The sequence below is a fragment of the Haliotis rufescens genome, unplaced genomic scaffold (genome assembly GCF_023055435.1).
Source record: "Haliotis rufescens isolate VD_foot unplaced genomic scaffold, xgHalRufe1.0.p SCAF_100, whole genome shotgun sequence".
Lineage (NCBI taxonomy): Eukaryota > Metazoa > Mollusca > Gastropoda > Lepetellida > Haliotidae > Haliotis > Haliotis rufescens.
The window spans coordinates 735,296-796,243 of record NW_025963781.1 but is presented as its reverse complement, the minus strand read 5'-3'; the positions used below and the strand labels follow the sequence as shown (position 1 = coordinate 796,243).

The window sequence follows — 60,948 nt, the reverse complement described above, 5'->3', positions numbered from 1 at the left end:
TTGTCTCTGTAGGTCCCTTATCACAACCCTAGTCTCTGTAGGTCAAGTATCACACCTCTTGTCTCTGTAGGTCAAGTATCACACCCCTTGTCTCTGTAGGTAAAGTATCACACCCCTTGTCTCTGTAGGTCCCTTATCACACCCCTTGTCTCTGTAGGTCAAGTATCACACCCCTTGTCTCTGCAGGTCCTGTATCACACCCCTTGTCTCTGTAGGTCCTGTATCACACCCCTTGTCTATGCAGGTCCTGTATCACACCCCTTGTCTCTGCAGGTCCAGCATCAAACCCCTTGTCTCTGTAGGTCAAGTATCACACCCCTTGTCTCTGCAGGTCCTGTATCACACCCCTTGTCTCTGTAGGTCAAGTATCACACCCCTTGTCTCTGTAGGTCAAGTATCACAGCCCTTGCCTCTGCAGGTCCTGTATCACACCCCTTGTCTCTGTAGGTCAAGTATCACACCCCTTGTCCCTGTAGGTAAAGTATCACACCCCTTGTCTCTGTAGGTCAAGTATCACACCCCTTGTCTCTGTAGGTCCCTTATCACACCCCTTGTCTCTGTAGGTCAAGTATCACACCCCTTGTCTCTGTAGGTCAAGTATCACACCTCTTGTCTCTGTAGGTCCTTTATCACACCCCTTGTCTCTGTAGGTCCCTTATCACAACCCTAGTCTCTATATGTCAAGTATCACACCCCTTGTCTCTGCAGGTCTTGTATGACACCCCTTGTCTCTGTAGGTGAAGTATCACACCCCTTGTCTCTGTAGGTCAAGTATCACACCCCTTGCCTCTGCAGGTCCTGTATCACATCCCTTGTCTTTGCAGGTCCTGTATCACAACCCTTGTCTTTGCAGGTCCTGTATCACACCCCTTGTCCCTGCAGGTCCTGTATCACACCCCTTGTCTCTGTAGGTCCTGTATCACACCCCTTGTGTCTGCAGGTCCTGTATCACACCCCTTGTCTCTGCAGGTCCTGTATCACACCCCTTGTCTCTGTAGGTCAAGTATCACACCCCTTGTCTATGTAGGTCCCTTATCACACCCCTTGTTTCTGTAGGTCAAGTATCACATCCCTTGTCTCTGTAGGTCAACTATCACACCCCTTGTCTTCTAGGTAATGTATCACACCCCTTGTCTCTGCAGGTCCTGTATCACACCCCTTGTCTCTGTTTGTTTGTTTGTTTGTTGTTTAACGCTGCACTCCGCATTATTCCATCTATATGACCGCAGTCTGTAAGATAATCAAGTCTGGACCAGACAATTGTGATTGTCATCAGGAGCATCGATCAAGCAATTGGGATCGATGACATGTATCAACCAAGTCAGCAAGCCTGACCACCCAACCCCTAAGTCGCCTTTCACGGCAAGTATGGGTTGCTGCCTTGTCCTGTATCACACCCCTTGTCTTCTAGATAATGTATCACGCCCCTTGTCTCTGTAGGTCTACTATATCAGCACCCATGCTTGTCATAACACTTTGATAAGATAATAGTGAATGAGAGTGAGTGAGTTGGGTTTAATACCACTTTGAACAGTATTTCAGTTACATCATGGCGTGGAACCTACAAGCATGGTTTCAGAGATGAAAAACCTAGAACATACAGGGCAAACCTTTTTGAATCAATGAGCATAGGTTTCTGGTACGCCTAAGGGAGATAACACTGCAGTATAAACTGCAGCACCTGAAATGACTGGGCCACCTGTGACCTTGATAACGTAATACATATTCTACTCAAAAGAAGATAAGGACCACCCAATTCTTTTGTATTACTATATTAATCTGTCATAACACGAAAGATCAACTACAGCAATATGAACGAACTGGGTGTTCTTTCACTTCTTTTGTGTAGTATATATTAATATTAGGTGAGGCAAAATGGGGTTTAACGTCGCGTCCAAGATTATTGCACTTATATAGCGACGTGCATGATACTAGTCCCGACTGATGCCGATTTATAGTGCTAGCTCACTGAGATACCATGCCGCAGTTTAACATGAATACCCCACTCAGACACAGTATACTGACTCCGAGCCAACCAGTCCTTGTTTTAGCCCCTTAATGCCGAGCGCCAGACAGGGTAACAAAAGGTACCATCTTTTAACGTCTTTTGGTATGACAAGGTCGGGGATCGAACCCCGGACCTTCTGCTCTCCGGGCGGATGCTCTACCACTAGACCACGGAGGCAGTCATCTATTAATATTAAACATTCCCACAACAAGGTGCCTATGAAGGTTCTCTGCAGGAGCACACAATGAAATACCAGGTGTATCTGAAAAACTTTTATTTTGTATAAAATGCTTGTACAATACAAAATACATCAGTTGTAATAATCAAGGAATCAATTTATTTACAGTTTCAAAATATAAACCAATATCATACACAAAAAATCACCTGTATAATTTCCTGCTTGAATGTTATGGAATGTTATTTTGTAATTTCTATCAAATCTGGCATAAAATGACATTATTCAACTGATTTCACATTTAGCAAGCAAAGTCTAAAAGGAGTAGCACTCAAAGACTGACGATGTTTGGGCAAAAATAAGGCAACTACAAAGTCTAATCAGAGCTTGTATATACAGTTAATTATGACCTACCGTATTTGACGTAATAAGCGCCCAGGGCGCTCTTGATAGAATTTAATTTTGGTGAGAAAAAAAAGCAGAGTTGAAAGATCGTAAATTTCGTGGTTTATGCTGACAGCCTGAAATAATACAAAAAAGTATGTGCATATAATACACGACAGGTTTATTTTCCAGAATTTAATTGCCCATAAACAAGGATGCATATAACACAAGAGTGCGTATTATACACAAATAAGTAAGTCCTGTATACATTGATCAATCGGAAGGGGTGCTAATTGGGATTGTTCACTAGCCAGTATATTAGCAAATATCGCCGTGGGCGCTTATTAGAGCAGGGCGCTTATTACGTCGAATACGGTATAATATATTTACAATTCTGATCTGTCAACCCTGGCTTCCCAAATATATTCTGTCAAGATCTGTTCCGCAAATTTTAAGCCCATAGCTGCCAACTTTTCCACATCACCATCAGTATTTTGTTACGATCGTCTGGTCGGGAAACCAAAACCTGACGATACGTTACCTTACTTGTTTACTGTTTTGACTGCAGCCGCTTCCGATAATGTGAGCTGAGTGTCTCGATTGGACAGATACTATAAATAGACTTCTTACCCATCGCTACACAAGAGGTGCTTGGGTTCGTACCAGATTGTGTACAGCTAAAAGATTCCCTTTACCAGAGTCTACAAAAATTTAGTCCTTGTGATGTTTTCTCTCATAGATTGATATGAACTAATGAAGAAAACCTATTTTCACATTTTATTTGCAAAAATCATAACAGAAATACGAAAGATTCTGTTAAGTTCACAGCTGTACAACCCTGCATGGAATTTTCTGAATTTAGTTCAGAATTTCTGTACATAGGAAGAAAAGGCAACTTGTGAATTTCAATCTGCTTCTCAAAACAAGTTAAGGACAAATTGATTATTTATTATACTGTAACGGAATGACAGACTAACTTTGGTAATATGAAAGAATAGGGTGGTCCTTAACTTCTTTTGAATAGTATAATTGGGGAGGTGAAACTTTATTTACCATAATGATTTCAATCAACCAATATTTCCCCCAAACAAATTCTTCATCGTCAAGGCAATTACCGCAACTGAGAGACACAGTGCGTGAGTGAGTGAGTTGGGTTTAACGCCGCTTTTAGCAATATTCCAGCAATATCACGGTGGGGGACACCAGAAATGGGCTTCACACATTGTACCCATGTCGGGAATCGAACCCAGGTCTTCAGCGTGACGAGCGAACGCTTTAACCACTAGGCTACCCGACCGCCCCCTGAGAGACACAAATAAGTTTGTTAGAAATGATTATCAAATGTCTTGTTCATATTTACATTAATTAAAAACACCATCAGAAGCCCTGGGTATGCCTCACCAGTTAACTCACTGGCCAAGTTAACTCACTGCTTGAGTTGGGTTTAATGCCACTTTTAACAGTATTCCAGTTATATCGTGGCGTGTCAGCTTAATGTGGGAGGAAAGCCCCAAGTGATGCAGGTCTCAGACGTTTACCACTTCGGTGAAACCCACCAGCACGGGTATGGTGCTGACAAACCTTGAAACATAATCGGGGCGAATCTAAATTCAAACCCACAATCATAGGTTTCTGGCGTGCCCAAGGGACGCAACTCTGCACAGGGAATCGCGGCGCCTTAGACGACTGGGCCACCCGTGCCCTCCAATGGCCAATGAATGTAAATACACATGTAACATGACACTACAAGACCAGGTGAAATTATACTACACAAAGAAGTGAAAGAACATCCGATTCTGTCACATTACTACAGTCATTCCGTCATGCCATGACAGATTAACTACACCAATGTGACAGAATTGGTGTTCTGTAATTCTTGAGTAGAATATATCTGTTTCAGCATGATGAACTGAGGAAACGTTCTTCTTTTGTTTCCCATTTTCTTGAATTCAGAGTCTTTTAACATTGTATTCAATAATCTAAAACTAGGCATTAAATAGAACTAACTTATTGTTACCCATATCAAAAGACGTCTTTTTTTTTAAATTTGCTCTTATGTAGCCAAGCTTATGACTGGAAAAGATTTAAAAACATTCTCGTCAACAACATTATTTTTTGTTACACAAAAATTGTTTCATGACATTATGAATGTAAAAAGAATAAAATTTAACACGATAAAATTATTGCATCGTGAACTATTTGCTATCTTACAGCCGGGGTAGACACAAATTAAAAACATTTCAGAAGCAATACAGTAACTACGGTTGTAACGAACACGTTTATAACGAACTGACAGATATAACGAACTATTTTTTAGGTCCTATCTACTTGCTGCATATATTCCCTACATTTGCTTATAACGAACTACGGCTATAACGAATAGAAATCAGTGGTCCCTTTGAGTTCGTTATAACCGTAGTTTACTGTACTTTAATCTGAAGCTGCCTGTACATTTCTGTAATTTGACCTGTGGGTATATTGAAACATTTCTTTTATGTAGCAACCGTAGCCAATCAAAACAGATTAAGTAGCCAATGATAAAACGGAAAACGGGCTATATTTTAGTTCAATGCAAAATTGTTTCTAAATGGCTAATATGAATCTGGGTCCACTTGCACAAAGCTATGTTAACGGTAGGACAATCTGCACTCCATCATCTTACGATAGTCGAAGCGCTTAGATCATTTTGTGATGGTGGGCCCAGGATGAAATAAGGCATACCGCATTCGACGCAATAAGCGCCGAGGGCGCTCTCAAAATTAGAAATAGGGGGCTCTTATTAGAATATAATTTTGGTGAAAGGGTTGATGGATCGTAAATTTAGTGGTTTATGCTGACAGCCAGAAATGATACAAAAGAAAAGGCCATGCGTATTAAAAAACAACAGATATATTTTTCAAGAGTTTAATTGCCCGTAATTAAGGGTGCATATAACACACGAGTGCGTATTATACACGAATAAATAACTCTTGTGTACATGGATCAATCGGAAGGGTGATAATTGGGATTGTTCACTGGCCAATATATCAGCAAATATTGCCGTGGGCGCTTATTACGTTGAATACGGTATTTGCCGTTTACAAAGTGATTTCCCGATGGGCAACTAAATATGCTTAATGTGAAAGATTGTATGGTATATTACTATGATTATGTTATTTCACCATCATGATACTGGAGAGGATGATAAGGATGAACGAGGTCTGAAAGGACATTTTGGCCGACTGGAAATTTTGTTCAGCCCGTAATTGTACATGTTGTAGTTCCGAATTTACTCTGTGTTAGCCTTATCAAGGTTGCATTATCAAAAAACACATTCCAGCTGTCACATTCCCGATCTGGTTAGCGATGCTCTGAATGGTCGGATGAAAGGTCGTTTTGACGTGACCGGTAATGGGATGTCTTCAGATCTTTGTTTAGCGGTAGCGAGAACTAAGATCGGATTCTAACGAGATTGTAAAACCACTGAACCAGTTCATATGATGGACAACTAGCATTTTTGTTTCACATACATTCAAAAATTATTTCATCTTTGAAAGTTGTCAAATTTCGTGTGCCAATAATGGCCCTGGTCGTCCTCGTCCATTGCAAGCAAAGATAATGGAAACGTAATCGTCACCATGGTAACACTTGATATGAATGAGTGACATGACAGTTTTTACAAATGAGGTCATGTGAATGAGGATAATGATTGGCAGATATCAAGGACAATTTCATAATTAGGTCGTAACGATTCGACTTTTATATGTCTCTTTGGACAAATATCACTTTGTGATTGGGGCGTTGATGAACTCTCACCTATGATAGGACTTGTTTATATTGGATAGTTTGGTGTCTTTCAATTGTATTTCCGTAAACCATATAACTGAAAGTAGTCAAAACTGGAATGTTGTCAAATTGATGTTAAAACACGTAAAAGAAAATTCTGTCAGTGACAGAACTTTCTGCTCATTATCTGCGGTCCGATGCAATGACGACATATTGGATGAGGGCAGTGACTGCCATGGCAAGAAGGGAGACCTTGACCTCGGTGGCCTTGGAGCTCGGAAGAGATGGACAGTTGGGACCTTGACACTCAGTAGTTTCTGAAAAGAAAAAGAATTTTTTTTTTTTTTTTATCAACTCACATTTTTTCAGTATATATACAGTAGTTTCTGAAAAGAAAAAGAATTTTTTTTTTTTTTGATCAACTCACATTTTCAGTAATTATATATATATCACATGATATTAGTATCCATATTCACACAACGAACCGGTACGTGAAGATCCGGGGTAGAATAGGTCTTCAGCAACCCATGCTTGCCGTAAAAGGCGACAATGCTTGTTGTAAGAGGCAACTAACGGGATCGGGTGGTCAGGCTTGCTGACTTGGTTGATGCATGTCATCGATCCCAATTGTGTAGATCGATGCTCATGATATCAATCACTGGATTGTCTGGTCCAGACTCGATTACTTACAGACCGACATCATATAGCTGGAATACTGCTGAGTGCGGCGCTAAACAACAAACAACCAAACAACACAACAGCTGTACAGTGAGTTAAAATTTAACGTTGCATTGGCCTCATTCAGCTTTATAGCTACGAGAAGTGGGTATATATCAACTTGTTCTTATCGCTATATGGCTGAAATAATGCTGATTCGACGTTTAATTTCCGTACAGCTGTAATAGCTGTAATATTGCTGTAATAGGTGTAATATTGCTGTAATATTGCTGTAATATTGCTGTAACAGCTGTAATATTGCTGTAATAGCTGTAATATTGCTGTAATAGCTGTAATATTGCTGTAATATTGCTGGCTAAAACAAGAAGTAGAGTCATCTGTTCAAGGTGAGGTGAGGTGAAATGGGGTTTAACGTCGCGTTCAAGATTATTGCACTTATATAGCGACGTGCATGTACGTATGTGTGTGTGTGTGTGTGGCTGCTTGTACTAGTCCGGACTGATGCCGATTTATAGTGCTAGCACACTGAGATACCATGCCGCAGTTTAACATGACTACCCCACTCAGACACAGTATACTGACTCCGGGCCGACCAGTCCTTGTTTTAGCCCCTTAATGCCGAGCGCCAGACAGGGTAACAACAAGTACCATCTTTTAACGTCTTTTGGTATGACGCGGCCGGGGATCGAACCCCGGGCCTTCCGCTCTCCGGGGGGACGCTCTACCACTAGACCACGGAGGTGGTCTCATCTGTTCAAGAGTTACACAGATGCTTGAACAACTGTTTCCAATGAGTGAGTGAGTGAGTGAGTGAGTGAGTGAGTGAGTGAGTGAGTGAGTGAGTGAGTGAGTGAGTGAGTGAGTGAGTTTGGTTTTACATCGCTTTTAGCAATATTCGAGCAATATCACAGCAGGGGACACCAGAAATGAGCTTCACACATTGTTCCCATGTCGGGAATTGGACCCGGGCTTTGGCGTGACGAGCAAACGCTTTAACCACTAGGCTACACACACACACATCCTCCCCCCTCACCCCCAAATGATGAAATCAAACTATTAAAAGGGTTCACACTCAAAAAGTTTTATCTGAACATCAATATTTAACCTGTGCGTACATACAGTTGATGGACAGTGTAGCAGTGATGTGTATAGGGCTGGGACAGGTCCAAATTTATTACCTGGGTACCCGACCCCCTATTACCTGGCCCAACCCGGGTACCCTCTGTAGGTCTCAAAAGGTAGGAACAAACTGTCCGATTGGGGAAAGTTTGACCGTAGCTCTGGTACACGTATAAAACAATCTGGTGTATACTCTGAAGTTGACTGAAGTTTTATTTTTATTCAAACATATAAAAGTCAGAAGGAATGGGCGTAGTAGTCAGGAAGAACTTCTAACATTAGTGACTTGTAGTTTAAACATAGTTTTAGATACTTTTTGTCATTAAACAATATATCACGTGACTAACCATGGGTCTGGGTAGTCCTGTGGGTACCCGGGTCCTACCCAGTACCCGCCCGACCCGAGTACCCGAGTTACCCGTCCAAGCCCTAGATGTGTCCCCCAGATTTATTTTTGATTCCAAACAAGTTCCCTTGGCAGGTAATTTGAGAAAAACATCTATGTTATTTTAAAAATTTGAATTCCTTTAAAGTTCTTATTCTTTAACTTCAGAAGCATTTCAACATCTCTCCATACCCTCACAACACTGTGTTCTTAAGGCAAGGGAATCTCAAATGTCCGGTTTAAAGTATTGCTTACCGGACATTTAAATTTTTCTGTCCAGACATTTATCGACATGATCAACAGTTAGGACTGAGCAGTTTCTGTCTGCAGTTGTAACACAATGAAGATTATCTACACTGACAAGCTTTGTTTGTTTTGATTGCTGTAAATACATCGTACCTACATGATAGTCCAATCGGTCAATCACTGTAATAGGCAATAAACTGAGTTGACACTGATTAATCGAGGATTAATTCCTGAGAACATCTTGTTAATTTGAGTGAAATGTGTTTATAACTGTACATAAATACCTTGCATCATCGATGTACCTCATTATCCTCACAATGCTACGATACGTAACCTCAGACAAGAAGCGAAAGCGTGACGACAGCCAGTCGACCGATGCAGATCAGTCGAGCGGATCTGCCAAACCCTCAAAGTCTGGACGATCATTTTGTAAGTCGTGGCTAACGACTTTAACTTGGTTGACATACAATGAGGAATTGCAGATTTTATTGTTTTCAGTAGCTAGTCGTATATTGAATCTTGATTGACCGCCATTTTGCTTTCTGTGACGATCGAGATCAATTTTTTTTATGGTCAATAATTAAGTACAGATGAAAAAAGTATTCAAATAACTATTGCTATCAACGATATTTTAGTATTTGTTATTATATTATTTGTCTTGTTTTTAAATAATCTTTTATAGTTTTAAAAAACCCTTTTCCCGTGAGGTCACGTGATAACCAAATATGGGATAATAGTCTCGATCCAAATGTTACAACGTGTACATTTGAGCAGACTCATGAATATAACTCATGAATATTAATTAGACCGTTCACTACGTTAACAGATCGTTATTATAACAGTTCTAAACAAACGTATGTTTTCAATGTATATCTAAAATGATATTATTTGTTATTAATTGTCCGGTGAATTAAACAATTTAAATTAAAACAATTCATAATTGATTATATTATGAATACGTAACAACTTGTAATGTGTTTGAAAAGTCGTACTAAAGTACGCTATTTGAAGGGGGCGTGGCCTAAATGCAAATGTCCGATTGGGATTTTAAATTTTGTGGACCCCTGGACATAACTCATAATAGCCACTGGTGGCGCTACGATCGAGCCCAGATATTCCAGGCTAATTCATCAAGGGTGGAAACTGGACGTTTACAGTCAGTTAACTCCCTTGCCTTGGGAAGATGTTCTTTCATAGTTTGGGATCAATTCTAACCCAAAATTCTCACAGGGGATTGCAGCCAAAACGTACCGAACATGGTGATGGTGGCTTGATTGGCCCCCTTGGTGTTGGTGGCGATGCAGAAGTAGTCGGTGTAGTCGTTGGCCTGTACGTTCTTCACCTTCAGCGTGTACCACTGCTCCCCCGCCTTGAGGTTCTGGTTGTCGGTCGTCTGTTTGTTGAAGTCAAACTTGTCGTCGTCGTTGATCGGTGATCGACCACCGCTGACAATCCGCTCCCATCTTACTGTTGGCACAGGGTAGCCTACGAAGAGAAGTTTCAGCACTTTGCAAACCCGTTTCTCTTTTTTTAAACAGATGCTTTAAGACATAAACTATTCTGATACTTTCCAGGCATTTATATAGGACTCATAACAAAGTGCAATTGGGGATCGAACCCCGGACCTTCCGCTCTCCGAGGGGACACTCTAGACCACGGAGGCGGTCTGCAATTAAACTGAAAGATGTCTTTGAACAAAAAGATCCCCTACCTTGAGTGATACACTCCAGCTTGGCGTAGAACCTCCTGTTCTGGGCCTGGCCGACAGAGTCCTGCACCACCCGCACTGTTGGGGCGTTGAACACCAACACCTCCGCCAGATGCTGCGCTGGAGGCTTGATGTTGTTGTCGGCGACGCAGCGGTACACGCCTCCCATCTTTACTGTGGTGTTCAATAGTGGCAGCACTGCCCCCTGTGTGAACAAGTCATGATTACAGCCTTTGACATTCATGCTGGTCCGCTAGACCGAGGCTACCAAATTGTGCTGTGGACAAGTAAAAATCCAATGATGGTTGTCCTCACTGACGAGTAGCATTTGATTTGTTTTTTGTTGAACGCCACACTCGGGAGTATTCAAACTTTATGACGGTGGTCTGTAAATAATCGAGTCTGGACCAGACAATCCAGTGATTGACATCATGAACATCGATCCACGCAATAGGGATACAATGACATGCATCAACCGAGTCAGCGAGCCTGACCACCCGATCCCGTTAATCGTTACTTACGACAAGCACAGTCACCTTTTACGGCAAGAATGGGTAGTTGAAGACCTATTCTACCCTGGAAAGTCACGGGTCAGTAGCATTTGAGGGCAATGATTCTGAACCTGTTTTTGTTACAAATTGGAAATGAAAAAAACTGTTTTACATATTTTGTGAAAACTGACTACATGTTACACGTGAAACCATACATCACAAAGCCAGCCATCCCACTAATACAACAGGCAACAGTGTCATGTAGGTAATATCATAACAAAGAATTAGTGGTAACCCACATGTTAGTATTACGAGTGCAAGTATTCAGAAGTCATGATCATGGATGATTATCGCCTGTCTTAGTCTTCATTCCATGACAAATTCAGCAATATTCCAGCTTTATGACGGTGGTCTGTAAATAATCGAGTCTGGACCAGACAATTCAGTGATTGACATCATGAACATCGATCCACGCAATTGGGATATGATGGCATGCATCAACCAAGTCAGCGAGCCAGACCATTAGTCACCTCTTACGAAAAGCATAGTCGCCTTTTAGGGCAAGAATGGGTAGCTGAAGACCTAGTCTACCCCGGTAATTCACGGGTCAGTAACATTTGAGGGCAACAGTTTCATGTAAGTAATGGGATCGTGTGGAAAGATATCGTTAGCTTACGTCAGATTGCATTTGTAGTAATTCATGCTTATCCAAAGCAACACTAAATGGCTTGCTATATAACATGTACAATTTGTTTCAACAATATCCCCTATAATCTTAAAGAATGTGAAACACTATAAAACATTCGACATGTCCTTTACATATGAGAAATGTGTGTGTGGCTGCTTATACAAGTCCAGACTTATACTGGTTTTATAATGCTACCCGACTGAGACACAGTTTAACATGTATACGCCACTCAGAGTACATGGCTTCTAGCTGCCCAGTCCTTGTTTTAGCCCCTTAATGCTGAGCACCAGGCAGGGTAACAACAAGTACCATCTTTAACGTCTTTTGGTATGACGCGTCTGGGATCAAACCACCGACCTTCCGTTCTCCAGAAGATGCTCTATCCACTACACCACGGAGGCGCTCAGGTCTACATTGAGGTTATAGGGTCACAGTACTCTTTATGATCAATAAAGAACAGAAACTTTTGTTTGTTTGTTGTTTAACGTGGTACTCAGCAATATTCCAGCTATATGACAGCGGTCTGTAAGTAATTGAGTCTGGACCACACAATCCAGTGATCGATATCATGAGCATCTATCCACGCAATTGGGATACAATGACATGCATCAACCGAGTCAGCGAGCCTGACCACCCGAACCCGTTAGTCGCCTCTTACGACTAACATGGTCGCCTTTTAGGGCCATGTTTCAGCATGGGTTGCTGAAGACCTATTCTACTCCGAATCTTCACGGGTCAGAACAGAAACTGAAAATCAGAAAACCATCACCGCATCAGCAGGACATCACAGGTCTTCATTGCAACTCAATTTATTCCATGAACAAAGGTCGCAGACGATGAAGAAGTGGACTAACCCTGAACTGAGCGCCACCTGTTGGCAGCTTGCCTCCGTCGGACCGTGTCCAGGTGATGTTTGGAGCCGGGATACCAGTGGCGGCACACGTCAGGTTAGAGTTGGATAACTGGTCCACAACTAGAACTGTCGTCGTCTCACCTGGCCGGATTGAGGGTGCAACTGAAATGCAAAATAAGCATGAAACAGTCATACATGCGTGGACTAACTTACATTAGCTATCGAAATCGTGTAGTCCATGTTCACCTCACGCTATTAAAACCGCCATGTTATTTGCTGATCGTAGGGATATTTTTTCAACCCACATACGCTGATCCCAAAGGGAACTGGTCAAAATGGCCACAGACACCCTTGTCAAAATGGCCACACCAAAATGTCAAAATCATCACATCAAAAAGTTAAAATGACCACACTGAAAAGTCAAAAGACCACATGAAAACGGACGTTTCGAGGAGGGCGCCATACTGTTTTCCAAAAACCGTGCCGGTTTTCGTTTTGCAGACATTCGCAGACTTTTCTTACGGTACGTTCTGTAGCCTCCAGTTAATGACATAGAAAAAAACAGAGCTCCAGATAAGCTGCGTATCTGCGTAAAATACCCATCAGAAATGCAGAAATATGCAGCAAAATAAAATCCAAGCGTATCAAATACGCAACGAACATTACAGATAAGCTACAAAAATAAAACTTTTGCGTATCATCAAAATATTGTGAAGTAACCCTGCGTATTCGTTTGCAAATCAGCAACTTATTTTGAAATTATAAACGGGCATTCTGCCAAACTCCACCATGACAGTTACATCACGATCATTTGCCATCACACTTTCTTGTGGAAGTATCGTGGTATTTTTGAGTCCTATAAAGCTCTCGAACCCACACGACACCAGTTTGCAGGGACTAGATGAATAGTGTTTTTTAATATTTAACTTAAATACCCACATGTGTAAAAACTAGTGGGTTACAGAAATTTGAATACCCAGATAGAATTACTGATACCCAATGATTTAAAAATGCATGGGTAAAATACCCACAACACCAAAAGCTTATCTGGAGCTCTGGTCATATCCCCCACCAAGGCACGAAATATTGTACGGTTTTCAAGATCTGCTCAGAAATGACCTTCACCGCCATTTTCAGTCTAAGTCAGTGAAATGAAAACTCAAATAGATTTTCAAAAATCTCAAACTACCAAAAGGCACCAGTTCACCACTAGACCTATCTATGTGCTAAGTTTGGTGAAGACATATCTCATGGTTTTTGAGTTCTGCTTCGGAAATGAAAAGGGACGGACGGAAGGGCGGACAGCACGCATTTCTCTATCCACTTCCAACAAAGTATCATCCTAAACAAGAGTGCTCTGAGAGCACAACATCCCCCACATGAATTCTTTTAACGAGTTTATAGTTTCTTTGTATTTTTCATGAAGCTCCGTAAAACAGGGGCAGTAACTCTGTCAAAATTTGTCGAAATGAAACGGGACTGTGTTATGCGTATCATAAACAGGTCGACATCTTGAGTGTAGAGTTTCAGGGATATTCTCTGGAAACTGTAGGAGGAGTTGATTTCACAAGCTTAGTACCCTCTGTGGGACGGACAGACGGATGGACGGACGGACGGACTGCGCCACGACATAATCCCCCTTCCACTTCAGCCATTCTGGCCCGGCGGGCGATAAAAACAACACAGTCCAGCAGCTAGTCATCTTAGCAGGCTTATAGAGTTGCCCGGTATTACCATGTTTACTATGATTACCTGTTTACCATGATTACCTGTTTACCATGATTACCTGTTTACCATGATTTGGAATACCAACGAATACGAATCACAACACGTTTGGAAAATACTTGTATGTTGCAATTGTAAAATTCATGCATATTTTCATCTTGTTGGTAGAGGTAACATTAAAGCGGCAAGCTGAACTGAAACTTTTGAAATTCAGAAATTTGCAACTGATTCAGTATAATGTATATAATATGTCTATTACTGTATATCCGTGTATGAGATGAGTTTTTCGTACCAAAAATTAGGGGGCACAGGGTTGAAGAGTTTTGGTGTTTTTTTCCAAAACCAACGACAAGACATTACCACGAGCACGTAACAACGGAAGGCTTTCCCGGGGGGAGAAGAGAAGAAGCGTCAAACTGTGTGTTTCTTTTGGCATGTTTGGTGGTGAGTATATATTTTGGTACATATTGCAATACAAGAATATCCATATCCAATAGAAATGTCTGCATGAAGCAGAGTGGATGGAATTCCGACTGTATCATAAGCAGGTGTTAATGAATTACAATCAAACAGTAATGATACCAGGTGTTCACAAAAAGGTGAACGTATCCTGCCCTACCGGTGGCACCCATCACAAACACGTGATGTCCCACAATGCAGCACTACGACCATTAATTCACTGACCTCCGTCTCTGGCTATCAGTCTAACACTTGCAAGTCAATTGAAGAGAAACGGGTACACATGGTACAAGTCAAAATAGAGAATTGCATTGGACATCATTTTTGTCAGTGATGCGTCAAATTTGGAAATGTCCTTCACATGTCTACCATAACAGTTTTTGCAAGGGGACACCAGAAATGGGCTTCACACAATGGACCCATGTCGGGAATCGAACCCGGGTCTTCGGCGTGATAAACGAACGCTTGAACCACTGGGCTACCCGACCGCCCCTGCACAACCTACTAAATATTCAGCAGGAAACTGACATGCACAGAAAACGTTCAAGTTACTTATATCTGCGCCTTACCCTGTACAGTGAGGGAGCCGATCTTGCTTGGCCACTTGGTGAAGTCGAGAGCCTGAATCTTCACGTAGCATCTGTATTTGCCCGCATCCTGCTGCCGCAGCCGCCTGATTATCAACATGTACGTGACGCGGTTTTCGGGGCCTCGCTTCTCGACCTCGTACTTCCGCTTGCCCCCCTCGATGGGGTTGTAGGACAAGTCGATGCTCTCGTCTAAACTGATGATCTGGTTGGTGTCCATGTGCTCCCAGGTCACCTGGACGAGATCAAAGTGAGGAAGTGATTTTCATGGAGGAGATAAATGTTACCGTATTCAAGGTAATAAGCACCCAGGGCGCTCTCAAAATTAGAAATAGGGGGGCGCTTATTAGAATATTATTTTGAGTTGAAAGATCGTAAATTTCGTGGTTTATGCTAACAGCCTGAATGTTTACAATACAGATATATTTTTCAAGAATTTAATTGCCCATAATTAAGGGTGATGTAACACACGAGTGCGTATTATACACGATTAAATAATGTCTTGTGTACATTGATCAATCGGAAGGGGTGCTGATTGGGATTGTTCACTAGCCAATATATTAGCAAATATCGCCGTGGGCGCTTCTAAGAGCGGGGTGCTTATTACGTAGAATACGGTATGTGTTATCAGATTTGTGGTTTTATTGACTATTCAAAGCTCGGAAATTTCATTTGCAGATAAACATAGCAGTACCATTTTATTGTTGTGGATATTCTCTGGAATTCATCCAGGATTCCAAAATAGGTGACTTTGGCATCCAAATTGGGAAAAGTTATTTTGTCCTTATTGGATTTTTTTGTAACTTATACAAGTTCCTATTTACCTAAATTCGGAGGTTTTAACATTGCATTCGATGCAATAATGTTAAAATAATCATAGAAGTCTCCTCCTTTTTGGTCCTGTTATAATTTAAATACAAGTCACCCGATAAAGACATAACATTAGTTAAAATGATAACAGCATAAATTGGGAAAGTTCTAATTCCAGGTTTGGAATTTGTACTAATATTTGATGCAGGCTTGGTTCAAACATTGGCCTTTGAGTAGGTCTAGACAAACCCTGTATTCAATATACATCCTGTCGTTTCAGAAAGCACATCTACACCATGTACACCCAAACAAGTTCCAAAAGAATTCAAACGAAGGAATATATATATGTGTTCTGTGTGGAGATAATCATGATAATGCAGAGAGGTTTTGTATAAGAGTACAAGATTGGACTTTCATGAGATAATGTGACAGGTAGCATAGTCGCCTTTTACATGCACAGCAAGCATGGGTAGCTGAAGACCTATTCTACCCCTAATTGCACATTTAAAGAACCCATGCATGTTTCATTTAGGCCATGTAGACTGACGGTCAAAGTTATCTCAGGGTTCAACATAACATTCTATGGACAAAAATGGAAAAAAATGCTGTCAAAAACACAACATTTTTCTCATTTTTTCCACATTTTTCTCCGAATTTGACCGTTTATTATTTTTCTTATGACATTTTTTTCATGTCATACGATAACTTGTATGATTATCAATGACTCTACGTAATTTTGTTTTATTATTTTCACAAATAACGCTTGTAGACATTTATGTGCAACATGCAGAATTCCATGGTCCACTGACAGACTGTCACGCATACGAGTGACCTCCTCTCAAGTGGTCACTTGTACGCGAGACGGGAGAGCCGTCTCGCGTACACGTTACGTCCTCTACTGATGGAGCTGTCGTCAGATCTTCATGCAGAGAGGGATTGTATCAGAGTGAGTACAAGAGTGGACTTTCATGAGATTGGGATAACGTGACAGGTAGGTAGTTTGATTCTTTTAAATCCAGACCAGTTTACAAACATAAACATGATAAAGTGAGGTGGGGGTCATGTTGAATATATGCACTCACATAACGACGTGCATTCATGTGTCTGTGGTTGCTTGTACTGATCAGACTAATGCCAATTTTACAATGAGTGAGTATGGTTTTACGCCGCCTTTAGCAATATTCCAGCAACATCACAGCGGAGAACACCAGAAATGTGTTTCACACATTGTACCCATGTGGGGGATCGAACCCGGGTCTTCAGCGTAACGAGCGAACGCTTTAACCACGAGGCTACCCACCGCCCCTGATTTTATAGTGCTAGCTTACTGAGATACCATGCTGCAGTTTAACATGAATACCCCACTCAGACACAGAAATCAGATATCCGACATCATATTTATCATGATGATATCCAGGTGCATGTAAACAAAACAATTCAATAACTGTCAAAAACACGTTTCCTGGGAAGGGAGGAGGGTTACCACACAACAATTTTTTTAAAATACCCATAACACTCACCACATGGTTTAATTTATTGGCCACTGTGCAGTTGAGCCGAGCTGTACGTCCCACGGGCTTCACTTCCGGCCAGATCTCGTCCACAATTTCAGGATCCTGGGCAGCAACTGAAATCATCAACGAAAATGAGAATTTACAAATATGTGTTGGCCAGTCACAGCCTTCCAAAAACGCATGCTAAGCCCAAGACTACTAAATTGTGCTTAGGACAAGCGTACTGTAGGTTATGAGCCCCGCAATACTAGACCAGACCTCAATGCTTCAAATGAATGTGCTACTAGTGGTTGTTTGTTTGTTTGTTGTATAACCATGATAACCCCGCACTCAGCAATATTCCAGCTATACGACGGCTGGGTCTGGACCAGACAATAAAGTGATTGACATCATGAGCATGGATCCACGCGACATACAATGTTACCATGGTTACAAACATACAAATAAACTCCCACCAGATAGCACAAATTTGGGTTACAATTTTGCTGTTGAGGAACTTGTGACTGATTATTATCACCTTAAATTACCAAATCACACCAAGACATTGCTATGATGGGCGCTTACCATGTTCACATTTGTGTGCATGCACGGTAGCCACATTTAAACATATATATCCCCAGGGCCAGCTTTCGATGAACCTACGGGTTGGTCGGGTAGCCTAGTGGTTAAAGCATTCGCTCGTCACGCCGAAGACCCGGGTTCGATTCCCAACATGGGTACAATGTGTGAAGCCCATTTCTGGTGAGTGAATAGGGTTTTGTGCCGTGTTTTAGCAATATTCCAGCAAATATCACGGCGGGGAACACCAGAAATGGGCTTCACACATTGTACCCGGGTTGGGAATCGAACCCGGGTCTTTGACGTGCTGTGCGGAGCTCTATTGTTTGGGTTTAAGAATTTATCGAGCATGTGACGTCACACTCGGAAATAATTCCAAGCATGATTTTAAAACACACAGAACTGTCAATGTACTGTCCCTTTAAAAGAAATAGCTAAACTATACATACCCAAACTCACAACTATCTAAGGATCGTAAAGGCACACCTATAGAATCGTAATGGCACACCAAAAGGATTGTAAAGGCACACTCGGATCGTAAAGGGTTGCTTCATGATGAAGGGGATCCAAGGGCTTAGGATAAAGCTGGGGGTAACGTACCCGAACACCACTACTGTATTCGAGGTAATAAGCGCCCAGGGTGCTCTCAAAATTAGAAATAGGGGGTTCTTATTAGAATAAAAAATTTGTGGAAAGATCTCAAATTTTGTGGTTTGTGCTGACAGCCTGAATTGATACAAAAGAAATTTCCAGAATTTAATTGCCCATTATTAAGGATGCATATTACACACAAGTGCGTATTATACACGAATAAATAAGTCTTGTGTACATTGATCAATTGGAGTGAGTGAGTGAGTTAGTTGGGTTTAACGCCGCTTTTAACAGTATTCCAGTTATATCACGGCGTGTCAGCTTAATGTGGGAGGAAAGCCCGAAGTGATGCACATGATGCAGGTCTCAGACGTTTACCACTTCGGTGAAACCCACGAGCACGGGTATGGTGCTGACAAACCTAGAAACATAATCGGGGTGAACCGGGATTCAAACCCACAATAATAGGTTTCTGGCGTGTCCAGGGGACGCAACTCTGCACAGCGAATCGCGGCGCCTTAGACGACTGGGCCACCCGTGCCCCCTTGATCAATTGGAAGGGGTGCTAATTGGGATTGTTCACTAGCCAATATATTATCAAATATCGCTGTGGGCGCTTATTAGAGTGGGGCGCTTATTACGTCAAATTCGGTAACTCAGTTAGGTTCACACTCACAGGGCCATGACAGATCAGTGAGGCTAGAGTAACAGCAAGCAGCAGTCTTAACCAATCTCATTAAAATAATTTAATCAGTTGCTCTGTAATGTTTCATCTCCGGTTGTGACGCACCATTTCATAACACCCATGAAGATCCGGAGTAGAATAGGTCTTCAGCAACCCATACTTGCCCTAAAAGACGACTATGCTTGTCGTAAGAGGCGACTAATGGGATCGAGTGGTCAGGCCAGCTGACTTGGTTGATGCATGTCATCCATCCCAACTGCGTGGATCGATGCTCATGATATCAATCACTGGATTGTCTGGCCCCGACTCAATTACTTACAGACCGCAGTCAAATAGCTGGAATATTGCTGAGTGCGGCGTTAAACAACAAAACAAACAAATGATTAAAATCAAATCTATATTTCAAAGAGCTGAGAACATCCCATTACCTGATTACGGATCACGTCAGACCCACTTTTCAAGTTCTTTGACCGACAAATGTAAATAGAGTTTACAGCACGAGTTTCAAACTGGCGACTACGCTTCGAAACATATTTTGACATATACTCGATTAAAAAATAAAAAACTGAACAAAAGAACATTCTGGAATGGCTAATAGGTGGTCTAGACTGTCGTTCGGAATACTCTGTGTGGCTTTTTTCGAGGTTGCAAGATCAAAAGTCACATTCCAACTGTCACCTTCATGATCTGATAGCGATGCTCTGATTGGTCAGATGAAAGGTTGTTCTGATGTGACCCGCAATGGGATGTCCTCAGAACTTTGTTTAGCAATAGCGAGAACTAAGATCTGATTTTAATGAGATTGCAGTCTTACCTATTTTTCATTTTGGGATTTGAACAAAAAATCTAAAGTATTACAATAGACTATATAGTTTCCTTGTTGTTAAACGCTACACTCAGCACTATTCCAGCAGCCTGTAAATAATCGAGTCTGAACCAGACAGTCCAGTGACTGATAATGTGAACAACAACCCTCGCTGTCAGGGCACAGTGACACACCAGAGTGAGTGAGTGAGTTGTGCTTAATGCTGCTTTTAACAGTATTCCAGTTATATCGCGGCGTGTCAGCTTAATGTGGGAGGTGAAACCCACGACCACGGGTATGGTGCTGACAAACCTTGAAACATAATCGGGGCGAACCAGGATTCGAACCAACAATCATAGGTTTCTGGTGTGCCCAAGGGACGCAACTCTGCACAGCGAATAGCGTTGCCTTAGACGACTGGGGCCCCCGACCACCAGATCCATTAAGTCGCCTCTTAAGTGAGTGAGTGAGTGAGTATGGTTTACGCCGCTTTTAGCAATATTCCAGCAATATCACGATGGGGGACACCAGAAATGGGCTTCACACATTGTACCCATGTCGGGAATCGAACCCGGGTCTTCGGCGTGATGTCGCCTCTTAAGACCAGCATTGGTTGCTGGAGGCCTCATGGGTGAATATAAACTATATATCCCACTCATGAAGATAATGTATGACTTTACTGCATGTTATAACATATTCCTGTGTGATGACTAATTCCCGAAAAATGGAGTGGTTTTTTTTCTCTCTTAATATTTGTATCATATCATTAGTGAAATACTAACAACTAAATGTTTATTTAGGATGGATAATAATAACAATGTAGTGCCAAGCTAAACTAGCTAATGAACCAGTTTTCATTTCTGTCAACATACTTTCTGGGCCGCCATTTTAAACCGAATCCGGAAATACCATCACCAAGGTGGAGTTAATTTTGTCCCCTCAACTCACCTGTCGTCATCAGAGCTGCCAGCACCACAAGAATCAGTATTCTATCCATTTTGGACGCTCGCATCTATTGTGACACCATGTGATCTAAAGATATCAAGACGAAACCACACGGAAATTAGCAACACCTAGGTTATCACCTGCGTTTTCGTACCTGAAGTCACGTGACAATTTGACGAATTTAGACCGGGTTTCCGTCTACTAGTGTTGGTATTTTGGGCGGCGTCCGCGCATATCGAGGTGGAAACCAGTTATTAACATTTTATTCATTTTAGACTTCTATTTCGTTTAAAAGATTAACGTTTGAAATATCGTTGTCGATATAATACGAAATAAACACAAATGTGAACAGTTTTTCAGATTGAGTAAAACTCGTTGACCCAGATTTGCTGTTTTGTTACAGGTGAACGAGCCCTTACCCGAAAACAAAATATAAAAGTAGGAATATTTACCTTTCCGGATACGAAATCAGTACACGAAACGTCTAAGTTGAATATGACAGCATCAACACACACCTGCAACTAGTACAACATGGTATATTATCTAAATTGGACTTTTATTTATACAGAATGTATTCCCGGTCACATATATTTTTTCTCCGAAAGGAGAAGCCGAACATTTTTTCACGGTGCATTTTTGTTGTTGTTTGTGACATCCACCAATTCCACTTCGTTTTAATTTCTCCTAAATCTATTTCTCCAGTATTCTCCAGTATTTTCTTTTTCTAAATGACATATTAATTGGCTATAGTCGTATTGAAAAATCGGCTGTCCTTTAACTTCTTTTGCGAAGTATATATTACTTTTTAAATTCGCATTGGAAACATATAGACTCTTTTGTATATGAACTTGGTTTTATCAACAACAGGGGCACGGGTGGCCCAGTCGTCTGAGGCGCCTCGATTCGCTGTGCAGAGTTGCGTCCCTTGGGCACGCCAGAAACCTATTATTGTGGGCTCGAATCCCGGTTCGCTCCGATTATGTTTCTAGGTTTGTCAGCACCATACCCGTGCTCGTGGGTTTCACCGAAGTGGTAAACGTCTGAGACCTGCATCACTTGGGGCTTTCCTCCCACATTAAGCTGACACGCCGTGATATGACTGGAATAATGTTCAAAGCGGCGTTAAACCAAACTCACTCATTTATTTACCAACAACACATTATTTTTCAGAACATCTAAGATGTCCAGTAAACGAGATTTCATGCGTGTGTTTTCTGTGTGTTTTCCAGCCTTTTCGGGAAGATATTATTCAAAATGCAAAAGCGAAGGGTCGGTGCCATAAGTACAATCAACATTTTATTCGGGATTAGGTTAAAAGATTTATGTTTATGAATATACTCTCCCTTTGACCCATTTGATGTATACTCTTCCAGATATAAGGAATTTACTCGATTCTGATTGGCCAATCAGAGGTATCGTTACACCGAAGTGGTAAACGACCTGCATTCTCTCCTCCCACATCATCCTGATGTGATATAACTGGAATACTGTTCAAGCGGCGTTAAAACTCCCAACTCACTCAATTTAAGACTATATACTGATTGCAGCAAATCAGGGAACTAGGAAATCAAGCACGGCTGGATATTATATATGCAACTTTAAGGACAAGACTTTGTTTGGCAATATGAGGGCCTCACGTGATATATACCGGTGAATTTGTGAGTGAGTTGACGTCACTGTCCTTATTTCACATATATCACGACAGCCACTGAATAATTGGTTTTGGACGAGACATAGAGGATATTTTACGCCACTCGTGAAAATATCTCCTGCCCCGCCCCCTCCCCACTCCCGTCACCCGATGAGAGAAACATGATATTGCAAGAGACATATGAAATATCCTATTTATTATATACTTTTTGTGTAGATGTCTACCGGAAAATTTAATTATTTCATTAAAAACGTAAAACCTTGAAACGTAGATTCTCCCTACCTCTCGCACAGTGACGGTTCACCACCCCTTGTAGTTGCGACTAAGAAAGTAGTTTCGAGTTTGCAAAATCTTAAAAAATATAAACAAAGTAACAAAACATATTTAAGGGCACGAATTCTGTATCATACATATAGATATGATTATATACAAAACTTTAACAAAAAATATTCTTGAATTGTGGCGAAAAGATCATCTCATACACTCACTATTTTCTAATTGCATGAGATATATGTCATTAGCGAATTAAACGGAGCTTGTCACTCGAGAAGTTATATAATTACACTATACGTGGTATAACTGAAGACCGCCTCCTTGGTCTAGTGGTAGAGCGTCCGCCCGGAGAGCGGAAGGTCCGGGGTTCGATCCCCGACCGTGTCGTACCAAAAGACGTTAAAAGATGGTACTTGTTACCCTGTCTGTCGCTCGGCATTAAGGGGCTAAAACAAGGACAGGCTACTTCGGAGTCAGTATACCGCTGAGTATCCATGTTAAACTGAGGCATAGTATCTCAGTAGGCCAGCACCTAGTCTACATACACCGGCTTTATTCTGGACAGGTACAAATAAAACTGAGTTTGTCACTCGAGAAGTTATAATATTATACGCTATACATAATATAACACACATATGTGCATGCACGTCGCTATGTAGGTGGAATTATCTTGAACGCGACGTTGAACTCCATTTCTTCATCTTACGGGCGGTCGGGTAGCCTAGTGGTTAAAGCGTTCGCTCGTCACGCCGAAGACCCGGGTTCGATTCCCCACATGGGTACAATGTGCGAAGCCCATTTCTGGTGTCCCCCGCCGTGATATTGCTGGAATAGTGCTAAAAGCGGCGTAAAATAATACTCACTCACTTCTTCATCTCACCTCCAGAAAATACCAACCCCAAGTCATAGATAACCGAGCAAGCATCACTCGAGAAGTAAGGTGATTACATTGGTAGGTGTTGATATTAACATATATATACGTTATCTCAACAATGACGTGTATCAAATTTCTGATCACAATAATATCCCATGTAGTCCAGGCAATCTAGGCCATTTTTTCACTAAACTTGCAACAATTTGCAACAGAATTTATTTTACCACAATGCATGTCTAAAATGTCCCGAAAACAACATACCAGCCTTTCGTTCATCTAAAAACTAATTAATCTACCAATCCAAAATCCAATAAACATACAAACACCAACCTCACCCGGCTCCCTTAGTTCCCTCCTCCACCCACCTCGGCATTTATTCCAAATTCAAAAAATTCAAAAATTCAATATAAGCAACCCCTAAAAGCCCCCTCTTGGGTTGCACACACCACTTTCACCCTTTTCGGAATACACTAAATGGTCTGGCCAGGCCCGTGTGCGAAATACGCTGAAGTCGGAAAGCGCACGTTAAATCTTCTATATCAGTAAGTCACCCCCCTCCTGGGTTGCACAAACTCACTTTTTCCCTTTTCGGAAACACATTAAATGGCCTGGCCGGGCCCGTGTGCGACATACGCTTGCAGTCGGAAAGCGCACGTTAAATCTCCAATATAAGTAAGTAAGTAAGGCGTTCATTCACCTGATGAAGGAGTAAGCATATACTCCGAAACGTTGTGTTCCTCATAATAAAGAAGTTGTCATCCATACACTCTCTTCCTTATGTGTATACTTCATTCACATAAGTCTTTTACAAGTGGTTATCTGAAACTAGTAGCACGTGCTTTGTTGTTTGTTTGTTTGTTTGTTGTCAACGCTGCACTCAGTAAAATTCCAGTTATATGGCGACGGTCTGTAAATAATCGAATCTGGACCAGACAATCCAGTGATTGGCATCATGAGCATCGGTCCACGCAGTAACCCGACCCCGTTAGTCTTACTATATAGTCGCCTTTTATGGCAAGCATGGGTTGCTGAAGACCTATTCTACCCCGGGTCTTCACGGGTAAACATGCTTTTATAAACACACAGACCCGTGAAGATCCGGATAAGAATTGGTCTTCAGCAACCCATTCTTGCAGTCAGAGGCAACTAACGGGATCGAGTGATCAATCTTGCTGACTTGGTTGATGCATGTTATCGTATCCCAGTTGCGTCGATCGATGCTCATGATGTCAATCAGTGGATTGTCTGGATTATTTACTGACCGTCGTCACTTACCTGGGATATTGCTGAGACGGCGTTAAACAACAAACAAAATCATAAATACATTCTTGAAAATGGAGTCGGAGTGGTACAATGGACACTGCTCTCAGTTGTGATTTCTTATGACCATGGACATGGCTTTCTTGCTTTTTTTGTTGTGTCGAATAATAATTACTGATGTGTCGAACAATATATAGTGATGTGTCGAATAATAATTACTGATGTGTCGAACAATATATAGTGATGTGTCGAATAATAATTACTGATGTGTCGAACAATATATAGTGATGTGTCGAATAATAATTACTGATGTGTCGAACAATATATAGTGATGTGTCGAATAATAATTACTGATGTGTCGAACAATATATAGTGATGTGTCGAATAATAATAAGCGATGTATCGAACAATATATAGTGATGTGTCGAATAATAATTAGTGATGTGTCGAACAATATATAGTGATGTGTCTAATAATAATAAGTGATGTATCGAACAATATATAGGGATGTATCGAATAATAATTAGTGATGTGTCGAACAATATATAGTGATGTGTCGAACAATATATAGTGATGTGTCGAACAATATATAGTGATGTGTCGAATAATGTATAGTGTTATATCGCATAATATATGGTGATGTCTCGCATAATTTATAGTGATGTGTCCACTATATATAGTGATGTGCCGAATATTGTATCGGCGTGAAGAGCGAACGCTTTAACCACTAGGGTACCCGACCGCCCTAAAGAATGTATAATGATGTGTCGAATAATGTATAGTGATGTATCGTATAATGTATAGTGATGTGTCGAATATTGTATCGAATAATATAGAGTGAACAGTGGAATAATGTATAGTAATTTACTGAATAATGTATAGTGATCTGTCGGGTAACGTTTGATGATGTATCGCGTTGTGAGTGAGTTCAAATGTAACGTCGCATCGTCATTATGTCAGCAATATAGCGACGAGAACAACTGAGTCATGAAAACAAAGTTACATTTAAAAACAAATCTGTCAAACATATGCATAGTGTATGGTGATGTAAGGCATAATGAGTAGTCATGTGTCGAATAATGTGTTGTAATGTGATTAGGTTTGAAATGAGATGGCTTTAGGTTTCATCGTCAGGATAACACTGACTGGACAATTATTCATAAAACGGGAGTCAATATAAAACTCTCATCACATGATACAACTGCAGCAGTGGACGCAGCCACGTTCCTGTACACACAAGAGAAGGCTCCCGGGGTAAGGTAGGTGTTTATGTGAGAGATGAATGAGTGCGCGAGTGAGTATGGTTTTACGCCGATTTTAGCAATATTCCAGCAATATCATGGCGGGGGACACCAGAAATGGGCTTCACACATTGTACCCAGGCTGGGAATCGAACCCGGGTCTTCGGCGTGACGAGCGGATGCTTTAACCACTAGGCTACCCAACCTCCCCGCTTTTAACAGCGTGGGAGGAAAGCTTGGAGTGATGCAGATCTTAGAGGTTTACCGCTTTGGTTTGTTTGTTTGTTTGTTTGTTGTGTAACGCCGCACTCAGCAATATTCCAGCTATATGACGGCGGTCTGAATCCAGTGATTGACAACATGAGCATCGATCCACGCAATTGGGATACGATGACATGCATCAACCAAGTCAGCGAGCCTGCCCATATGGGTAATAAAATATAATAGGTTTATATTATTTTGACGATTTACGCTAGTTAGTACGCACAAGCGTCCTATTTCATTTCCAAAGTGACAAAATACTTTCCAGAGTTGGACAAAGTAGAGGGAAAAGAAGGTAAATTGATACAATTAATTTCTAGTCGCCTCTTAAAGACAATTAAGCATCTGTTGCTGAAGACCAATTCTAAACAGGATCTTCACAGTTACAACTTCGGTGAAACCCACTACTACGGTATGTTGCTGACAAACCTAGAAAAATGATCGGGGCGAACCTGGATTCGAACCCAAAAGTTCAGGCCTCAAGGGAGGCAACTTTGCACAGCGAATTGCGGCGTATTGGACGACTGAGCCACCCGTGCGTCCCTAAGGATAGAAGTATAGGTTGTGATTAAAATTTCCAACTCATAACATTCATGTCTGCATACTGAAATGTTCCGTATCCGATATGTACCCTCCAACCAATATAATATTAGGGGCGGTCGGGTAGCCTAGTGGTAAAAGCGTTCGCTCGTCACGCCGAAGACCCGGGTTCGATTCCCGACATGGGTACAATGTGTGAAGCCCATTATTGGTGTCCCCCGCCGTGATATTGCTGGAATATTGCTAAAATCGGCATAAAACCATACTCACTCACTCACTCAACCAATATTTAATACGATGAGAATATTATGTGATACAAAATGATGCAAAGAAATGTATTTGAAAATCTGTCGAAGAGGAACGAATTAAAATATATGTATCTACGGAAGCCTTTTAGGGCCATTTCTTTTTGTAAATGCTTTCGATACTAAGTTGAAATTTCAAGATACTAAGTTGAAATTAATTGGATTCCGTATATTTCTGACGTCGTTTGATGTCGTTTTCATCACTTCCCAAAGTGTTAAAGGCCCCTTTACACAGGGCTGCGACCTTTGAGCGTTCAAAAACTGGCCAGGACGCTCAATGGTGGCCTGAACCCGGAAAATCATGTTTCTATGTAACTGCTCCAGCAGTTGTTCAGCAGTAACTGCTCGAGTTGTCCAGCGTCTGCAACCACAATGAAACACTGCAGGTACAAGCCCTCTATTTATGGGCAGGCTGAGGAGGCACTACAGGTAGCTCAAAGGAGTCAGAAAAGAGACAGAAGCATTGCAATGGTATCTCAAGGGTTGCCGTGGTCGCCGAATGGAGGCACGGTTTTCGTCACAGTCATCGTTCAATGGAGGCACAAGGGAGACAGAAGCATCACCCATGTTGACGGTAAAATTTGCCGCAGAACGCATCTATTACCAGGCGACCATTGGGCGACCACTGTACCTTCATTCTGCAACAACGGCAATGCTTGTGCCTCCCTTCTGCCTCCTTCGAGCCACCTTTGAGCAACCAACCTCCTCGGCGACCTTTGTGCGACTGTTTTGAACATGTTCAAAAATTCACGGCGTCCATGGCGATGTTTGAACCTCCTGTGTACCACCGTGGAACGACCTAGGCAGCCATTCTGCCTCCAACGACGACATGGTAAATTTGGTGGTCGCAGACTGGAGGCACGAAGGTCGCCATCCTGTGTTGCTGGCTTGTCGGTTGGTTTGTTGTTTAACGCCGCCCACAGCAATATTCCAGCTATATGACAGCAGTCTGTAAATAATCGAGTCTGGCCCAGACAATCCAGTGATTAATATCATGAGCATCGATCCGCGCAATTGGGATACGATGACATGCATCAACCAAGTCAGCGAGCCTGACCACTCGATCCCGTTAGTCGTCTCTTACGACAAGCATAGTCGTCTTTAACGGCAAGCATGGGTTGCTGAAGACCTATTCTACCCCGGATCTTCACGGGTACCGCCCAGTGTAAAGGCCCAATTAAACAATAGTAAATGCATGAGGAATACGTCTTGCTCAAGGTGACTAGAAACATTTCTTTCTTTCAGCGTACAATGTTGCTGAAGGTGATCCTGATATCCCTGCTTCTTCTGGAGGCCACGACAGTCATGGGAATGTCGAATGAGGGTGTCAAGAAAAAGACCCTCCGTGGACCTATCCAGTTTGATTTCGGCAAGTCGTTCAACTTTCAACTTTCATGACACTGTTTGTTACTAATCATACGAGATCATATGATGATTTATGATATATAGTGTTATATCGATCCTAACAAAGGGCTGGGGGCGGGGTGGGGGTGTTAACGAATCATGCCTCGGAAACTTGACGAAAAGATGAGAGCCTGTTTCTATAACTGTGTGGGGTGCACGGGTGGCCCAGTCATCTAAGGCGCCGCGATTCGCTGTGCAGAGTTGCGTCCCTTGGGCACGCCAGAAACATATGATTGTGGGTTCGAATCCTGGTTCGCCCCGATTATGTTTCTAGGTTTGTCAGCACCATGCCCGTGCTCGTGGGTTTTACCGAAGTGGTAAACGTCTGAGACCTGCATCACTTCGGGCTTTCCTCCCACATTAAGCTGACACGCCGTGATATAACTGGAATACTGTTAAAAGCGGCGTTAAACTCAACTCACTCACTCACTCACTCTAAACAGTGTACAAGGAAATCCTAAAATGAGAATCATTTTCTCATTTTTTCTTAATAATAATGTGCTTTATTTGATATTTCTATTATATTTTTATTTCGGACAAGATTTAAGTGTCTGAATGGAAAAGCGTTAACAGTGGAAGGAGTAGTTGTTAGCCTATCTTCCCGATGCAAGCGTGTCTACTGGCCCATATGAAAGCTCAGTTTGTGGAAACAAGACTTTGATAAAAAGGGTAGTGGACGCTAGCTCTTGCCTCGGGAAGATGTTATCAATACAGATAGCGTGTTTGTGGCCTACCGAGGGGCAGTCAGGTGAGGTGAGTTGAGGTGAAATTGGGTTTAACGTCGCGTCCAAGATTATTGCACTTATATAGCGACGTTCATGCACGTGTATGTGTGTGTGTGGCTGCTTGTACTAGTCCGGACTGATGCCGATTTATAGTGCTAGCTCACTGAGATACCATGCCGCAGTTTAACATGAATACCCCACTCAGACACAGTATACTGACTCCGAGTCGACCAGTCCATGTTTTAGCCCCTTAATGTCGAGCGCCAGACAGGGTAACAACAAGTACCATCTTTTAACGTCTTTTGGTATGACGCGGCCGGGGATCGAACCCCGGACCTTCCGCTCTCCGGGCGGACGCTCTACCACAAGACCACGGAGGCGGCTAGGGGCAGTCAGGGAAATGTGACATATCAATCACTTATACTTTTCCCTACAGATTTCCCTATGGATTTGAAAAAAGTGTGGACCAAGAAATATCGAACCTACAAATAACACTGACGAATGAAGGGCTGGATGGCGGCGTATATTTTCCCATATTTGTTATTGTGCAAATAAAAATGTTTCGATCAGTGCAATGGTGTCTAAGTGAGTTTTGTTTGTTTTGTTTTTTGTTTAACGCCGCACTCAATATTCCAGCTATTTGACGGCGGTCTGTAAATAGTCGAGTCTGGACCAGACAATCCATTGATTGACATCATGAGCATTGGTCCACGCAATTGGGATACGATGACATGTATCAACCAAGTCAGCGAGCCAGACCACTCGATCCCGTTGATCACCTCTTACGACAAGCATAGTCGCCTTTAAGGGCAAGCATGGGTTGCTGGGTAGACCTATTCTACCCCAGATTTCACATCTCAACATCTGCATGGATCGGTTTCTAAGTCAAGGAATGGAGGCTTACCACTTCCTTATGATGACACCAGCTATTTAAGTGAGAGAGACAGTGAGAGAGTGAGAGAGAGAGCGAGTGAGAGAGGGAGAGAGAGAGAAAGAGAGGGAGGAGACGAAAAGAGAGAGAGAGCGAGTGAATGAGAGAGAGAGTGAGTGTGAGAGAGAGTGAGTGAGAGAGAGAGTGAGAGAGTGAGGGAGAGAGAAAGAGAGGGAGGAGAGAATGAGTGAGAGAGAGGGAGAGTGAGTGAGAGAGATATTGAGAGAGAGAAAGAGAGAGGGAGTGAGAGAGAGAGGGAGTGTGAGTGAGAGAGAGAGAGTGTGTGAGAGGGAGAGAGAGGGAGTGAGAGAGAGTGTGTGAGAGAGGGAGTGAGAGAGAGAGGGAGTGAGAGAGAGTGGGTGAGAGAGAGTGTGAGAGAATGTGAGAGGGGAGAGAGAGAGAGAGAGAGATAGTGTGTGAGAGAGAGGGTGAGAGAGAGAGTGTGAGAGAGTGTGTGAGATAGTGAGAGAGAGAGTGGGAGAGAGAGAGAGAGAGAGAGACTTTTGTACTTTACAATGCCAGGGTTGTTTTCAACACATAAATGTGCATCCTCTGAACACCAATGCAAAGATTAGATGCATAGTAAACATATATGCACTCATATTTCCTGTAAAGACACTTGATATTCAGTATTTGGAGTCAGACCCCAGTTTTGTAAGTCAAGGCACAACCCTGAGTGTCAATAAACATAAACGGCGTCAGTTGACTCAGTTCCAAATTGAATTTCCAGGAATCGAATACTTGATTAAAACAGCAAATCTGAAAATACACAGCGTTCATTTCCTAGCTGACTAGGACTTTATGGCAGCCATTTTATCAAGAAACTGGAGGTAGACTTGTTTTTGTTGCGAAGATGCTGGGATGAAGTGTCCTCCGGGATGTTGCAGAATCACTGGCTCTTTATAGCATGGGAGAAGGGCTTCACTCATTTCTGAAAAATAACAGAATCAAGAATTTATCTAACCAAGTGCCCGTGGCAGTCTTATTGGCAAGAAGCATTAGTTGATATTTCCTTGGAATATATTCAGGGGTATTATATAATTCAATGTCAAACAAAGTATTAGTGTCTTTTAGTCTATATGGGGGGGCACGGGTGGCCCAGTCGTCTAAGGCGCCACGATTTGCTGTGCAGAGTTGCGTCCCTTGGGCACGCCAGAAACCTATGATCGTAGTTCGCCCCGATTCTGTTTCTAGGTTTGTCAGCACCATATCCATGCTCGTGGGTTTCACCGAACATCTGAGACCTCCATTCCTTGGGGATTTCCTACCACATTAAGCTGACATGCCGCGATATAACTGGAAAACTATTAAAAGTGGTGTTAAACCCAACTCACTCACTCCCTTATTTTTGTCTATGTAGATCAAGCTGTCAGTGAAATACATTTGTTATGATCAAGATGAGGAAGGACAAAGTCTTATGGAAAAACAATTTCTTTTTTTTGTTCATAACATCCATCATTGGTTTGTCTGGTCCAGACTCAGTTACTTACAGTTTCCCGTGATGAAGCTGGAACATTGCTGCGACAATGTGTTTATACACAAACAAACAAGTTCACTTGCAAAATAATCGGGGAAAAAATATAATACCATAAATCTTGAAATTAATGCGTCTCCAAATTATTACGACTGATGACCCCTAGCCAAATATGCGACTCAGTATCAACGCAACTCAATCACCCAATCCCCAGTGGAATGATAAATATCCTTACCTTAATCCAATCAAACACAAATAGCACTGCTTATAAGTGCTTAGTAGTTTAATTATACAAACAAAGACCGCTCAAATTTTTAGCCCGCACTTTAATTTCAAGATTTACAGTATACAGTAGAACATGGATATAACGAACTACAAGGGACCAGAGAAATCAGTTTGTTATATCTGTTGTTCGTTATATACGTTTTCGTTCGGAAATGTCTGCCATCTTGGATAAAACAAAACACAATACAATTGCAGCATTGACTTGTATTAGCAGTGATCACTTCATAGCATTCAATTGATAACATTTTATAACATTCACCGCTGATTGTGTTGATTCACCGCTGATTGCGTACAGCCAATTGTCAGGGACACTTGACACTGAGTGAGATTTCTTAGTTCCCTATACACGCCACTTATTAGTGGAAGATTGTCAGTGATCAGATATCAGTTTGCTGTATCTGTATCAGTTTCGCTGTAGAGAGTTCGTTATGTACGTAAATTTTATGTGATATTATATAGGAGTGAGTGAGTTGGGTTTAACGCCGCTTTTTAACAATATTCCAGTTACATCACGGCGTGTCAGCTTAATGTGGGAGGAAAGCCCGAAATGATGCAGGTCTCAGACGTTTACCACTTCGGTGAAACCCACGAGCACGGGTATGGTGCTGACAAACCTAGAAACATAATCGGGGGAAACTGGGATTCGAACCCACAATCATAGGTTTCTGGCATGCCCAAGGGATGCAACTCTGCACAGTGAATCGCGGCGCCTTAGATGACTTGGCCACCCGTGCCCCCATATTATATAGGAGATAAATCGGGGATTTTTCAACAGTTCGTTGTATCGGCTTGTTCGCTCTATCCGTGTTTGTTATATCCGTGTTCTACTGTACAAAAATAATTACCTTTTGGTATGACCTTGTCAGTGTCCCCAAACACATGTAGTGTTGGTACAGTAACTAGTGTTTCATAGAAGCTTTCATGAGGGATACACCTGCTCTTGAACCCAGCAATAAAAATCGCAAAGTTAAAGTTGAAAAGATCTGTGGAAGAAAGCCAATTTCATACAGTTAAACAGGTTTACAGTACAATCTTGGTTCAAATTCTCTTCAAGGTAATCTACCATTCTTATTAAAAGGAGCCCAGTGAAACTCCAGGTTAGATATGGTCTTCAGAACCCATGTCTAACGTGATCGGGTTTTCAGACTCGGCACACGGTGTAGAACAGATCACACCATTTAGAATTATGTTTCTGGGTTTCGCCAAAGTCTAACGCCTGCATCACTTCGGGCTTTCATCCCACTTTGCATAGATCCATGCTCATGATGTCAATCACTGGGTTTTCAGGTCCAGACTTGAATATTTACAGACTGCAGTCGTATAGCTGGAATAATGCTGACTGCGGTATTAAACAACAAACAAAAAAACAAAACATTAAGAGTAGATCTTTTACTCTGAGTTGATACCTCTCGGTCAAGATCTAAGCCCTACAGGTCATATGAGGTGAACTCTCCAATCAGGCAACCTGAGAAGAGGCTTCCAAATTATCAGTATAAGTGAGCGAAGTACCGTAGTCAAAAACAATCATAAACGGTAAGTTCCAAATGGAAAAAAATAATGACCGTTATGTTGTGGATGTGTTTTGTGTCGTTTCTAATGCCAAGGCACGAGAGGGTGCGCCGTCATGACAATATAGATCTGTGTTTCTCTCTTTTTGAGATAAAACATTCTGAAGGTTGATTCATGGGTGTTGGAGGAATGTATTGTACGTATTAAAAAAAACGCCTAGTATTGCCAGTGTTCCTACCTGGATCTCTTTCTCGAAGACAACAAATTAACGACAACAAGCAGGCTCCCTGGCTGAATCCAAGTATGCCGTCAAAAGGACCCTGCAAGAAAAGGCACATTTCAGTGCTGCAATATCAGATACTATTTGTAAGACAACATGTCCAAAACAATTAGTCTCGTTCAGACCCAAAATGGACACGCACAATATCCTTAATCAAAAGTTGAGTTGTATATATTTTTTTATTTGATGATAATATCTGTTTAGCTGAATTACCAAATATTTTTAATAATCCAGCAGTTTTAAAGAATACTCAATATGTTAAAATTAAACTTTTACTACAAATTATTATATAGGAAACTTTGGAAAAATGTGTTTTATGATGTGAAGCAATAACATAGCTGGAAGTTACAAAAATTATTTTCATAATAGTTTGAGCATAAAATACTATTTTTCACTTGCATATACAAGAGGTTTCAAACCAAACCTGACTCACTGACTCACTGACTCACATCTACTAAATATACTTGGAACAAACTCTGTTGTGTCATTCAGTGAGTGAGTGAGTTGGTTTTAGCGCAACATTAAACAGTATTCCAGTCTTCCATCAAGACATGTCAGCTTTATGTGGGATGAAAGCCCAAGTGATGCAGGTGTTAGACTTTGGCAAAACCCAGAAACATAATTCTAAATGGTGTGATCTGTTCTACACCGTGTGCCAGGTTGTACAGAGTGTGTTCTAAATGGTGTGGTGTGTTCTAAATGGTGTGGTGTGTTCTACACTGTGTGCCAGGTTGTACAGAGTGTGTTCTAAATGGTGTGGTGTGTTCTAAATGGTGTGATCTGTTCTACACCGTGTGCCTGGTTGTACAGAGTGTGTTCTATATGGTGTGGTGTGTTCTAAATGGTGTGATCTGTTATACACCATGTGCCAGGTTGTACAGAGTGTGTTCTATATGGTGTGGTGTGTTCTAAATGGTGTGATCTGTCCTACACCGTGTGCCAGGTTGTACAGAGTGTGTTCTAAATGGTGTGGTGTGTTCTATATGGTGTGGTGTGTTCTACACCATGTGCCTGGTTGTACAGAGTGTGTTCTATATGGTGTGGTGTGTTCTTAATGGTGTGATCTGTTCTACACCGTGTGCCTGGTTGTACAGAGTGTGTTCTAAATGGTGTGGTGTGTTCTAAATGGTGTGGTGTGTTCTAAATGGTGTGATCTGTTCTACACCGTGTGCCTGGTTGTACAGAGTGTGTTCTATATGGTGTGGTGTGTTCTTAATGGTGTGATCTGTCCTACACCGTGTGCCTGGTTGTACAGAGTGTGTTCTAAATGGTGTGGTGTGTTCTAAATGGTGTGATCTGTCCTACACCGTGTGCCTGGTTGTACAGAGTGTGTTCTAAATGGTGTGGTGTGTTCTAAATGGTGTGGTGTGTTCTAAATGGTGTGATCTGTTCTACACAGTGTGCCTGGTTGTACAGAGTGTGTTCTATATGGTGTGGTGTGTTCTATATAGTGTGGTGTGTTCTAAATGGTGTGATCTGTTCTACACCGTGTGCCAGGTTGTACAAGGTGTGTTCTAAATGGTGTGGTGTGTTCTATATGATGTGGTGTCTTCTATATGGTGTGGTGTGTTCTAAATGGTGTGGTGTGTTCTAAATGGTGTGATCAGTTCTACACCATGTGCCAGGTTGTACAAGGTGTGTTCTAAATGGTGTGGTGTGTTCTAAATGGTGTGGTGTGTTCTATATGATGTGGTGTCTTCTATATGGTGTGGTGTGTTCTATATGGTGTGGTGTGTTCTATATGGTGTGGTGTGTTCTAAATGGTGTGGTGTGTTCTAAATGATATGGTGTGTTCTAAATGGTGTGATATGTTCCACATGATATGGTGTGTTCTACATGATATGGTGTGTTCTACATGATATGGTGTGTTCTAAATGATATGGTGTGTTCTAAATGGTGTGATATGTTCTACATGATATGGTGTGTTCTACATGATATGGTGTGTTCTACATGATATGGTGTGTTCTAAATGGTGTGATATGTTCCACATGATATGGTGTGTTCTACATGATATGGTGTGTTCTACATGATATGGTGTGTTCTACATGATCTGGTGTGTTCTACATGATATGGTGTGTTCTACATGATATGGTGTGTTCTAAATGGTGTGATATGTTCTACATGATATGGTGTGTTCTACATGATATGGTGTGTTCTAAATGATATGGTGTGTTCTAAATGGTGTGATATGTTCTACATGATATGGTGTGTTCTACATGATATGGTGTGTTCTAAATGATATGGTGTGTTCTAAATGGTGTGATATGTTCCACATGATACGGTGTGTTCTACATGATATGGTGTGTTCTAAATGATATGGTGTGTTCTAAATGGTGTGATATGTTCCACATGATATGGTGTGTTCTAAATGATATGGTGTGTTCTACATGATATGGTGTGTTCTAAATGATATGGTGTGTTCTAAATGGTGTGATATGTTCTACATGATATGGTGTGTTCTACATGATATGGTGTGTTCTAAATGATATGGTGTGTTCTAAATGGTGTGATATGTTCTACATGATATGGTGTGTTCTACATGATATGGTGTGTTCTAAATGATATGGTGTGTTCTAAATGGTGTGATATGTTCCACATGATACGGTGTGTTCTACATGATATGGTGTGTTCTAAATGATATGGTGTGTTCTAAATGGTGTGATATGTTCCACATGATACGGTGTGTTCTACATGATATGGTGTGTTCTAAATGATATGGTGTGTTCTAAATGGTGTGATATGTTCCACATGATATGGTGTGTTCTAAATGATATGGTGTGTTCTAAATGGTGTGATATGTTCCACATGATATGGTGTGTTCTACATGATATGGTGTGTTCTACATGATATGGTGTGTTCTACATGATATGGTGTGTTCTAAATGATATGGTGTGTTCTAAATGATATGGTGTGTTCTAAATGGTGTGATATGTTCCACATGATACGGTGTGTTCCACATGATATGGTGTGTTCTAAATGATATGGTGTGTTCTAAATGGTGTGATATGTTCCACATGATACGGTGTGTTCTACATGATATGGTGTGTTCTACATGATATGGTGTGTTCTACATGATATGGTGTGTTCTAAATGATACGGTGTGTTCTACACGATATGGTGTGTTCTACATGATATGGTGTGTTCTACATGATATGGTGTGTTCTAAATGATATGGTGTGTTCTACATGATATGGTGTGTTCTAAATGATATGGTGTGTTCTAAATGGTGTGATATGTTCCACATGATATGGTGTGTTCTACATGATATGGTGTGTTCTAAATGATATGGTGTGTTCTAAATGGTGTGATATGTTCCACATGATATGGTGTGTTCTACATGATATGGTGTGTTCTACATGATATGGTGTGTTCTACATGATATGGTGTGTTCTACATGATATGGTGTGTTCTACATGATATGGTATGTTCTACATGATACGGTGTGTTCTACATGATATGGTGTGTTCTACATGATATGGTGTGTTCTACATGATATGGTGTGTTCTAAATGATATGGTGTGTTCTAAATGGTGTGATATGTTCCACATGATACGGTGTGTTCTACATGATATGGTGTGTTCTAAATGGTGTGATATGTTCCACATGATATGGTGTGTTCTACATGATATGGTGTGTTCTACATGATATGGTGTGTTCTAAATGGTGTGATATGTTCCACATGATATGGTGTGTTCTACATGATATGGTGTGTTCTACATGATATGGTGTGTTCTAAATGGTGTGATATGTTCCACATGATATGGTGTGTTCTACATGATATGGTGTGTTCTACATGATATGGTGTGTTCTACATGATATGGTGTGTTCTACATGATATGGTGTGTTCTAAATGATATGGTGTGTTCTAAATGATATGGTGTGTTCTACATGATATGGTGTGTTCTAAATGGTGTGATATGTTCTACATGATATGGTGTGTTCTACATGATATGGTGTGTTCTAAATGATATGGTGTGTTCTACATGATATGGTGTGTTCTACATGATATGGTGTGTTCTAAATGATATGGTGTGTGCTACATGATACGGTGTGTTCTACATGATATGGTGTGTTCTACATGATATGGTGTGTTCTAAATGATATGGTGTGTTCTAAATGGTGTGATATGTTCCACATGATCTGGTGTGTTCCACATGATCTGGTGTGTTCTAAATGGTGTGATATGTTCCACATGATACGGTGTGTTCTACATGATATGGTGTGTTCTACATGATATGGTATGTTCCACATGATATGGTGTGTTCTACATGATACGGTGTGTTCTACATGATATGGTGTGTTCTACATGATATGGTGTGTTCTACATGATATGGTGTGTTCTACATGATATGGTGTGTTCTACATGATATGGTGTGTTCTACATGATACGGTGTGTTCTACATGATATGGTGTGTTCTACATGATATGGTGTGTTCTAAATGATATGGTGTGTTCTAAATGGTGTGATATGTTCCACATGATATGGTGTGTTCTACATGATATGGTGTGTTCTACATGATATGGTGTGTTCTACATGATATGGTGTGTTCTACATGATATGGTGTGTTCTACATGATATGGTGTGTTCCACATGATATGGTGTGTTCTACATGATATGGTGTGTTCTACATGATATGGTGTGTTCTACATGATATGGTGTGTTCTACATGATATGGTGTGTTCTACATGATACGGTGTGTTCTACATGATATGGTGTGTTCTACATGATATGGTGTGTTCTACATGATATGGTGTGTTCTAAATGATATGGTGTGTTCTAAATGGTGTGATATGTTCCACATGATATGGTGTGTTCCACATGATCTGGTGTGTTCTACATGTAGTGATCTGTTCTAAATGGTGTGGTGTGTTGTACACAGGGTTAATAAGGATTCACTCAACATACATCTTGGCATTCCCCTGAGTTTACCTGTTCCAGAATGGACCTTTTGACCATCTCCACAGATTCATCACATCCCTTGCAGCACTCACTGACATCTTGGGCACTGTAGCTGTCATCTTCATGTGAAAACCACCATCCCCGCTCATCTGAGAAACACGGGACATGTGAACCTGTACACCTACTTGTTGTCAGTTTGGGCTCCTACCATGATGCTAACTGACTCACTCACTCACTCTCCTACCATGATGCTAACTGACTCACTCACTCACTCTCCTACCATGATGCTAACTGACTCACTCACTCACTCTCCTACCATGATGCTAACTGACTCACTCACTCACTCTCCTACCATGATGCTAACTGACTCACTCACTCACTCTCCTACCATGATGCTAACTGACTCACTCACTCACTCTCCTACCATGATGCTAACTGACTCACTCACTCACTCTCCTACCATGATGCTAACTGACTCACTCACTCACTCTCCTACCATGATGCTAACTGACTCACTCACTCACTCTCCTACCATGATGCTAACTGACTCACTCACTCACTCTCCTACCATGATGCTAACTGACTCACTCACTCACTCTCCTACCATGATGCTAACTGACTCACTCACTCACTCTCCTACCATGATGCTAACTGACTCACTCACTCACTCTCCTACCATGATGCTAACTGACTCACTCACTCACTCTCCTACCATGATGCTAACTGACTCACTCACTCACTCTCCTACCATGATGCTAACTGACTCACTCACTCACTCTCCTACCATGATGCTAACTGACTCACTCACTCACTCTCCTACCATGATGCTAACTGACTCACTCACTCACTCTCCTACCATGATGCTAACTGACTCACTCACTCACTCTCCTACCATGATGCTAACTGACTCACTCACTCACTCTCCTACCATGATGCTAACTGACTCACTCACTCACTCTCCTACCATGATGCTAACTGACTCACTCACTCACTCTCCTACCATGATGCTAACTGACTCACTCACTCACTCTCCTACCATGATGCTAACTGACTCACTCACTCACTCTCCTACCATGATGCTAACTGACTCACTCACTCACTCTCCTACCATGATGCTAACTGACTCACTCACTCACTCTCCTACCATGATGCTAACTGACTCACTCACTCACTCTCCTACCATGATGCTAACTGACTCACTCACTCACTCTCCTACCATGATGCTAACTGACTCACTCACTCACTCTCCTACCATGATGCTAACTGACTCACTCACTCACTCTCCTACCATGATGCTAACTGACTCACTCACTCACTCTCCTACCATGATGCTAACTGACTCACTCACTCACTCTCCTACCATGATGCTAACTGACTCACTCACTCACTCTCCTACCATGATGCTAACTGACTCACTCACTCACTCTCCTACCATGATGCTAACTGACTCACTCACTCACTCTCCTACCATGATGCTAACTGACTCACTCACTCACTCTCCTACCATGATGCTAACTGACTCACTCACTCACTCTCCTACCATGATGCTAACTGACTCACTCACTCACTCTCCTACCATGATGCTAACTGACTCACTCACTCACTCTCCTACCATGATGCTAACTGACTCACTCACTCACTCTCCTACCATGATGCTAACTGACTCACTCACTCACTCTCCTACCATGATGCTAACTGACTCACTCACTCACTCTCCTACCATGATGCTAACTGACTCACTCACTCACTCTCCTACCATGATGCTAACTGACTCACTCACTCACTCTCCTACCATGATGCTAACTGACTCACTCACTCACTCTCCTACCATGATGCTAACTGACTCACTCACTCACTCTCCTACCATGATGCTAACTGACTCACTCACTCACTCTCCTACCATGATGCTAACTGACTCACTCACTCACTCTCCTACCATGATGCTAACTGACTCACTCACTCACTCTCCTACCATGATGCTAACTGACTCACTCACTCACTCTCCTACCATGATGCTAACTGACTCACTCACTCACTCTCCTACCATGATGCTAACTGACTCACTCACTCACTCTCCTACCATGATGCTAACTGACTCACTCACTCACTCTCCTACCATGATGCTAACTGACTCACTCACTCACTCTCCTACCATGATGCTAACTGACTCACTCACTCACTCTCCTACCATGATGCTAACTGACTCACTCACTCACTCTCCTACCATGATGCTAACTGACTCACTCACTCACTCTCCTACCATGATGCTAACTGACTCACTCACTCACTCTCCTACCATGATGCTAACTGACTCACTCACTCACTCTCCTACCATGATGCTAACTGACTCACTCACTCACTCTCCTACCATGATGCTAACTGACTCACTCACTCACTCTCCTACCATGATGCTAACTGACTCACTCACTCACTCTCCTACCATGATGCTAACTGACTCACTCACTCACTCTCCTACCATGATGCTAACTGACTCACTCACTCACTCTCCTACCATGATGCTAACTGACTCACTCACTCACTCTCCTACCATGATGCTAACTGACTCACTCACTCACTCTCCTACCATGATGCTAACTGACTCACTCACTCACTCTCCTACCATGATGCTAACTGACTCACTCACTCACTCTCCTACCATGATGCTAACTGACTCACTCACTCACTCTCCTACCATGATGCTAACTGACTCACTCACTCACTCTCCTACCATGATGCTAACTGACTCACTCACTCACTCTCCTACCATGATGCTAACTGACTCACTCACTCACTCTCCTACCATGATGCTAACTGACTCACTCACTCACTCTCCTACCATGATGCTAACTGACTCACTCACTCACTCTCCTACCATGATGCTAACTGACTCACTCACTCACTCTCCTACCATGATGCTAACTGACTCACTCACTCACTCTCCTACCATGATGCTAACTGACTCACTCACTCACTCTCCTACCATGATGCTAACTGACTCACTCACTCACTCTCCTACCATGATGCTAACTGACTCACTCACTCACTCTCCTACCATGATGCTAACTGACTCACTCACTCACTCTCCTACCATGATGCTAACTGACTCACTCACTCACTCTCCTACCATGATGCTAACTGACTCACTCACTCACTCTCCTACCATGATGCTAACTGACTCACTCACTCACTCTCCTACCATGATGCTAACTGACTCACTCACTCACTCTCCTACCATGATGCTAACTGACTCACTCACTCACTCTCCTACCATGATGCTAACTGACTCACTCACTCACTCTCCTACCATGATGCTAACTGACTCACTCACTCACTCTCCTACCATGATGCTAACTGACTCACTCACTCACTCTCCTACCATGATGCTAACTGACTCACTCACTCACTCTCCTACCATGATGCTAACTGACTCACTCACTCACTCTCCTACCATGATGCTAACTGACTCACTCACTCACTCTCCTACCATGATGCTAACTGACTCACTCACTCACTCTCCTACCATGATGCTAACTGACTCACTCACTCACTCTCCTACCATGATGCTAACTGACTCACTCACTCACTCTCCTACCATGATGCTAACTGACTCACTCACTCACTCTCCTACCATGATGCTAACTGACTCACTCACTCACTCTCCTACCATGATGCTAACTGACTCACTCACTCACTCTCCTACCATGATGCTAACTGACTCACTCACTCACTCTCCTACCATGATGCTAACTGACTCACTCACTCACTCTCCTACCATGATGCTAACTGACTCACTCACTCACTCTCCTACCATGATGCTAACTGACTCACTCACTCACTCTCCTACCATGATGCTAACTGACTCACTCACTCACTCTCCTACCATGATGCTAACTGACTCACTCACTCACTCTCCTGCCATGATGCTAACTGACTCACTCACTCACTCTCCTACCATGATGCTAACTGACTCACTCACTCACTCTCCTGCCATGATGCTAACTGACTCACTCACTCACTCTCCTACCATGATGCTAACTGACTCACTCACTCACTCTCCTGCCATGATGCTAACTGACTCACTCACTCACTCTCCTACCATGATGCTAACTGACTCACTCACTCACTCTCCTACCATGATGCTAACTGACTCACTCACTCACTCTCCTGCCATGATGCTAACTGACTCACTCACTCACTCTCCTACCATGATGCTAACTGACTCACTCACTCACTCTCCTACCATGATGCTAACTGACTCACTCACTCACTCTCCTACCATGATGCTAACTGACTCACTCACTCTCATACCATGATGGGGGCGGTCTGGTAGCCTAATGGTTAAATCGTTCGCTCGTCATGCCGAAGACCCGGGTTCGATTCCCGACATTGGTACAATCTGTGCAGCCAATTTCTGGTGTCCCCCGCCGTTATATGGCTGGAATATAGCTAAAAGCGGCGTAAAACCATATTCACTCACTCACTCACTCCTACCATGATGCTAACTGACTCACTCACTCAATCCTACCATTATGCTAACTGACTCACTCACTCACTCTCCTACCATGATGCTAACTAACTCACTCACTCTCCTACCATGATGGTAACTGACTCACTCACATTTCTACCATGCTGCTAACTGACTGACTCACTCACTCTCCTGCCATGATGCTAACTAACTCACTCACTCTCCTACCATGATGGTAACTGACTCACTCACATTTCTACCATGCTGCTAACTGACTGACTCACTCACTCTCCTGCCATGATGCTAACTAACTCACTCACTCTCCTACCATGTTGCTAACTGACTCACTCACACTTCTACCATGCTGCTAACTGACTGACTGACTCACTCTCCTGCCATGCTGCTAACTGACTCACTCACTCACTCTCCTACCATGATGCTAACTGACTCACTGACTCACTCTCCTACCATGATGCTAACTGACTCACTCACTCTCCTACCATGATGCTAACTGACTGACTCACTCACTCACTCTCCTACCATGATGCTAACTGACTGACTGACTCACTCTCCTACCATGATGCTAACTGACTGACTGACTCACTCTCCTACCATGATGCTAACTGACTGACTGACTCACTCACTCTTCTACCATGATCCTAACTGACTCACTCACTCACTCTCCTACCATAATGCTAACTGACTCACTCACTCTCCTACCATGATCCTAACTGACTCACTCACTCACTCTTCTACCATGATGCTAACTGACTCACTCACTCAATCCTACCATGATGCTAACTGACTCACTAACTCACTCTCCTACCATGATGCTAACTGACTCACTCACTCTCCTACCATGATGCTAGATGACTCACTCACACTTCTACCATGCTGCTAACTGACTGACTGACTCACTCTCCTACCATGATGCTAACTGACTCACTGACTCACTCTCCTACCATGATGCTAACTGACTCACTGACTCACTCTCCTACCATGATGCTAACTGACTGACTGACTCATTCACTCTTCTACCATGATCCTAACTGACTGACTGACTCACTCTCCTACCATGATGCTAACTGACTCACTCACTCACTCTCCTACCATGAAGCTAACTGACTGACTGTCTCACTCTCCTACCATGATGCTAACTGACTCACTCACTCACTCTTCTACCATGATGCTAACTGACTCACTCACTCACTCTCCTACCATAATGCTAACTGACTAACTCACTCTCCTACCATGATCCTAACTGACTCACTCACTCACTCTTCTACCATGATGCTAACTGACTGACTCACTCAATCCTACCATGATGCTAACTGACTCACTCACTCACTCTCCTACCATGATGCTAACTGACTCACTCACTCAATCCTACCATGATGCTAACTGACTCACTCACTCACTCTCCTACCATGATGCTAACTGACTCACTCACTCACACTTCTACCATGCTGCTAACTGACTCACTCACTCACTCTCCTACCATGATGCTAACTGACTCACTGACTCACTCTCCTACCATGATGCTAACTGACTCACTCACTCACTCTCCTAACATGATGCTAACTGACTGACTGACTCACTCTCCTACCATGATGCTAACTGACTGACTGACTCACTCACTCTTCTACCATGATCCTAACTGACTCACTCACTCACTCTCCTACCATAATGCTAACTGACTCACTCACTCTCCTACCATGATCCTAACTGACTCACTCACTCACTCTTCTACCATGATGCTAACTGACTCACTCACTCAATCCTACCATGATGCTAACTGACTAACTAACTCACTCTCCTACCATGATGCTAACTGACTCACTCACTCTCCTACCATGATGCTAACTGACTCACTCACTCTCCTACCATGATGCTAGATGACTCACTCACACTTCTACCATGCTGCTAACTGACTGACTGACTCACTCTCCTACCATGATGCTAACTGACTCACTGACTCACTCTCCTACCATGATGCTAACTGACTCACTGACTCACTCTCCTACCATGATGCTAACTGACTCACTGACTCACTCTCCTACCATGATGCTAACTGACTGACTGACTCATTCACTCTTCTACCATGATCCTAACTGACTGACTCACTCACTCTCCTACCATGATGCTAACTGACTCACTCACTCACTCTCCTACCATGAAGCTAACTGACTGACTGACTCACTCTCCTACCATGATGCTAACTGACTCACTCACTCAATCTTCTACCATGATGCTAACTGACTCACTCACTCACTCTCCTACCATAATGCTAACTGACTAACTCACTCTCCTACCATGATCCTAACTGACTCACTCACTCACTCTTCTACCATGATGCTAACTGACTGACTCACTCAATCCTACCATGATGCTAACTGACTCACTCACTCACTCTCCTACCATGATGCTAACTCACTCACTCTCCTACCATGATGCTAACTCACTCACTCACTCACTCTTCTACCATGATGCTAACTGACTCACTCACTCTCCTACCATGATGATAACTCACTCACTCACTCACTCACTCTCCTACCATAATGCTAAATGACTCACTCACTCACTCTCCTATCATGATGCTAACTGACTCACTCACTCACTCTCCTACCATGATGCTAAAAGCAGGATAAAATCTGACTGACTGACTGACTGACTGACTCAATTATTTACAGACCGCCGTCATATAGCTGGAATATTGCTGAGTGTGGCATTAAAAAAAAAATAAACAAACAAAACGCTTACTGAATGACTCACTCACTCTCTGAATGAGTTTGAGTGAGGCAGAGAGTGAGTGAGTGAGTGAGTCAGAGTGTAAGTAAGAAAGAGAGTAAGTCAAAGAGTGAGTGAGGCAGAGAGTGAGTGAGTGAGTGAGTGAGTGAGTTAGTCAGAGTGTAAGTAAGAAAGAAAGTCAAAGAGTGAGTGAGGCAGAGAGTGAGTGAGTGAGTTAGTCAGAGTGTAAGGAAAAAAGAGAGTAAGTCATCACACGCACTCACTCTTCCACCTTCTTCCTGAGGCAACAACAACCGTTCATAAGTAAAACCCAACTCACTCACTCACTCTAGCATGTACATCAAATATCAATCTATGACATAAGTCACCTAGAGCTTAGTTATGTTAACAAGTCTTAAGTCAAGTTAACTTTAACAATTTCACAACCATTCATAGATCCGTGAAGATCCAGGGTAGAATAGGTCATCAGCAACCCATGCTTGCCATGAAAGGCGACTATGCTTGTCGTAGACTAAGATCTGCTGGTAGGCTCGCTGACTTGGTTGATGCATGTTTTTGTATCTCAATTGTGTAGACCAATGCTTATGATGTCAATCACTGGATTGTCTGGACCAAACTCGATTATATACAGACCGCCGTCATACAGCTGGAATATTGCCGAGTGCGGCGTAAAACAACAAATCAAACCAAAACAACCGTTCATAAGTGCATTAATTTTGAATGCTTAAATATTTTTGAGAGCTCTTTCGGCATCTTATCATATTCATCAAGATAAGTCGCTTTATGGACGAAACGTTGTCCAGGCAATGCTAAATCTTAACTCACATTCATACATAGATACCATATCTATTGCCTTCTATCCTCATCTTCCCGAGGCAAGGGAGTTAACTGACTGTAAAAGTCCACTTTCCAGCCTTGCCGAACCAGGCTGGAATTCTGAAGTTTTTTGTCTGGACTAACGAGCCTATTCAAACAACCTTAAACAACCGTATTCGTAAACAACTCAAGGCAAGGGAGTTGACTGACTATAAAAGTCTGGTTTTCAATCTTACCAAACTAGGCTGGAGTTTCTGGGCTCGACCGTTTCGCCACCAGTGGCTATTACAAGTTATGTCCCTTCTATGCCCCTCTTATTGACCAATCAGATTCCACCTCTCACATCACTTGCATTTTCTTCAAATATAATGGCGGCGCCCAATGAAGACGATCAGAGCAATAATAAAGATCCATCCATTCATCAAATCCTGTGAGCACCTTGATTAAAAAGCTTGAAAAGATTTGGAAAGCTATCTGTATCTGAAGCAAATGCACACAAAGTGATGTGAGAGGTGGAATCTGATTGGTCAATAGGAGGGACATAGAAGCGACTGGTGGTGCTATAATCGAGCCACTAAATTCCAGCGTTGTTCGGCAAGGGTGGAAGCTGGTCTTTTCTAGGCTGTTAACCCTTGCCTCGGGAAGATGGTTTAAAGGAGAAAAGAAAGTTAGTACTGTTGCTCAACAGAAACCTGTGGGATTTCTGGATAGGAATATAGGTACCCTGCAATCAATGTCATAAGAGGCGACCAAATGCCTGGGTGATATTGCAATTGTGAAGATCGATGCTCATGATGTCAATCACTGGTTTGTCTTGTCAAACCCGCATTTATCTCCACAGGATGCTGACTCAATGAAATCATACACATAGAATTGAAATATAACATTATTTTTTTTCTATCAGGGTCTATATTACTAGCAGGAGACATAACAAAAATAAATATATTCATGTTTAATTTATTTATTTTCCAGCTGCTTTCCAGAAGGGTTGGGGGGCACATGAAACCAAAAATCACAAAAATGTGTTTCAAGGTTGAAGATGTTAGAAAATCTGGGTGTATGATACAGCAAAACAGATGAAGCGAAAGGGAGGACAAAAAGAGGTTATTTGACCTACCAGAATGTGGGGATTCTCCATCCTCCGAGCCCTTCGCTGGTGGAACAATGTTCGGAGCTGTGATGAACACTGAAAAATACATGCTTCAGTTTAACACTGACATTCAACTCAGATATAGCATGGGCGGATACAGCTTTTTTTAAAAGGGGGGGTGCACAATTAAGATCTATTTATTGTCTTTGATGGTAATTTATACAGAAATAAAGATTTTTTTCGAAATAAAAAGGGGGGGTGCACACCCACCCCCCCTCCTTTGTATCCGCCCATGTATAGTATACTGACTCAGAGCTGACCAGTCGTTGTTTTTTCCTCTAAAAGCCTAGACAAGGTAACAAGTACCATCTGTTAATGTAACGGTAACACTATTTTTCAGGGCAATATCATTTGCAGAAGCCCGAGGTCTTCTATTAACTGCCCGATGTCACCTATCCCTATCCTATGATGTCACCTAACAACAGGCGTGATAATGGCCCGTCGTCAAGCAATATGAGGGCATTATCATTTACAGTGGCCCGCTCATTTCTGATAACATGCGGGCGATTTAATGATAATTCTATTCATTTTAGCTATAAAGTCTGTAAGTTTGATGTGGTTGAGGATCGACCCCCGGACTTTCTTGTATATTTATTTCATTTGTTTGTTTGTTTGCTGTTTAACATTCCACTCGCAATAATCCAGCTATTTGATGGCAGTCTGTACATAATCGAGTCTCGACCAGAAAATCCAGTGATTGATATCATGAGCATTGATCCAAGCAGTTGGGATACAATGACATGCATCAACCAAGTCAGACGCCTTAGACGACTGGGCCACCCGTGCCCCCAGGGTGTAATCAAGTAATGATTATTCATTTTCCTTAAGAATTTGTGTTTATGAAAGCATAAACATACAAGACGGTCTGCACAATGTGTAAACCTGTATTGTGTAAAGTATTTATACAAAAACAATGTAAAAGTCAGAAATATTGTCCTTGATAAAACCAGTTTTTGTGCAAAAAAGATCTGCCAAGTTTGAAATCGGGTCCTCTGGAAGCACTTATTAAAACTCCATCATCATCATCATCATCATCATCATCAACATCAACAACATCATCATCATCATCATCATCATCCTCATTGCTAAGACTCAAATCTCACCCAATTCTGCATGTTTCTTGGTAAGTTTCCTGAATGCTCCAGTACGTTCCCTGAAAGTCTGTCCATTCTGCCTGGAATGAAGATAAAGATGCAACAAGAATCTGTTTTTCCTCATTAAAACAAAAGTCTCCCCTCATGTTTCTTTGGATACACAAGACATTAAAAAAACTAAAAATTAAAAAAATTAAAAAGACAATAGTTGACCATGTGGTCATTGCACATGTATAATTTCATGCAAAAATAAAATATTAGTTTGAGAGTTATGGCCAAGAGTTGTTTGAGACAAACTCAAAATTGTTCCCATGGAACATGTAAGGAAATAAGTTTAAGAAAACTTTAAAAATAGCAAAATGCACCAGTCAAGCTGATGAGCTAAGTTTTGTTGTAAAATGTTGAAAGGTTTTCAAGTTATAGCCAAGAAAATTGTTTCCATGGAAACATAAAAAATATAATTTTGAAATGTTTTATAATAGCAAAAAGCACCAGTTATTAGCTGATGAGCAATGCATAGACCAAGTTTAGTTGAAAAGTTTTGAAAGGTTTTCAATTATGGCCCGGAAACAAACCCTACCCTTGTTTGAGACGAAGTTGAAAATTGTCCCGATAAAAACATAAAAAAATATAATTTGAAATTTTTTAAAATAGCAAAAGGCACCATTTTATGCTAATAAGCAATGCATATGCCAAGTTTCGTTGAAAAATATTAAAAGGTTTCCAAGTTATGGCCTGGAATAGGATGGTAACGCCAAGGAGAGAGACATGATGACAAAAAGAAAAACAAATTGTTTCATTTTAGCTCACCTGGATAAGAAGTCAACAGTTTAAGACTCCCCCCCCCCCCCCCCCCCACCCCCCCCTCTAAAAAAAAACCCCACAGCCCTTGAACAATGTTCAGCATTGAGCTTCAAATATTTCCTGCATTAATATGAAAAACTAACTCTAAGATCTAAATAATTGAACAAATCATGATGTCCTCATAAGGAGAAACATGCATGCTAAAATTCAGCTGTCCCAGGTTGGCAATTTCAGAACAGAAGCATTTACAGGGAGAAATATACATTTTGAGATAATTTAAGAGAATGCTCAAAGAAGGTCAAAACATATAATATTGCAAAACTAACTACACATGGTCTACTGGTTTCTGCGGAAAAGATGTTTACGATGGATAAATCATGACTTTTCCTAGTTTCCAATATGGCCGCTTGCAGACATTTCAAGATGCCGTGAACAGACTTGCACTACCTCATAGCGTGACCACCTCACACACCAAGTTTGCACTACTTCATAGCGTGACCACCTCACATACCAAGTTTGCGCTACTTCATAGCGTGACCACCTCACATACCAAGTTTGCGCTACTTCATAGCGTGACCACCTCACATACCAACTTTGCGCTACTTCATAGCGTGACCACCTCACATACCAAGTTTGTGCTACTTCATAGTGTGATCACCTCACATACCAAGTTTGCGCTACTTCATAGCGTGACCACCTCACATACCAAGTTTGCACTACTTCATAGCGTGACCACCTCACATACCAAGTTTGCGCTACTTCATAGCGTGACCACCTCACATACCAAGTTTGTGCTACTTCATAGTGTGATCACCTCACAAACCAAGTTTGCGCTACTTCATAGCGTGACCATCTCACATACCAAGTTTGCACTACTTCATAGCGTGACCACCTCACATACCAAGTTTGAGCTACTTCATAGCGTGATCACCTCACATACCAAGTTTGCGCTACTTCATAGCGTGACCACCTCACACACCAAGTTTGTGCTACTTCATAGCGTGACCACCTCACATACCAAGTTTGCGCTACTTCATAGTGTGACCACCTCACACACCAAGTTTGCGCTACTTCATAGCGTGACCACCTCACACACCACGTTTCAGGACTCTGGTCCTTACGTCTTCAACAAGATGGACTTTTCTTTTTTTAAATCAAAGATGGCTACCTGACAACCATATTGAAGTTACAATTGTAATGCCCTGTATCAACTAGACCCCTAATAGTACCAAGCACAAAAATGAGCTACCTCCATCGAGCCATTTCGGAGAAGTCAAGTCGAAAATGTAAAAAGTTTAAGGACAACCAAGATGAGGACAGCGGTCGACAACATAAGCTGGCTAATCATCCACCTTCCTCTCCAGCCTTGCATGTTAAATAATCTTAGACTTCTGTGTAAACAGAGACCATATACCGATATATACCGGTATATGGTCTCTGGTGTAAACGATAGCCACCAGTCCTAACAAACCTAATAAATTTGCAAAGTTTCATAAAAATAACAAATAGTTTAAGAGTTTGGCATTGAAAGCAAACCATACCCTCAATTCAGTTCAATATTAATTAAATCTTTTAAGCTGATGCAATACCTCCCAATGTGAAGATCTGAAGACACCTCCAGAAGGGACTTTCAATCATCGTTGAGGCTTCTAAATTGATTCAGATATTCATAGTTTATTTTCACTGATTGAAAAGTGCTTCAATTCCTCGTGACTTCAAACCAAATTTCCTCAACTCAAATGTTCCTCAAATGAACGTTTTATAATGTGACCTCTTTATGTGTTTTCTCACTTAAGACCACCATCACCACTACTGCAATTCCTTCCTTAATAATCTACTCACCTATATCCATGCAGACACAGTATCTGAAATATATAGTACAATAAAATTCTTTTATATATATATATATATATATATATATATATATATATATATCTATATATCTATATCTACATACAGTCAAGTCTTGTTAATCTCACATGCGTTAATCCTTAAGCGTGGATCGATGCTCATGAAGTCAGTCACTTTATCATTTAACTTAAGCATTTATCCATGACATAAGCTTATGACATAAAAACATGTATGTCATACCCCAATGACATAAGTATGCAAATTAGATATGCAAATTAGATAACCGGAAGAGCGAGCAGTTTGATTTGAAACTATATATTATAAGTGAAGTTACACCAGAGATATAATCAGATTACACAGAATCGTTGTTGTTACCGTTATTAAAGTTTCAATTATTCTGCAAAAGTCTGTTCAAGTATTTTGTTTAAAATAATCCGAGGAACTTTTTTTCTCAGCGAATTGTTTATTTTGGTTTACATGGCTATGGAAATCATGTATCACTACGCACGATCTATACGTAAGATTTCGACAAGTTGCTGATGTTAATGTTTAATGCAATTATTCCTTAATTTGGAAGCAAAAATGTGAAAATGATAAATAGAATTCATCACTCGTGTTTTTTAATATGGGAAATATCAACCTCGTCCCGTTAATCGGTATTTGCCTCGCCAAAGGCTCGGCAAATACCGATTAACTAAGACTCGGTTGATATATCCCATACTAAAAAACACTCGTGATGAATCCTCTATAAATTATCTGGGACCCGTTCCAAAAAGCGATCTTAGTGCTACGACTGTCATAAGCCTATGTTTAAGTATGGGAGTTACGATCATCTTATCGCTTTGTGGAACAGGGCCCTTGTCCAGACTTGATTATTAACAGACCTCCGTCATATAGCTGGAATATTGCTGAGTGCGGCATTAAACAACAAACAACAAACAACAACAACATTAATCCAAACGACAATCGGCCTTATCCGACAATAGTGATGGGAACTGATTAAATCAGTTCTATTTAAACCTGTTAATCCGACAGTCTCACACTCCAACTCTGACACAGCTGGGCGGTCAGGCGGTTAAAGCGTTTGCTCGTCACGCCGAAAACCCGGGTTCAATACCCGACATGGGTACAATGTGTGGAACACATTTCTGTGGCATTGCTGGAATATTGCTAAAAAGGGGTGTAAAACCATACTCACTCACTCACTGACGCACCTTATTTGCAATGAATTACCGAAATCACTCAATAATCAGTCTTGTTAATCCAACACAGTCATCAGTGTACTCCATAGTCATCTACCCCCTAGTACACAGCCCGTGTTTTGATGAGAAACAAGTCAGCTAGTAGCTGCATATTACAGGATTACAGAGATAAACTTGCTTAACAATAAACAAAACAGTATTAATCACATGCTGAGATTACTTCAATCTCATTAAAATCAGATACAGGTTCTTGCGACCGTTGAGACAACTTAATTTCATTTAAGCATCATTATTAAGGGGTCACATAGATATTAAGGAATTAATGTTGGCACAAGTTCATGTTTGAACACACACCTAGGTGATGCTTCAATTATGACGCGGAATATAAATGGTGAGTAAGTAAAGCTTAACTCCACATTATATAATATTTCATTTGTATTACAGTGTGTTGGCTTAATGTAGGTGAAATCCCAAAATTATACAGGCATTATTATTAACTGAAAGTCTATATAATCATAAATCGTTATTTTCAACTTGTTTACTGTTATCTATAAAGTAAACACAAAACTCCAAAAAATAATATAATCTACTTATGTCGGCAAAAATTATTAGGAATATATATTGAGTACAAACATGTCATATTTTCAATCTGATCTTTGGGTCATGTCATAGCCGAGTGTCATGCCTAAGACGACCGCCTCCGTGGTCTAGTGGTAGTGCGTCCGTCCGCGTCATACCAAAAGACGTTAAAAGATGGTACTTGTTGTTACCCTGTCTGGTGCTCGGCACTAAGGGGCTAAAACAAGGACTGGTCGGCTCGGAGTCAGTATACTGTGTCTGGGTGGGGTATTCATGTTAAACTGCGGCATGGTATCTCAGTGGGCTAGCACTATAAATCGGCATCAGTCCGGACTAGTACAAGCAGCCACACAAACACACACACGTGCATGCACGTCGCTATATAAGTGCAATAATCTTGGACGTGACGTTAAACCCCATTTCACCTCACCTCACCTCATGCCCAAGACCCCAGTTCGATTCCCCACATGGGTACAATGTGTGAAGCCCATTTCTGATGACCCGTCGTGATATTTCTGAAATATTGCTAAAACTAAAAGCGGCTTAAAACCACATTCACTCACTCAATCTGATTTTTTATACTGGCCGTTTTGACAAACAGCGCGCGGTTATTGCTTGCGAAATGGCCGTTTTGACCAAATCACGCGGACCGTTTTGTCGTTTGTCTGTTTTGACTAGCATCGCGCGAACTCGAGTCCCCGACAACGGACGAGTAATGTTGTTGTAACCACGGACACGTGTAGTCGTAGAAGTACTTTGATTTCGTGGTACAGGAATAGTGAGCGTGGCTGTTACCGTCACATGATCACAATCTACTGCTTACCCGCAAGACGTCTGATTTTGACGAGGCCATTGTACACGCGACGATGTGTTGTCCACAAGATTTGGAGGGTTAACGACACAGCACCGCAATAAAACGGCACCAAATGTAACTGGTAAAGATATGAATTTATAGGAAATATGCACCCTCGTTTGTTCGGTGTATTGCTCTTATGATATCAATCGTGGATAAATATCTTAGTAGAAAGATGATTTTATAGACTGGATTATCGCGGGGAATGCATGACTTATTATATATCTACTCTGAACTCGATACCAATCAAAAAGGGGTAAGTCGCATTTAGGTTAAAACGCCCCAATTCTCAAATTAAAACGGAGAATAAAACGGGATGGTTCTAGTAGCTTTTTAAGTTTGCTGACTGATGTTTTTAACAATCCTATAATCTTGACACCTATGGTTAAGTGAAATATGGTTTAACGTCACGTTAAAAATTACTGACGTTAGTATCTATATAGACCCGCAAAGATCCGGTTGGTTGGTTGGTTTGTTTGTTTGTTGTTTAACGCCGCAGTCAGCAATATTCCAGCAATATGACGGCGGTCTGTAAATAATCGAGTCTGGACCAGACAATCCAGTGATTAATATCATGAGCATCGATCCGCACAATTGGGATAAGATGACATGCATCAACCAAGCCAGCGAGCCTGACCACTCGATCCCGTTAGTCGCCTTTAACGACAAGCATAGTCACCTTTTACGGCAAGCATGGGTTGCCCGGAATCTACCCCGGAATCTTCACGGGTCGCAAAGATCCGGGGTAGAGTAGGTCTTCAGCAACCCATGCTTGCCGTAAAAGGCGACTATGCTTGTCGTAAGTGGCGACTAACGGGATCTGGTTGTCAGGCTCGCTGACTTGGTTGATGTATGTCATTGGTCCCAATTGCGTGGATCGATGCTCATGATGTCAAGCACTGGATTGTCTGGTCCAGACTCGATTATTTACACACCGCCGTCATATAGCTGCAATATTGCTGAGAGCGGCGTAAAACAACCAACCAACCAACATCAGTGAAGTTTTAAGTGTAATGCAACGTGGGCTCATCCAGTTTATTTGTCATTAATATGCGAAACCAATATTTCTCTCCTAAATTTCGACTTCCGTGATTATTGTTCTACTTCTATCATTATCTGTTCAAAATGCCAGATGCATATAAACAGTTTGTATTTCCGTGCAGTAGCGTAGCGTACATGTAGCTTAGTCACAAAACGGTTCCTGGAGTTAACGCAACTGTTTCAAACAAGATTTATTTTGTACGAAGGTCGGTTATTCCATACTTTCCGACAGTCCACCGATCAAAGGTTTTATGAACAGCTTTACCTTCCGTGTGCGCTTACAAAATAGGCTATAACAACGCATTCCATATTTCTTAGGTTTTATCCTCATGAAGTAAGTATTTGAATATATTGTAAAGAGTCCCGTCCCTCGTAAAGTTGCATACGGTTCAACACTGCCTATACGACAATTTCATTACCGTAGTCATTTAAATACAGCTATAGTCATCCTTTGTACTTCATAACAACGTACATTCAAACGCGCACCGTTTAAGTATACAATTACCGTATTTACTCTATTAGCTGTTGTCTTGCAAAGGAAATGCACGAAGTCTGCAGCAACATATCCGCCGTGATTCAATACCGCACTCACCAAAATAATCACTACTAAAACTAATCATTACACTAACTAAAACCGAGCTATATCTTCTACCGCGTACAATCGTATTCGTATTTACTTTCCATAAATGCCGAAATCATTATTTTGTGATACTTATTAATTTTTACCGTCTTTTCATAAGTAAATGTCACGTTCCTCATCTAAACAGTTTGCGCCGTCTACCGTATATGCCCATTAATTTTCATTAATGTTAACAGCTATAAATGGTTTACCGAAGCTGCCCATACCACACATAGAATTGTCATGCAGGTTTTACCGTACATGCTCTATTAAAATGTTACGACTACTCAGTTTAGCTGTTAAGAAATGTTATTTGGCATAACCGTTATTACTCTAGTAAATATTGCATCCGTTGTATAATGAAATACTCCAATATAACATACATTGCTTTTATTCCCAGATTTAGATTGAAACTGTGTTAGGATATAATTATCATTATTATCATTGTACGTCACTGTTATATTTTAATTAATGTAACTTGAATGATATGTAAGATACTTGCTTGAATAAACCCTAAGGACCTCACAGCTCTCTTCTCTCTTGTTTCAAGGCTAGCTCCCAATAGGTAATTCCCCATATCGAGGCCTGACAGTTATTTGAATCTCCTCAAAGCTGTCTTAATGATGTAAATGAGATAAGTTTAGTTCACCTTATGTTCACGAAGCAGATAACAAACGAAACTCGATACACAAAAGCAAAATGTTAAATATGGATTGGTGTCTCTTTGACATGTCACATATTGAGGTGACACTGCACGATAGAAGTGAAAAGCATACTCACTCATGCACTCACGCCGCTTTTAGCAATATTTCAGCAAATTTTGGCGGGGGACACCAGAAATAGGCTTCACACATTGTACCCATGTCGGGAATCGAACCCGGGCCTTCATCGTGACGAGCGAACGCTTTTACCACTAGGCTACCCGACGCTCCGGTTCTGGGTGTACGGTACTGGTTACCAAAGATGGAAGTAGACGCCAAAGGGACCAAATTGGAGATGGTCAACAGCTTGAAGGAAAAGATGAAAAGCAAATCAACCTTGAACAAGTCATTTTCAAGCATATGGGGCCATTCTGGTAATTACGCCATAAAATGGCATTTAAAATGATGAATTTGACTTTCTATCAATAGAAACATGCAATTTAGAGTATTGTTGCATGTAAGTATGCGCTCTGTGTGTGTGTTCCCACATTCAGGCGCCACGCCAAGTGATGCAAAATAACAACTGTTAAAAGCAAGGTTAAACCAAAAGTGTTCCATCACTCCATTTTTCTTTACTTTGTTAATGTTGGTTCAGGTGTATGGGTATCAGCGTCCTTCCCTCATAGAGTAGCGTGTACATTCAAAAGTATTCTGAGGATCCGTGAAGATCCGGAGTAGGATAGGTCTTCAGCAACCCTTGCTTGCCATAAAAGGCGACTATGCTTGTCGTAAGAGACGAAAAACGGGATCGCTGACTTGGTTGATGCATGTCATCGATTCCAATTGCGTGGATCGATGCTCATGATGTCAATCACTGGATTGTCGGGTCCAGACTCGATTATTTACAGACCGCCGTCATATAGCTGGAATATTGCTGAGTGTGGCGTTACACAACAAACAAACAAACAAACACTTCATATAATGTGTTTGTCTCAAATGTTACAGCTCCGATTGTAAAAAGCCACTTCATATAATGAGTTGGTCTCTAATGATTTGAGTAAGGATGCATGTCATCGATCCCAATTGCGTGGATCGATGCTCATGTTGTCAATCACTGGATTGTCGGGTCCAGACTCGATTATTTACAGACCGCCGTCATATAGCTGGAATATTGCTGAGTGCGGCGTTAAACAACAAACAAGCAAACAAACAAACAAGGCCCGAAAGCGTGAGGGACCACATCGATCTATGTCAAGACAACCCCTATGGTGTCATGCCATGGAAACAAGCGGCGGAAGAACATGTTCTCTCCCAACGAGGGACGCTTGGCCGAAGCTACTGCTGAGAACATACAGAAAGCTAATGAAGGGATATATTCTAAGAGTATTCTCGAAATGAAAGAATGGCTGACAGTACCTCCAGTCAATGCTCTGGACTCCGACACTGACTTGCCACCCTCAAAGGAAACGTTCTGTTTGTTTGATAGATTTCATGAAGGAAATACAAAATCGGAAGAGGAAGTGCATAACGTTTGTTCCCGAAATGAAGGGGGGCACGGGTGGCCTAGTCGTCTAAGGCGCCGCGATTCGCTGTGCAGAGTTGCGTCCCTTGGGCACGCCAGAAACCTATGATTGTGGGTTCGCCCCGATTTTGTTTCTAGGTTTGTCAGCACCATACCCGTGCTCGTGGGCTTCACCGAAGTGGTAAACGTCTGAGACCTGCATCACTTCGGGCTTTCCTCCCAGATTAAGCTGACACGCCGCGATATAACTGGAATACTGTTAAAAGCGGCGCTAAACCCAACTCACTCACTCACTCACTCACTCACTCACTCACTCCCGAAATTAAATGATACAATCGCAAGTAGAAGAACAATTACACAGGGAGATGAACCGCAACAGCCACTTCCTGGATGCGATGTCGCCCGGAAACTACATGTTCGTCCTGCAATTGCTACTACGTTTGCACAATCAAGAAACAACAAGAAAATGACAGACGCAATTAAGGGAAAACTGAACACAAACATTTCGTATGGTGAAATACGCCATGACAGGTTTGGCCGCCTGCACTCTTCAGGTAAGAACTTATAGATGACATTCTGTGACATGATCATATTTAACGTTTATCGAGGAGTGAGTATGGTTCGGGACACTGTCGTGATGAACGGGCAAGAATAGTTCATTGCCGTTTCTTGTCCATTGAGTCCAGATTGCGTCTGAGATCTTGCCGAATGCGAACCGTCTTTGTCGGTTCACTGTCCGGTCATTGTCTGATCTCTGTAAGATCGCATTCGGGAGAATCGGGACGCTGTCGGGACAGATTCGGTCGTTTTTTTACCATGCGGAAGATACTAATCGGATCAGATTCGGATTGAGAACGGGAGAATCGGGACAAATTCGGCTGGAAACGGCTGAATCGGGACGCTTCCTGAACAATATCTGATTGTTTGTGAATTTCCCGCCACGAACCACAGGATCTTGATTAGTTTCAGGAGTGACATATTTTTTGTAATCACTCGTACCTTGTGGGTTATTCTATTTTTTACCCATAATCACATTTAAGGTAAAAAACATGTCGCCGATCAAGAATCAGCTGTTGTGAGTCAACACTGTCCACTCCCTCCAACTTTAACGTGTTGTTACGCGTGAAAAATTTAATTCTGTTAAATGAGTTTTAAGATCACATTATTGCAGTTATATTTCTGTCGGATTTACACAGCGTAAACTATCTAGCATTGATAATAGAAGACAAGTTTCAAAAAAGGGTTCATCGGGTTTTTTAATCAAGGCTTGTTTTGACAAGATCTCGTCACTGACAGACAAACCGCCGTCGTGCATCAGAAGAGGCATGCATTTCACATTGAGAAGAGGAAACACGGAAAACCTGTCAATATTTTCATGTGTCATTCGACAAAAATGTTAAACCCCATAAGAACAACATAGACGGAATGTACTGAAGTTATGTGTGTTAGAGGAAAGTTACGAAAAGTACGATTGCTGTCACAGTGTCGGAAGGAATGACCCGAGATATGAGACAGACGAAACCAGAAATGGCAAGAGAACCGGCGTTACGGTTTAATCCGGACAAGTTGGTGGTGGTGTTGATCTTGGCGCACGAGAAACAGTTTCTGGCAACGCTCTCAATCTCAATCTTGGAACTTCTATCTGGCCATATGCTGTTTTGACAACAAAGACATTACATGTTTCAGAGGTTGAATTATACGAATAACTCTTCATGTCAGTCAGATCTCCGTCCGTTTTAACGAGGTCATTTACTTTGACAGGTGTCAAATGGTCATCGATGTTTGTTTACAAACGACGCAGACGTAGTTTTGGGTTTTACTGTAAAAAGAAAATCAGGTGAAATAAATGAAAAAAAATAACGTGAAGTCGTGTTGTTGATATGAAACTGTTTCTTGTCTAAAAAATCTCTGATCAGTGAGATTTTAGAAGTAAAACATTTGAATAAATGGCGTGGATTTGTGAATAAATGGAATGAGAGAAAAATAGTCCGGTTGTCCAATGAAAATTGATCTTTGTTTAACTGACCAATCAGCTTCGAGAATCAGTAATTGCACACTGTGCAAATATAAAAAAAGATACTACTTATTTTCGCCCATATGGGTTTTGTTTGTTTGAGTCTGGACCAGACAATCCAGTGATTGACATCATGAGCATCGATCCACGCAGTTTGGATACGATGGCATGCATCAACCAAGTCAGCCCATATTTATAATAAAATATAATAGGTTTATATGATTTTGACGATTTACGCCAGTTAGTACGCACAAGCGTCCCATTTCATTTCAAAAATGACATTTTACTTTCCAGAGTTGGACAATGCAGAGGAAAAAGGTAAATTGATACAATTCATTTCTAACATGTTGATAAACATGTACCTAACATATATGCATGCAGCGTGAATTAGCATACATTCCGTGCCATGTCTATGATAGATGACAGGAACTACTGAAGGTTCTTGTTTGGCATCTAC

At 41.7% G+C, this 60,948-nt stretch overlaps 2 protein-coding genes across 2 annotated transcripts; both read right to left on the bottom strand.

Moving 5' to 3' along the window:
• Positions 1 to 2,267: 2,267 nt before the first annotated feature.
• LOC124125535 (lachesin-like) lies at positions 2,268 to 21,359 on the bottom strand. The gene is made up of 7 exons (XM_046488864.2): positions 21,183 to 21,359; positions 17,602 to 17,708; positions 15,254 to 15,506; positions 12,502 to 12,662; positions 10,472 to 10,673; positions 10,012 to 10,245; positions 2,268 to 6,649 (listed from the first exon to the last, which is right to left on the bottom strand). The coding sequence occupies exons 1-7, from the start codon at positions 21,244 to 21,246 to the stop codon at positions 6,516 to 6,518; spliced, it is 1,155 nt and encodes a 384-aa protein (XP_046344820.1). The 5' UTR covers positions 21,247 to 21,359; the 3' UTR covers positions 2,268 to 6,515.
• A 10,060-nt stretch (positions 21,360 to 31,419) lies between these two features.
• Positions 31,420 to 54,723, bottom strand: LOC124125534 (esterase OVCA2-like). The gene is made up of 8 exons (XM_048391883.1): positions 54,625 to 54,723; positions 52,012 to 52,034; positions 49,375 to 49,445; positions 48,239 to 48,307; positions 39,123 to 39,241; positions 34,151 to 34,232; positions 33,249 to 33,386; positions 31,420 to 31,575 (listed from the first exon to the last, which is right to left on the bottom strand). Exons 1-8 carry the CDS (start codon positions 54,652 to 54,654, stop codon positions 31,436 to 31,438), a joined length of 672 nt encoding a protein of 223 aa, XP_048247840.1. The 5' UTR covers positions 54,655 to 54,723; the 3' UTR covers positions 31,420 to 31,435.
• Between the last annotated feature and the right edge of the window lie 6,225 nt (positions 54,724 to 60,948).

Bases quoted from the DNA above. Each gene is read 5' to 3' on its own strand.
- LOC124125535 (XM_046488864.2), bottom strand. From the start codon at position 21,246: ATGCGAGCGTCCAAAATGGATAGAATACTGATTCTTGTGGTGCTGGCA. The intron at 15,507-17,601 runs GTGAGTGTTATG...GATCTCGTCCAG, and splicing joins CCAATAAATTAAACCATGTG to GTGACCTGGGAGCACATGGA. The intron at 6,650-10,011 runs GTACGTTTTGGC...TTTTCTTTTCAG, and splicing joins AGCCACCATCACCATGTTCG to AAACTACTGAGTGTCAAGGT.
- LOC124125534 (XM_048391883.1), bottom strand. From the start codon at position 54,654: ATGGCCTCGTCAAAATCAGACGTCTTGCGG. The intron at 39,242-48,238 runs GTAGGTCAAATA...CGTGTTTCTCAG, and splicing joins TGGAGAATCCCCACATTCTG to ATGAGCGGGGATGGTGGTTT. The intron at 31,576-33,248 runs GTAATTATTTTT...GTTATTTTTCAG, and splicing joins TGACAAGGTCATACCAAAAG to AAATGAGTGAAGCCCTTCTC.